Genomic DNA, 72,089 nt, shown 5'->3' on the forward strand with positions numbered 1-72,089 from the left:
TGCGTAAATTTAGAAAAACATTTCTTGAACATGAAATTAGTTGAAAATTTTGTTTGGCCAATAAAAACTACAAACACATGTTCGTTTATTTGGAGTAAAGCTATGAAAAAAACCCAACAAAACGAGTAACTTTATACAATAATCACTAAATAAGGGAAAACTAAATGTGAACAAAAAAATTAGTATGTAATTCTATATTCCTTTTGTAAAATTGTGTAGCTTTTGAAGGAAAATTCTTGAATACGAAAGTAATACTAAGATAACCATGTTTGGGTTAATTTGAAAAAATGCTTTGAAAAAAAAACCCCTGACAAAAGAAGTAACTTTTCCTTGTCACAGTGTAATCACTAAACAATAAACAATATTTATGTAAGGATACTAAGGATGTAACCTAAGATGTAACTACAACTGAGCACAATTCTAAATTACTTATTTAAAAATGCTCAGTTTTTTGAAGAAAAACATCTGTGTACAAAATTCAACAACTTGTTTTATTTAGAAAACAAATGCACTAATTTGAAGAGGAAAAAAACCAAGTAAATATGAGTGAAGTTACACGCATTTTAAGAACTTAATTTGCGCAATTAAGATCTAACTCAGGAAAAAGCTGAATTAAAATACCAGTAATGGTTTCCTTCATCATATCTTGAAAGTAAAAATTCTTCAATATCTTAAGGAGGTTTTTGGCCAAGTTCTTACTGACAACAGTTCGAGCGAGGTAATATTTCAATAGATCCGTATCGTATTCAGCCAACGTTTCGATAATGGGAAGATGATCAGGAGATAACAAATTCTTGTCATAGCTCTTGGGCTCAATGCTATCAATTACCATTTTGATGGACACAGCGTCTTTGTTTACAGCCAATTCAGAAGTGATGTCATCAAAGAACCTTGAATCGATAACTTTAATTAATTCTTCTCTTGGGAATCTGGTCCAACAATTTCGGAACAAAATACTACAGTTGTAGCGTCTGACAAACTCGAACGCGCCATCAGCAAACTCTACCAAATCACTGCCGTTTGTAGCTTCAATGGCGCCTTCCAATTTGCCAATGTAATGGCCCAATGCCTTTAGAATATGTGTATTTCTTGGCCACGCGAAGTATGATATGTTCATCAATAACTCTTCAGGAGGTTCAAATTTGGATACTAATGCGCACATTTGCGTGTAATTTAATTGACTCAATAAATATCCCTGACCTGATACTTCTGAAAGTTGGAGAGGGTTGTTGCTTGCATAATTCGATGGTTTAAAAATAATATCCAAGGCCTCAAATTTTTCTTAAATTATTAAACAGAAATTTTACAGTTGATTTTCTAAATTCCAAACGATGAAAAACCATGACAAAAAATTGAACATCAATTGTCGTAAAAAAGATGGGTCTAAAAAGGAATAATCCGGCGGGGCCAGCCCTCCTACTTTATAAATCCAGTATCTAACCATCAAATATTCATTATCATGGAAATATTTTAAATGCTGTTCATCTCTGATTCTTGGCCACAATTCCCCAATTTTATCCTCCAAACAGTACGTGCACGCCATGTAAAAACTGAATGTCAAATCGAGGTCACTTTGATTCTCTAGTAGTAATCTGGTCATCTTGGGTCGATTTAATGAGCCTTCAACAGTCCAGCTCAAATCGGAGAGTTGGTGTTCCAGGGTAATGTCAGTGATGTGGTTTTTGATTTCTAAAAGCCAATGATATATTTCATTTCCTACATCATTCAATATCATTAGGGTAATTTCTTTAAAAAGTGTTGGTATGTTGGAACGCTTCAATTCGTCAATTGCTCCGTCGTTCAGTGACTCGAGGTTTAACCGAAAACGCAGAGGATATCGCAAGGATTTTTTAATTGAACTAACCCATACTAACGAGGCGAATTTAGTCAGGGCTTGGCGTTGTAGCGAAATCGCAGGCAGCTTGGCAAGCTCCATTTCGAATCTTTCAATACGGCTTTTAATAAATGGGCGTATTCCCTATGTGTACTTGATGTATCGAATCTTCAAAATTTCCAATAGTGAGTAATGTGTTAACTAAATGTTTTCGATATGAATCTTCAATCTAATCATCAGGAATTATCGCTTTTGTTGCAATGCGACTGACCTAAAACCATAAAAATTAAATAAGAACTAGAGGTTATTTCTTCCATGCAAAAGCAAGAAAAAAACATGCATTACTGCAGTCAACGCTAAATAAAAAATGCATTAATGCAGTTATTGCAAAATAAAACATTCCAAAAGGGATTTCAAAAATGAAATACAACTCCATGCATCTTACAAGAAGATAGATTGCTAAAACGCATCACGATGGTACCCATAGTTAATTGTAATTACCGACAATTATCTTCAATTTTTCTAACTTCAGAGCTTCAAACAACGGTTTAAAATATGTATGGATTTAACAGTCACAGTATGATGAAATACTAATTAAACGAGTACACCAACTGAAATATTTAAGTTAATGCCAAAATTAAAGGAAATGCCACCCCACATGTCTCCCAAAACAAGCTCTAATTTCCTTCTAGAAAACAGATGAGAATTTGAGAAAGGACTCTGTTTCCGCCCAAACGCCAAGTTTTCCAGCATCTATAATGTCGTTTCGGCAGAAAAGTAAATTAAGGAAAAAAGTAATTATAAAAACCTTTGCAAGTAGCCAATTCCGAACACTCGATGAATACTTTACTATTTACATTAAACGACGTGTTTTTAACAGACAATATTCAGCGGCATGCCACGTTTTACCGCTTTTTTGAAGCAGACGACTGAAGACGGCTTTGTTTGGTCACTTTCAGCGTGGGAAATAAGGCGGTGGCACACGGCAAATGACCAGTTTAAAAATTGCCTGGACCAGATTAAAAATTAAATCGGAGGGGGGGTCAGTGGTCCACAGGACCACTAAGAAAATTCAAGGGTTTCCAGAGTACAGACATTAGGTAATATATTGTAATTATAAACATCTTCAATTTAGCAGACGACGCGGCCTGGTCAGTGGTCATGGACCTGTTTATTTATTCCAAGCCAGAGGGGTCGCTGCCCAATGTCCAGCTTAAAACAAATCCTTATTTTCCACCCTGTCAAAGATCGTAACGAAGTCTGTGGCAGTCTGGGAAATAGCACACTTCCTCTGGCCCAAAACCAGTTTATTAATTGCTTGGACTAGTTTTTAAATTCAAGAAGTGGAGGTTACTGATCCTCAGGACCAGTTTATTAATTGCAAATCTATAGGAAAACAAAGGCTAGGACCAGTCCAGAGACCAGTTTATTATTTCAGACCAGGGCCGGAAATAAGAAAAAAATCTTATAGGACATGTGTCCAGTGACCCCCCATTTGACTGGAAAATTTATTGGACATTGTCCTTTGGAGTGTGCTAAAATAGTGTCGCATCTTCATAGTCAAGCTATCAAAACTTCGGAAAATTTATTGGTCAAAATGTCCAGTGACCCCCTTAGTTTTTTAAAAAGTTATGGGACATTTTAAAATTTTATTGGACAATGTCCAGTGTCCTGTGCTTATTTCCGGCCCTGTTTCAGACAGGGTCACTGGTCCAAAGGACTAGTTTAAAAAAATATTTCCCAGACTGGTCACTCTGTGGGCTTTGGAAAAAGTTAAAGGTGTCTGCTAGACGTTCTCTTTACTTTTCTACGGTAACGGTTCATCCTATAATAATAATTTATTGATTATCAAAAAGAGGATCCATGTACAAGAAAAGCTCTTAATAAAATTGGAAGCTTTTTCTCCCAAAGACCCGAAAAACACAAAAAACAGAACAGTGTGAGTAACTGTGGAAGAAAAACGTTCATATAAGCTTTGACTGGTAGATTCTTAGGGGAACACTATCTTACCCCGAAATTATTTTTGCCGAACTTTTGCCGAATTACCCCAAATTCTAAAATAGTAGAAATCTCCCAAGCGTCGTCTGCTAAAACATCCTAAATGACTTCTGGCTTCGCCTACGGCTTTTCGGGGTAAATTAGTGACCGTTTCGGCACTTTTCGGCACAAAAGAGTGGGGTAAAATATAAAAATACGGCCCCCACACTAAAAGCAGCAATTAAATCAAGCAAAAATTCAAATCCATTTCAGAAACTAAATAAGCTTAACTAATCTACCCTCTCTCGCCCCGACGACTATTAAAATAATAAATTTTTCGGCAAAGATCAAAATCTCATCTAAACATTGACATTAATGTGAAATGTTTATTGAAACTCAATTTATAAGCTAAATCTACTCTACCGAACCACAATCCAACGATAATTTCAACTTAATTAAGTATAATTAACGTAAAATTCGACCAAAAACATACAATTTTTGGACAAAAATTAAAATAACTTTTAGTTAAACTACATAATTAAGATTAAAACTAAGCTATAAGCTGGTAAACCCCCTTTTTTCCTATTTAACACTGAAATTAAATTATATTATCTATATAATACATCAATATTCAGGAAATTCAAAGTTTGGGGTAAAATAGGGTTTTTTCGGCAAGGATTGAATTTTCAATTAAACATTGATATTAAAGCGAATTATTTATTGAATCTCAATTTATAAGCTTAATCTACTTTGCCGAACCACAATCCAAAATTTCAACATAATTAAGTTTAATTAACGTAAAATTCGACCAAAAACGTGCATTTTTGGGACAAAAATTTAAATAACTTTTAATTAAACTACATAATTAAGATTAAAACTAAGCTATAAGCTGGTAAATCCCCTTTTTTCCCATTTAACACTGAAATTAAATTATATTATCCTTATAATACATTAATATTCAGGAAATTCCAAAGTTTGGGGTAAAATAGGGTTTTTTCGGCAAGGATTGAATTTTCAATTAAACATGGATATTTATGGTAATTTTGTATTGAATCTCAATTTATAAGCTAAATCTACTCTGCCGAGCCACGATCCAACGTTAATTTCAACTTAATTAAGTATAATTAACGTAAAATTCGACCAAAACGCACATTTTTAGGACAAAAATTTAAATAACTTTTAATTAAGCTACATAATTAAGACTAAAACTAAGCTATAAGCTAGTAAATCCACTTTTTTCCCATTTAACACTGAAATTAATTTATATTATCTTTATAATACATTAATATTCAGGAAATTCCAAAGTTTGGGGTAAAATAGGGTTTTTTCGGCAAAATATTATGGGCGTGAAATGAAAAAATATGCCGAGTCTTTGATGAAGCGCGAAATTCCAAAGTTTGGGGTAAAATAGGGTTTTATCGGCAAGGATTGAATTTTCAATTAAACATTGATATTAATGTGAATTATTTATAGAATCTAAATTTATAAGCTAAATCTACTCTGCCGAACCACAATAAAACGTTAATTTCAACTTAATTAAGTATAATTAACGTAAAACTCGACCAAAAACGTACATTTTGGGACAAAAATTAAAATAACCTTTAATTAAACTGCATAATTAAGATTAAAACTAAGCTATAAGCTGGTAAATCCACTTTTTTCCCATTTAACACTGAAATTCAATTATATTATCTTTATAATACATTAATATTGAGGAAATTCAAAAGTTTGGGGTAAAATAGGGTTTTTCGGAAAGGATTGAATTTTCAATTAAACATTGATATTAATGTGAATTATTTATAGAATCTCAATTTATAATCTAAATCTACTTTGCCGAACCACAATCCAACGTTAATTTCAACTTAATTAAGTTTAGTTAACGTAAAATTCGACCAAAAACGTGCATTTTTGGGACAAAAATTAAAATAACTTTTAATTAAACTACATAATTAAGATTAAAACTATGGTATAAGCGGGTAAACCCGCTTTTTCCTATTTCACACTTAAATTAATTTATATTATCTTAAAAAAACATTAATATGCACGAAATTCCAAAGTTTGGGGTAAATTAGGGATTGTTCGGCAGAATATTATGGGGTGAAATGAAAAAATATGCCGAACATTTGAAGAAGCGCGAAATTCAAAAGTTTGGGGTAAAGTAGGGATTGTTCGGCAAGAATTGAATTTTCAATTAAACCTTGGTATTAATGTGATTTTTTTATGAATCTCAATTTATAAGCTAAATCCACTCTGCCGAACCACAATCCAAAGTTAATTTCCACTTAAATAGGTATAATTAACGTGAAATGAGACAAAATACGTACATTTTTGGGTAAAATATTAAATTAACTTTTAATTAAACTACATAATTAAGATTAAAACTAAGCTAGAAGTTGGTAAAGCTCTTTTTTTCTATTTCACCCTTAAATTAATTTATAGTATCTTTAAAAAACATTAATAGGCGCGAACTTCCAAAGTTTGGGGTAAATTAGGGATTTTTCGGCAAGTATTGAATATTCAGTTAAACATTGATATTTATGGGAATTATTTATTGAATCTCAATTTATAAGCTTAATCTACTCTGCCGAACCAAAATCCAACGTTATTTTCAAATTAATTAATCATAGTTAACGTGAAACTTGACCAAAAATATAAAATTTTTGCACAAAAATTAAAATAACGTTTAATTAAACCACTTTATTACGATTAAACTAAGCTAGAAGTTGGTAAAGCCCCTTTTTCCTATTTCACACTGAAATTAACTTATATTAATTAAATTATCTCTAAAATGCATTAATAGTCGCGAAATTCAAATCAACTTAATTAAGTATAATTAATGAGATATTAACGCAAAACATCTATATTTTTTGAATAGACAGGAATAATTTTTAATGAAACTAAATAATTCATTATACAATTACACGAGTTGTTCGTCCAACCGATTTTTTCATTTAAAACTTAAATAAATTTACATTATCATAGAAAAACATTTAAGGCGCGAATGTTCGGCAAAAGATAATTAGGGAAAATTATTTATTGAAACTCATTTTATAAGCTAAAACAATACTGCGGAACCACATTTAAGTGTTAATTTCATATTAATTTGACGTAATTAAAGTGGAATGAACCGAAAACAACTGTAAGAGTCGTGTATTGATTAGTCAGGATCATTAGTGTAATAAAAGAGTTTAATCAATGAAATAAAATAAAGTAAATCAGGTACGTTACATAGCGTTAATACTACCGTCCTCTCTCTACGAGAGCCGCGCGTTAAGAGGCCGTATTCCTCCTCTTTCCTACCTAAGCGTGTGCGAGGCGAGGGAATAGGGTTATTGATCGAGTTTTTGGCAGGACTCTAGCGCCATCTATTAGTAAGGGGGTTTGGGCGCTAACACTCGGCCATCCAAAATAAAATAAAAAAGTTAACAAACACCTGTTTGGTGAAAAACGTTACAAAAGACTAACTAAATTGCGTAGTAACGACGTGAAAACGCGTAACAAAAATATTAACCCGCGTATGGTAAAAATTTAATTTAGCAAATAAAGTCTTTTAAATAGAGCGGAGTTCTGCGTCGCCTGGAACTGCGTCTCATTCCGTCGTCTTCGTCGGCATCATGCTCGGACAGAGTATTCGTACCATCAGCTTCGACAGCCGTCTCGTTTTCGGCTGTTGTATCCTCTTGGGAAATGGTCGACTCACTGCTAGCTGGACGGAATTGCGTGCGTTTGGAATCAGCAAAGACCGGAACTCCTGGTGAAGGTGGTGGGACGTCATCTTGGGACTCGTCTCCGGAATCGTCATCGGCATTGTCAACTATGAGAAAACGTTTAATTTTGTCTACCGGAGCCGTATTTCGGTAGAACTTCTGCTTTCGTTGGTTCTCCGGGCAATCCTCTATAAGATAACGGTCGTGTTTTAGCTTCTCAGCGACAACGTATGGTCCTTTATAGACCGCTGCTGTTTTCCTTGGTAACCCGGTAGCCTCGGGTTTGCGCTCAACTACGACAAGGTCACCAGGCTCAAAGGTTGGTGCTTTGGCCCGTTTTGCGTTGTATCGAGTTCTCTGCTTCGCTTGGTCGATCCTTATAGCTTCAATGGCTTTGGCTCGTCGTTCGAGCGTATCTTCGTCAAAGGTTTCTCGTACGCCGTCTATGAGAGCGCTTCCCGTTGGATTTCTCGACGCGTAGTTGAAGAGTAGGGAGAAAGGCGTTCTTTGCGTAGCCTTATGTATCGTGTTATTTATTCCCCACTGGATTTGGTGAACATGCTCGTCCCAATCCTTGTCATCTTCACGTACGGTCATGCTTGCTAAAGCCGGACTCAAAACTCGGTTTAGGCGTTCAACCTGACCAGTCCCGCGAGGCGTTGCGGTGGCGTTAAGAACATGGGTGATACGTGCTAACTTGCAAGCGTCTTCAAAAGCCTTTCCCGTGTAGGCTGTGCCTTGATCCGTAATGATACGTTTCGGGGCTCCAAATACTCCGATGAGTTCTTGTAAAAATCGTTTGGTAGGGTTCATTCCCGCGTTTCGAACTGGCTTCAAGATTGTAAACTTTGTAAAAGCGTCGATGGCAACAATCAAGTAAGTGTTTCCGTTTACACTTCGAACGAACGGACCCAGGTGGTCTAAATGCAGCGTGTGAAAGGGTAGACCAATCTTATCTATCGAATGTAGGAAGCCTGGCTGCCTGCCGGAGGGGCGTTTGTGAAACAAACATTCGAGACACGACGAAATATAGCGTCTGACGTAGCGTTTCATACCAGGGAACCAAAAGTCTTCTTTAATTTTCTGGATAGTCTTGTCCAGACCAAAATGGCCCAGGTCATCATGGCAACTTTTTACCACGCGCCACCTGGCACGATTTGGTACTACCAAGAGTAAGGTTTCTTCCTTGTTTTCGTCCATTCGGATCTTCTTAAAGAGCCTTCCTTGTTTGAGGACGTATTCCTTACGAACTCCTATTTCTTCTTTCGATAGCTTCCCTGTTTTCGTTAGCTGGTCCTTGATTAGTTTCATTTTAGGATCCTCGTTTTGGGCCGCGACTAGGAAATCTTCGCGGGTTATTTCAACGTGAAAAATCTGAAGACCGTCCGTAGGTTCCATATCTTCGGCTTCGTCCCATGGCGCTCTGCTCAGAGCATCTACGTGTGCCATTCGGGTTCCGGGGCGATGTGTGACTTGAAACGTATACTCTTGAAGTCGCAACCACCAACGTCCAATTCGTGGGACCAGGTGTTTCTTCGAGAGGGTGCACCGCACCGAATTACAATCCGTTACCACGTCGAACTCCATTCCAATTAGAAAAACTCGAAACTTTTCTAGGCTCCAAACCACAGCTAACGTCTCTAGCGCACTTGAGTGGTATTTCGCTTCCTCCTTCGTCGTCTTCCTGCTGGCGTAGCAAATTGGGTGCCATTTCTGATCCTCAGCTTGCTGGAGAAGTATCGAGCCGAGACCAATTTTACTCGCATCCGTGTGAACTTCCGTTTTAGCGTTCATATCGTATAAGGCTAAAATGGGCCTCTCCGTGAGTTTTGCTTTGAGGAAGGTAAAAGCCTTTTCTTGTTCGGGCTTCCATACCCATTCCATATCCTTTCGTAAGAGTGTCGTGAGTGGTTGAGCTTCCATAGCGAAACCCTTAACAAAACGCCGGAAATAGCTGGCGAGTCCTAAGAATCGCCGGAGCTCGTGGACGTTTTTCGGTGGCGGAAATTCTTTTACGCAGTCGACCTTTCTTGAACCGGGACGGATCCCATACCGACTTATCTCGAATCCCAGGTACTCTATGTCACTGAGCAGAAATCGGCATTTCTTCAGGTTTAATGACAGGTGCGCGTTCCGTATGACTTCTAGCACTTGACGTAAGTGGTTGAGGCCTTCGCTTTCATTGACTGACGGAATCAAAACATCGTCCATGTAGGTGAGCGCTATAGCGTACCGTAGCGTTCCTAATACAGAGTTGATCATCTTTTGGAAAACTCCACAGGCGTTGGAGAGCCCAAACGGCATCGTAATGAACTGGTAATGCCCATCGGGGGTCACGAAAGCCGTCTTTTCTCTCGAATCCTTGTCCACAGGAATTTGGTAGTAACCCGACATCATATCCAAGCTTGTAAAGAGCTTATTACCGCTAAGCCGTTCCAACTGGCTTTCTATCAACGGCAACGGGTAAGCGTTTTTCTTCGTAATCTTGTTTAGAGCGCGATAATCTACGCACAAGCGTTCTTCTCCGTTTTTCTTCTTAACTATTATTATGGGACTGGCATACGGCGAGTTAGACTCTTCTATAATCCCGGCTTCCAAAAGCTCTGAGATCTTCGTTCGTACCCGGCCCCTTTCAGCAAAGGACAAGCGGTAAGGTCGATAGGAGACCGGCTCATTCGTTACTAGCTCAATTTTCATTTCGGCCCTGTCCGTTCTGCCGAGTTCCATCAGATCGCTGGCGAAGCAGTCTCGATATGAGTTTAACAGCTCGTGTAACTGCAACCGAGTTTCTTCGGATACGTCCGGTCCCGTAACGATATCTTCCACAGGAAGCGGAGGTCTTTGGACGATTTCCGCGTGTAAAACTTCGGTGACGGATGCTGTTTCCCTAAAGCACGGTTCGCCTCGTGCTACTATCTGCCCAGCTTTAATAGTTAAATCTTGATCCGATACATTGAAAATTGGCAGTGACGTTTCCCCATCTTGACCAACTGAGCAAACAGTACGGGGGATGCAATATTCGTTTCCCGGCTTCATCCTCATGCTGGTTTCTATGTACAAGTCTAGTGGGTCGTGACTACGTCCTTGCGTTACTAGGTCTACTACTCCTATGTAGTTAGACGGGATAACAGTGGCTCCTTTAGCCCAAAGGTTTACCGCCGGTTCTGGTAACGACGGGATATCCAGATTGAGAAGGCATTCGTCGCCGTCTTGCTCGTTGGGACGTTCTTCAAAAATACGTAAGTTTTTCTTTCGCTTGACAACTACAATGTGTTGTTGTTCGGTAAAGGGCTGTCCGATTAAGAGGGGTATATCTTGAGCTGTGTCAGGTACTACGTGGATCTTGACCTCGGCCGTCGCCTGGTCAACCCTGAGACTAACCTTGCCCACTCCTAAAAGCTTCGTTTTCCCTGAGCCGTAACCACCTATGAACGAGTCTCCGTCGACTTCATCGGTTTCTATTTTCAGCTGCTCAGCTTCGCTTTTTCGTATAGCGACGCATTTGCTACCCAAGTCAACGTACGACCTTATCTGTATTCCATTAACTTCCGCATCCATGAAATACTTCTGATTGGCATCAACATCAGCGTGTTTACTCTCAACGTGAGCGATTTCTCGAGTTTGACTTGGAAGCGATTTCGTGGTGCAATCCTTAGATTCGTGCCCTGGTCGTCTACACGAGAAGCAACGCATTACCTTCTGGGGCTTCTTGCAGTCTCGCGACATGTGTCCATATGAAGAACAGTTAAAACAGAGAGGTTCACCATGTTTAAACTTCGGTTTTCTTCGGGAATTAGACGATCCATTGCTACGTTCCTCAGTCTTTGGTTCTTGGGGTTGGGGCTTCAGACCGGGAGCCCTTCCGTGACGCCCATTGTTATCCTTGACTGATTCGTTGGATAAGTTGGCTTTGTTTCGTTTTGATGATTGTAATCGGTCTTCCAACTGTCGCATCGCCTTAAGTAGCTCCGGTAGTGTATCGTAGTCACGGACGCTCAAAGACGCAATCAGCTGTTCGTCGTGCAGACCTGTGATTATGTATTCCATCATGTCATCGTTTGAGAGGCCGCAGAGCCTCGCCTTGGCTACTTTGTCGTGATAATATACTTCTACAGATTCCCCTGAACGGCGGGTCCTCTGTTCCATATCGCGGTAAAGCCTTTGAGAGTTCTTGACTGGCGGGAACCATTCTACGAGAAGTTCCTTCCATTCGCCCCAAGTGTGTACCACAGTATCAAGGCTTTCATACCATACTTGAGCAGTTCCTTTGAGTTTCGGCATTGCTGTGTTGATGATGAGACGCTCAGACCAACCGTAGGCCCTTGCAGCATCGTCAATCTTCCTTATCCATTGATTTATCGTTTGATGAGGTGCCATTGCAGGATCAAAATCAGGGATAATTCTACTGGCATCCCCGGAATTAGTATCGTGATTCCGGTTAGCGCCATTCCCAGCCGCCGCTAACGTTTGCTCTACAGCAGCACCGACCGCTAATTTTATCGCTTGTTCAAAGGCCGTAAGAGAAAGCATTCCTTGAGGTACTTGCCTGCCAGCTTCGTCTTGTAGCCTAAGCCCTTCCATTCCGGGTGGAATAATTCGTTCGTTGCGGGAATTCTCACGTGAGACGGATCCCCGTTCTCGTTCGTTATCCTCGTCTCCAGAGTCCGAGTTGACACTCATTGGACCAACAGCTCGAGGAGATTCTGATAATTCGTGAAAAGAATCTTCGCTATCGCTGATATGTTCGTTGTTGACGTGGATTAATCGAGAACCTTCGTTCAAGGCGTAAACTCTTTCGGAGAGAACGCGATGGGTGTCGGAGTTTCCGCTAGATGAGCCGTGAGTTTGGTTATTCTCCTCAAAATAGTCGTTGGAAAGCTCCTCGTTTATAGTAGGCTGATCGTTGCCCTCGGGTTCAGAGACTTCGGAACCCGCCGTGTCGTTGGTTACGTTGAAATCGTTATTCTCGGCGAAATTATCTTTGCTTACCGTAGGCGCTTCGTTGCCTCCGGGTTCTAGGACGTTGGAACCCGTTCGTGAAGGAAAGTCGTCAGTAATTTCGTTAATCGCGCTGGTAGAATGCTTAATGGTGAGATTTTCGTATGAAAGTTCTTCGCTTACGTTTGGCGTTTCGTGGCCTACAGATTCAAGAACGTTGGAATCTGTTCGCGATGTAATTTCAGTGGGGTTTTCTCTTCGTTTCGTGCTACCAGTTGGCGGTTTCGTTTCGCGGCATAAAATGCACCTCGTGGGCCTAGTATTTTTCACTCGCTCGCTTCTTCGTACGTGGAGACAGCTCTCTGTTTCTTGCATGAATCGTTGGCAAGGTGACCGCGTAGCTCCCTTTGTCTCACAAAAGCTCACGAGTAAAAATAAGGCCAAAGTTCGCAATTTAATCGTTCATTAATCGTTCAGTTCATCCGCGCCGTTAACCGAAGGTTCGTTATATGTAAACATAATAAAACCGACTGTTTCGTTTACCGTAGAAATAGAAATACCGATGTTAGCGCGATAAAAACATAACGTTTCCCGTTAGTGCGCGTGACGAGGCTTAGGACTCGGCTTTGTTTTCTGCACGTTGTCGTACCGGGCAAAAATGTTTTTCGTATCGCGTTTCATCTCCTAATATAACGGCGTAATTGGATAAATATCCCACTTCTGAGATGTAAGAGTCGTGTATTGATTAGTCAGGATCATTAGTGTAATAAAAGAGTTTAATCAATGAAATAAAATAAAGTAAATCAGGTACGTTACATAGCGTTAATACTACCGTCCTCTCTCTACGAGAGCCGCGCGTTAAGAGGCCGTATTCCTCCTCTTTCCTACCTAAGCGTGTGCGAGGCGAGGGAATAGGGTTATTGATCGAGTTTTTGGCAGGACTCTAGCGCCATCTATTAGTAAGGGGGTTTGGGCGCTAACACAACCTTTTTTGGGTAAAATTCATGGATAACTTTTAATTTGGGTAAAAGTCTAAAATTATAACTACACAAGTAGTTCGTCTAATCTCAAATTGCCTATTTCACACTTAGCACTTAAATAAATTTACACTATCATCTAAATTCATGAAAAGGCGCGAAATTTAAAAATTCACGTAGTTCGGCGAAAACTAAACTACACTATAAATTGAACTAACACTATTGCGCTACACTTCAGCATTAATTTTAGCTTTACTGAGCATTTTTAATTTGAAATTCACCCTCAACGTCCATTTCCTGGAAAGAGCATAATCCAGATGGATACTAATTAAATTATAATAAAAACTGTCTTTGCAGACAAAGATAAAGAAAAATTAAGAGATAATTGCCGGAAGAAACAGAAATTCAAATTTTGACTTTTGTAGACATGATTATAAAACATTGAATATTTAAAAACACTTCTTATCTTAGTTTTTTTGGATTGTGGTTCGGCAGAGTGGATTTAGCTTATAAATTGAGATTCATTAAAAAAAATCACATTAATACCAAGGTTTAATTGAAAATTCAATTCTTGCCGAACAATCCCTACTTTACCCCAAACTTTTGAATTTCGCGCTTCTTCAAATGTTCAGCATATTTTTTCATTTCACCCCATAATATTCTGCCGAACAATCCCTAATTTACCCCAAACTTTGGAATTTCGTGCATATTAATGTTTTTTAAGATAATATAAATTAATTTAAGTGTGAAATAGGAAAAAAGCGGGTTTACCAGCTTATACCATAGTTTTAATCTTAATTATGTAGTTTAATTAAAAGTTATTTAAATTTTTGTCCCAAAAATGCACGTTTTTGGTCGAATTTTACGTTAATTAAACTTAATTAAGTTGAAATTAACATTGGATTGTGGTTAGGCAGAGTAGATTTAGCTTATAAATTGAGATTCAATAAATAATTCACATTAATATCAATGTTTAATTGGAAATTCAATCCTAGCCGAAAAAACCCTATTTTACCCCAAACTTTTGAATTTCGCGCTTCTTCAAAGACTCGGCATATTTTTTCATGTCACACCATAATATTTTGCCGAAAAACCCCTATTTTACCCCAAACTTTGGAATTTCCTGAATATTAATGAATTATAAAGATGATATAAAATAATTTCAGTGTTAAATGGGAAAAAAGGGGATTTACCAGCTTATAGCTTAGTTTTAATCTTAATTATGTAGTTTAATTAAAAGTTATTTTAATTTTTGTCCCAAAAATGTACGTTTTTGGTCGAATTTTACGTTAATTATACTTAATTAAGTTGAAATTAACGTTGGATTGTGGTTCGGCAGAGTAGATTTAGCTTATAAATTGAGATTCAATAAACAGTTCAATGTTTAGTTGAGTTTTTGTTCTTTGCCGAAAAATTTATTATTTTAATAGTCGTCGGGGCGAGAGAGGGTAGATTAGTTAAGCTTATTTAGTTTCTGAAATGGATTTGAATTTTTGCTTGATTTAATTGCTGCTTTTAGTGTGGGGGCCGTATTTTTATATTTTACCCCACTCTTTTGTGCCGAAAAGTGCCGAAACGGTCACTAATTTACCCCGAAAAGCCGAAGGCGAAGCCAGAAGTCATTTAGGATGTTTTAGCAGACGACGCATGGGAGATTTCTACTATTTTAGAATTTGGGGTAATTCGGCAAAAGTTCGGCAAAAATTATTTCGGGGTAAAATAGTGTTTGCCGAATTCTAAGGGAGCGGTAGCTCCCTTAGATAAGGCCTGATGACGGCTTTAATGTATAAGGAAGGTTTTTGGATTGGTTTTAACTTTTTTCGTATTAAGTTTATTGTTTCGAAATTTTTCTACTGAACTAAAATCCGGGCCCTTAATATGTGGTAAAAATTTCAAGATGATCCACCTAATAGTTTATTTTATAAAGCATAAAGTTGCTAAGGGTGGTTTTCATTTCCATAAAATTAATCACAGATTTTGGCGAAAAACTAGAGAATCTCCATAGAAATAACATGGGAAATTTTCCAAACTTACCCATTTTGTAACTACCCTTACAAAAATAAATATACGTTTGATAGATTTGAAAACGGTCTTAAATGAAAGCCCCATTTTTAAAGTGGGCGCCAATTTTTGTTTCATTAAGAAAAACAAAGTTTAAGTATTGTTTTTAATAGTTTTAAGTACCTGCTCCGAATTACGTGGTTTACCTTTAAACTGTGGAACTTAAGACTTTTTTGCTTGGGTTAAGTAATAAGGAAAGTCATTCTAGGACTTACGTCGTTTTACTGCGGATAATCAAATTTGTAGGGCAATTAGCTAGCTTAATTGTCATTATAACTATTGCGCGTCCAACTAATTTAGTTGCGAAGTACAGATTAAACTTAATTAAACAAAATAAGCAATTAAAGATAATTACCAATTATAGGTAATTAAATTTTTACACGAGTCTAAACTATAACATCTGTTTGTGTACAAGTCTACGGAATCTGTTTAAGCGCAGACCTACAGAATATTTTTGTGCAAAGGAGTATAAATTCTCTTTGTGCAGAGGCCTATGCAATCATTTCGTGCACAATCCTATGGAATATTGTTTTACACAGCCTCTGGAATATTGTTTTACACAGGTCTACGGAATGTTTTTGTGCAAATCTGCATGGAATCCTTTTGAGCAGGGTTGTTTGATTTAAATCAGTTTGATTTAAATCACTGATTTAAATCATGATTTAAATCAAGCGATTTTTTTAAAAAAATCATTTGATTAAAATCAAGAATATATTTTTATATTTAAAAAATGTTTTCTAAGATTCCAAGAAGTAGTTTAAGAAACTCGAGAAGAAACTTAACTAGAAAAGACCTAAAATTAAAAATAATCATGGTTTTGGTATATTTCAATGTAAGTTTTTCCCAGAACTCCAGTTTGTCTTGCTGGAAAGGCTAGGAAATGAAATAGCGGTCAAGCTAGTCTTTTTGTACAAGCTTTTGAAAAGTAACAATATCCAATAGCTGCTTAAATGTCATGATTATTTTGCTTTTGGTTAATTTTGACTCAAAAGTTTTCATGTTGGTAATTTACTATATATTAGTTCAATAAAAATCAAAAAAATCAAATAAATCAATTAAAATCCAAAAAATCCTATTTAAATCAAAAAAATCGATTTTTTTGATTTTTTTGAAAAAATCCAAAAAATCACCAACCCTGCTTTTGAGTATAGGAGTATGGAATCTTCTGTGCACAGGTCTATGGAATTTTTTGTTCATGGGTCTATGGTATATTTATGTGTACAAGTTTGAAGAATCTTTATGTGCACACAAGTTTGAAGAATCTTTATATGCACACAAGTCTGAAGAATCTTTATGTGCACACAAGTCTGAAGAATCTTTATGTGCACACAAGTCTGAAGAATCATTATGTGCACACACAAGTCTGAAGAATCTTTATGTGTCCAAGTGAAAAATCTTTATTTGCACAGGTCTACGACTTCTGTTTGTGCACAGGTCTACGACATCTGTTTGTTCACAGGTCTACGACCTCTGTTTGTGCACAGGTCTATGGAATCTGATTTGCTCATTTCTATGACATCTCTTTTTGCGCAAGTCAATAACATTTGTTTATGCTCAAGTCTAAAACATCTCTTTTTGCGCAAGTCAATAACATTTGTTTATGCTCAAGTCTAAAAAATCTGTTTGTACACAAGCCTTAAACATCTGTTTGTGCACAAGTCTAAAACATCTGTTTGTACACAAGACTAAAACATCTGTTTGTGCACAAGTCTATTCCATCTGTTTGTGCACAAGTCTAAAGCATCTGTTTGTGCACAAGTCTAAAGCATCTGTTTGTGCACAAGTCTAAATCATCTGTTTGTGAACAAGTCTATAACACCTGTTTGTGATCAATTCTATAACACCTGCTTGTGAACAAGTCTATAACACCTGTGTGTGAACAAGTCTATAACATCTCTTTGTGCACAAGTCTATAACATCTGTTTATTCACAAGTCTATGACATCTGTTTGTGCACACGCGAGTGACTTCTGTCTGAGCAAAGGTCTACGGAATATTTTTGAGCACGGGTCTACGTATTATTTTTGTGCAATTGGGTATGGAATCTTTTTGAGCATAAGGGTTTGAAATCTGTTTGAGCATAGGGGCATTGAAAATGTTTGTGCATAACTCTATGGAATCTGATGTGCACATGTCTATAACATCTCTTTTTGCGCAAGTCTGCGACATTTCTTTGTACACAAGTCTGTGATTCTATTTGTGCACAAGTGTACGAAATATTTTTATGCATTGGTGTACGGAATATTTTTATGCACAATTGTACGGAAATTTTTGTGCATAGGTGTACGAACTGTTTTTGTTCACAGGTGTACGGAATATTTTTGTGCATAGGTGTACGGAATATTTTTGTGCATAGGTGTACGGAATATTTTTGTGCATAGGTGTATGGAATATTATGGTGAAAATGGATTTGGAGTATTTTTGTGCACAGGTGTACGGAATATTTTTGTGAAAATGGATACCGAATAGTTTTGTTCACAGGTGTACGTGATAGTTTTGTGCAAATGGGTAAGGAACATTTTTGAGCATAGGGATATGGAATGTTTTTGTGCAGAAGTCCGTGGAATATTTTTGTGTACAGGTATATGACTCATGTTTGTGCACAAATCTATAGAATGTTTTGTACACCGGTCTAGGACATATGATTGTGCACAAGTCTATGGCATCAGTTTGTGCAAAAGTCTTAGGTATGTGTTTTTGCACAAATATTTGACATCTATTTTTGCACAAGTCTATGGTATCTGTGTGTACAGGTCTACAAAATGTGTTTGTGCACAAGTCTGAAGAATCTTTATTTGCACAAGTCTACGGAATCTCTTGTGCAAATGTCGATGACATCTCTTTTTGAGGAAGTATGAAATCAGTTTTTTACACAAGCATATGACAGTTTGTGCACAAGTCTATAACATCGGATTGTGCAAAACCGTGTGACTTCTGTTTGTGTACAAGTCTGTGGAATCTATTTGTGCACGAGTCTACGTAATATATTTGTGCACAAATCTATGGAATCTGTTTATGCGCTAGTCTACGGCATCTGTTTGTGCACGGGTCTACGGAAAATGTTTGTGCAAATGGGTGTGGAATATTTTTGAGCATATATGGGTATGGAATGTTTCTGAACAGGTCCAAGGCATGTTTTTGTGCACAGGTCCATGGAATATTTTTGTACACAGGTCTATGTCACATGTTTATACAAAAGCCAATAGAATATTTTGTGCATAAGTCAATGGAATCGTTTTGTGCACAGCACAGTTTTATGAAATATTTTGTGCGCAGGTCTAGGGAATATTTCTGTGCAAATGGTTATGGAATAGTTTTGTGCTATGGGTATGAAATCTTTATGTACACAGGTCTATGGAATCTTTATGTACACAAGCATATATAATGTTTCGTGCACAGTTCCATGAAATATTTTGTGCCCATCTCCATGAAATCTTTTGTGCACAGGTCTATGGAAACTTGATGTGCACAAGTCTATAGAATGTTTTTGTGCATATGTCTATGACTTCGGTTTGTGCACAAAACTATGGAATCTGGTTTGAACATGTCTATGACATCTGTTGTGCACAAGCCTGTGACTTCCACTTGTGTACAAGTCTACGCAATTTGTTTGTGCACATGGCTACGGAATCTGTGCACAGATCTCCGGAATCTGTTTGTACACAGGCCCACGGCATCTGTTTGTGCACAGGTTTACGGAATCTGTTTCTTTACAGGTGTACGGCATCTGTTTGTGCACAGGCCTACGGCATATTTTTTTGAGCACAGGTCTAGGGAATCTTTTGTGCACTGTTTTATGGAATCTCTTTGGGCACAGGTCTATGGAATCGTTTTGTACAAATGGGTATGGAATGGTTTCGTGCAAATGGGTATGAAATTGTTTTGTGCAAATGGGTATGGAATCTTTATGGAAACAGGTCTATGACTTCTGTTTGTAAACAAGTCTAAAGGCTCGTTTACATGTGCGCGAGAAATGGAAAAAGTCGAAGCGTAAAGCTGAGAGATGAGGCGTATTGGGGTTTGCGTTCCCTAGGCATATCGTTTACAAACAAGCGAAAGCTTTTTAAGTCGCGCTTGTTGCTCATAGATGAAGCGGGTGTTCGGAATAAGCTCCGATCTGCCGCAGTAGAATCTTCAGCTCGTGTTTGCTTCTCGCAAAGAGTCACGTGATTTTCCAAGCCAATAATATCCAAGGACCGAATATCGTTTGATATTTTGGCGTTTGTTTATCTCGAGAAATAGGCCTAGGCACCACCATTGAGAATGTCTTTAAAACAACAAGATAAAATTTTTTAAATACGTGTAATCACATTAATTTGCCTCATCCTTTCAAGCTCGACAATTAAATCAAAATTATTCTCAAGCTCAAGTAGAGAAAATATACGCATCTTGACAAATTATATCAAGTAACCTTCCAAAAGGCGAAAATAGCCTTCTTTGTTTCTATTTCTCCATATAGGATGTGCCCACCAACGACGTTCAGTTCTAATTTTCTGTTGTTTTTTTGTTATAAATGTCGAATGTTTTTCAAAAGCAATAGTTTCTTTTTAAGCAGAAGTAAACTAACGACAGTCGACGCCATTTTAGTTGTTTACTTCCGACTGAAAGACAACTCTGCAATCTAGGCTCATGCTACTGCCCAGCTCGTATGTAAACGAAGGAGCAGGTGGAGCAGCGGGAAAAAACGCTTTTTTCAGACGCGATTTTTTTAGGCGCGAGAAAAAGATTCGACTTTCAACTTCTACTCTCCGCTTTAAGCTTAATTCTCGCTCACATGTAAACGAGCCTTAAGACTTCTGTTTTTGCACTAGTCCGTGGATTCTGATGTGCACATATCCTTGACATCTCTTATTGCGCAAGTCTATGATGTATTTTTTGTGCAAGTCTATGACATCTGTTTGTGCACAACCCTGTGACTTCCGTTTGTGTCCAAGTATCCGGAATCTGTTTGTGCACATGTCTACGGTATCTGTTTGTGCACATGTCTACGGTATCTGTTTGTGCACAGGTCTACGGAATATTTTTGTGCACAGGTCTACGGAATATTTTTGTGCACAAGCCTACTGAATCTTTTTGTGCAGAGGGCCAAGGAATCTGTCTTTGCAAACGCCACTGCATCTGTTTGTGCACAGGTCTAAAGAACATTTTTCTGCAAATGGATACGGGATATTTTTGTGCAAATGGATATGCAGTACTTTTGTGCACTGGTGTACGAGATGTTCTTGAGCATATTTTTGAGCATAGGAGTATGGAATGTTTTTGTGCAGAGGTCCATGGAATCGTTTTGTGTACAGGTATATAACATCTCTTTTTGCACAAGTTTATGACATCTGTTTGTGCGTAAGTCTATGACATAATTTTGTGCGCAAGTCTATGACATCAGTTTGTGCTCAATTCTAAGGGATCTGTTTTTGCACAATTCTAAGGGATCTGTTTGTGCACAAGTCTACGGGATCTGTTTGTACACAATTATATGACATGTGTTTTCACAAGTCTATGTTATCTACGAAATATGTTTGTGCACTCAGGGTGACCACAAATAACCTTGTAATAGTTATAGGAAAATAGGAAATTTACAATTGATTTACAGGAAATTATAGGAGACTACCTGTTACCCGCGGCATCGCTTGAGTGTATTAAGAACTTCCATCAAGTATGGGTACATTTTACTGATTCGACTAATATTTTTGTAGCATCCTAGGAGCGAAGGCACTCGGCGTCGCCCATCAGCTCGTCGGGACATTTTTTATTACTTTACACGCAGACATTCTATAAAGAAAGGTTTTTAAATATCTGGCCGCCATTTAAAATGATGGCAACAAATCGATCCCGAAAGAAAATATAGCCCGTCTATAGGTTAAAGGAATCCAGTGTACTAAATATTTGTGAAATCGGTTGAAACTCACGGACTTTCTTACAAAGAGAAGATTTGTTACATTTCTGGGCGTCATTTATGAAGATGGCGGCGGATTGGAAAAATCTTTCTTAGTACGCGCCTACTACTTACGAGTAACGTTCCTCCAAATTTTCAGCCTTCTGGGGCCAGCGGTTTGGGCTGGGCGATGATTATCAGTCAGTCTGTCAGTCAGTCAGGACTTTGATTTATATAGATATAGGTGTATAATTAAAAAACAGGAAAAGACAAGAGAACTACTCTTGAAAAAATAGCAAAATATATGTTGCAAATGCTTTGAAAGTAATAAGACAAGATTTACAAAGGAACTTTGGTTTAATTATAATTATAAGTTCGTAAGATATGTTACATAAATTTGTCACTGGTTACTGAGAGCTTGTCTCGAAGTGACGTAAATGAAACGTCATAGATTCTCGTAAAGCGACGCCTGATGAGGCCGTGTCAAAGGCTTAGTACAGACTAAATAGGAAGATGTAGTAGAAAATCGCGAGTAGTCAATTCTCGCGTCGTTCTCGAACTAGCTCTCATTAAGTCTCTAGCATTTCGAAATATAGGAAGTGTCATACTTATGGAACGTAATCTTAGAAACATATGCTATAACTTTAAAACATCACAGACTTCCCTGACAAATATTTTTAGAGGCTTCCATAGCTTTGGTGATATATAACAAAACCAAAAGTGAGAGCGCACAAAATATCTACAATTTCAAAAAATAGGAAAATATAGGAAAATTATCGAAATTATAGGAACTAATAGAAAGACATCCGAAAATAGGAAAAATTATAAAATTTAGGAAATGTGGTCACCCAGAGCAGGTCTATGGAAAATGTTTGTGCACAGGTGTATAGATTGTTTTTGTACACAGGTCTACGTAATAATTTTTTAGCCTGAGTCTTCGGAATCTATTTGTATTATCTCATCCACTGTGCTTTGCACGTGAAAACGACGGGAAGGCAATTTGAGTTGGACTGGGCGTTGAAGCAATCAAGATAAATACTTCTATAATAGATGGTTAGGGCCTTGTTAGTTCAAACGTGGTAACTAATATACGCGCAACACCACAAGACTTAAATGGAGCGCCTGCTTTTCAGTATACGTTTTAAAATACTAGTTTCTAAACAGTTTTAATTCATATTAAGACTGAAGTGACAGATATTAATAAAAACTGTCTTTGTACACAAAGACGCGAAAAAGTAAGAGATAAGTGTAGAAAATTAATTGTTTGAAGTAACAGATATTCAAATTTTCATTTTTGAAGACGTGATTATAAAACATCAATTATTTGAAAAAATTCCTTATCTTAGTTTTTACCTCTCCGAGTGACGTAGTCACGGAGAGGTTCTAATTTCGACGTGTCTGTGTGTGTGTGTCTGTCTGTTGTTATTGACTTACACCCCAGGGGACCGTGTTCGCAGTTTCCGAATTGAAGCAAATGTGTTCGCTATTTCCGGACCGTATTCACAGTTCCCAGAAATTTCAAAACTTGATTCTATCCACAAATCAACTGGCCACTATTACTTCATCTGACTAGTCAATTGTCTATTCTACATGAATACCAATCTGTACTTATTGGCTTCAAACACCACCATTTTGTGGTCTTTGTCCATTCCACATAGACACCAGTCTGTACTTACTGGCTTCTATCACCATCATTTTCTGGTCTTTGTTTTTGTCCATCCCACATGGACACCAGTTTGTACACCTGGCATCTAACACCACCATCTTCTCGTCTTTGTTTTTGTCCATCCCACATGGACACCAGTCTGTACACCTGGCTTCTAACACCACCATCTTCTGGTCTTTGTTTTTGTCCATCCCACATGGACACCAGTCTGTACACCTGGCTTCTAACACCACCATCTTCTGGTCTTTGTTTTTGTCCATCCCACATGGACACCAGTCTGTACACCTGGCTTCTACTCCTTAAGGTTAAGACATACGCGGCGATCGGCCAGGGTTACGAGAAACGTCCGGCCTCCCAATGGTGGGGCTTCCACCAAAGGTTCACGCAATTGCGCTGTTCTTATCCATAGCTGCGATTCGACACCCTTATATACTACCTATTTGATGAAGGCGAAGCAACCGGCGTATGCTTCATTTCAAACGCCAATATTAGTCAAGTCTCTCAAGAATGTTTAATTGTTCTTTTTCAAAACGATGTAACGCTCAATAAGGCGAACAACTATAGAAGAAAATATTTAATATTAATTATATTTATTTTAATATTTAAGATAATCATGTCTCTCAACTCAAAATTAATACGGAAAGGGTAAAACAGCAGTCTATGTGTTTGTCTATATGTGTCCGTCCGTTGTAACACTAGTGCGCTGCGTTAGAAGTTCGTTTTGTTTTGATGTGTAAAGAAATCCTTCTGAACCTTAATATTCCCGTTTTCCATAATATAAAATGAATATGTGGAAATATTTTTCGTAATTATGATGCATTTAGTACTTTTGTAGCTTTAAAGCTCCGTTTCATTTTGATATTCCAAAGATATTTTTTAATATTATTATTTAAAATGGATGTTTATATATTACTTAAGCTATACTACATCTGTTTATAGCATAATCCTTTCTAAAGTCACAGTGAATACAAGCTCAACGCTACTATGTTGGTCAAATGAACTTTTGTTTGTCAATAGGCCTAGTGAACCAAAAAGTAAACGTTTGGGTTTGGTTTTCGTTTCTGTATGCAGAGACATTAACGGTTCAGAGTGAGCCGAAAGTAAAATACACTTTTAAATAATTAGGCTTAGATTTTATAATCATGATGGGAATCTGGGCCGCGTTCAGCAGAGCCCAGCGCTGCTAGCAGTGTCCTACATAACGGGATTTTGTTTTTGAATTTTGACGTCACGGTGCTTAGCGCTGAGCTAGCGCGGTCTTCAAAGAAAATAGTCGGCTTTTTGGATAACGTGACGTAAAACGCGTAGTTCTCAGTTTGGCGAAAAAACCATGGAGGAATTAATACAAATAGCTTTATGGGACTATAGCTATTTAATTGGCGTGAAACCAGTTTATCACGCGAGAATTTTAAGAGATATGTTATTTTCTAATTTTAATTAAAAGTTGTTATCTATCTCTATAAATATGTTATCCTACAATTTTTGTTAAGCCTTGGTACCTTGCACGCTTTATTGCGCTAGCGTCATTTATAAAACGCCGATGACCGGAGAAAAGCTATGACGACAGAGCTCACCGGTAAACATTTCCAAAATCCGCTGTCTTTTTTGGTGAGCTCTGCTGAACGCAGCCCAGACCAGTGAAAGGTCTGATCGTAATCGGATAATAGCTTCGTGTTTTCATGCTTTTTATGGTACGCATTTACTTTCAGTGTGTGTAGCCACAAATAAGCTTTGGTGTTATGTAACGTTAAGTCATGTTGTTAAACTAAGAAAATCGTTGAGGTGAAACGAGAGGATAGTGTTTACATGCCAACCCTGTTGTGAATATGGCTTTGAACATAGAGGGCATACAGTTGAGGAGTAGAAAATTGGGCCTTTACAAACACGTAAAGGTAATATCCCTCCAAAGTTGTATCTCTTCATTTCCCGTTTTTCCCCCATCGGATGATTTTAATGTGTACAAGTATATCATTATTGGATGTAAAATGTCGTCTGATTTACAGTAAATTTGCTATGCTTTGTATACTGCTTTAATATTTCATAAATTTTAACTTAAGAAACATTTCCATATCTGGGTAAATAAGTTTGTAAGTAGTCGTCTTGACTCGGAGAGGTAATATTTTGGTTTTCCCAACTTGTTTTCACAAAAATTTCAGAGAAACTACCTTGATACAACTGTTTATTTTCGAGAAACATTTGCTTCGAGGAAGTTCAAATACTCGGATATCTGAAAAATAGAGCTAGAAGTATTTATTTTTATATTTCAAAATTGAAAATATTGCGAACCGAAAATTACATTCGCCCTTTGACTGTGATGTAGTTATTAGAGTCAAAATATCTGTAGCTTTGAGCGATATACAACACGTCAATTTTTGAAACCTCGAAAACTTTAAAATAAACGAACACGTTTTGTTAAGTTTTCATGCTTGTTTTATTTTGTCTGCTATCAACAATTTTCTGCCCATTTTATTCTCCTTATAGGCCCGAATACTCAAACTAACTCTAAATTTTAAAAAGAAAATAAAATGCATACGTTTTCTATTTTTAAAATGATGCACATGTTTAAGGATAAAATATTTTACTTAAGGAATTTTGGTGAAAAAAAACTAAGATAAGAAATTTTTTCAAATAATTGATGTTTTATAATCACGTCTTCAAAAATGAAAATTTGAATATCTGTTACTTCAAACAATTAATTTTCTACACTTATCTCTTACTTTTTCGCGTCTTTGTGAACAAAGACAGTTTTTATTAATATACAGGGTGTTTCTGAAAAGTCCATCACAAATTAAGGGGCGTGTTTATGGGACCAAACTGAGCGGAAAGTACCAAAGAACATGGGGTGTACAACATTTTGTTACGGAGATATGGCCTTCCAAACATTCGCCCCTAAAACAAGGAAATATCCAAAAATTAGGAGTAACACTTAAGACCGACTAACCAGCTTGTTTAAAATTACTAGACAATTTCAATAGCCTTTAATCGAACAATTGATTTCTACCTTTACTAATCAGAAGCGTATAAATGAGTAGAAGTATGCCTACGGTGGTAATGTAAAATTAATCCCAAGTGACATGATGTTTCAAGATCTTCCCAGCACCAAGTAAAATGGTTCTGATTGAAGGGACTTTTATTAGCACAGCGTAAACAACGTTATTTTCAGGAATTAGTCCAAATGTCCACGGGCGGCATTACAAAAACGAGGCAGTCTTTCGAATGATACTTGGACATGTTGGAAGATCCCTGGCTTGTTCCTGTTATCTCAAACCGTAAAAAGCTACGCAAATCTTCATCATCACGGACAACACTCTTGTACGTTAGGTATGACCTTGAGAAAACCTAAAAGGACATCTCGAATGTATTTGAAAAACCCATCTCCAATTAAGGGGCGTGTTGTTTGTTTCCAACAGAGTAAACTCGCCCAGAGAACAATTACAATGCAGAGCCACGTTTCGGCGTTAATGGCCCACAAAGGTGGTCCCAAACAAAAGAACAAACTTTAATTTGTTTCGTTCAGTAAGTGTTTCATGTGTCATAGATAAAACGCCATGATTAATGCACAAAGAAAATGTTATTGACAAGTTTTCGGACCGCGATGCTGAAATGTGGTGGTGCACCATCGTGCATGAACCACATTCTGTTTATTAAACCTAAGGGTACGTCTTCGAGTAGTTCTGGTAAATCGTCCCGTAAGAACTACAAGTAAGCCACACCGTTTAACCTGGGCTCTAGGAAATATGGCCCAATTAAATTGTCACCCACAATACTACACCACACGTTTAAGCTGAATTGTACTTTGTGAATTCTGACGCAAGTTGCGTGTGGTTTTTTCTTAATCAGCAAACCAATTGGCGGCTGCTTGTTTTTGGATCGTCCTCGAAAATAGTGAGAACTTCGCCTATTCTTAAAAAACAGAGCACTAAAACAGAGCACTATGTTTTTTAAGAAAGGAATAAAAGAGGTTTCACGTACATGTGTTTGTTTTATTAAACTCATAATTCAACGAAGTCTGTTACAATGCCTTTCTTCACAAATGCCGAATATGCGGATATGCACCTAATGTATGGACTAGCCGAGGGGAATGCCGCTGCAGCTGTACGCTTGTATCAGGAAAGATTTCCGCAGAGGCGACTACCAAATCGACTGACGTTCGAGGCTGTGGACAGTCGTTTGAGGCAAGATGGACGAATCCAACCGGCTGGACCTCAACCTAGAGCGAGAGCCATCCCAGAGGCCGTAGAAGACGAAGTTCTCACCATTTTCGAGGACGAGCCTGAATCAAGTACCCGCCAAGTTGGTCGCCGATTAGGCGTAAACCACACGCTCGTGTGGAAAATCCTCAGAAGCCACCGGTTTCATCCTTTCCATGTTCAAAAAGTTCAAGGTTTGAATCCAGCGGACTACCCACGACGCACGGCGTTTTGTCAGTGGTTTCTGGCTAAAGTAAACGATATCGATTTCCCACGGGATTTGTTGGTTACTGACGAAGCTAACTTTTCACGGGATGGTATTATTAACTTACATAATAAACATCAATGGTCCCAGCTAAACCCCCACGCAACTTGCGTTAGAAGTCACCAAGTACAATTCAGTTTAAACGTGTGGTGTGGTATTGTGGGTGACAATTTAATTGGGCCATATTTCCTAGAGCCCAGGTTAAACGGTGTGGCTTACTTGCAGTTCTTACGGGACGATTTACCGGAACTACTCGAAGACGTACCCTTAGGTTTGGTAAACAGAATGTGGTTCATGCACGATGGTGCACCACCACATTTCAGCATCGCGGTCCGAAATTATCTTAACGCGACCTTCCCTTTGCGGTGGTTAGGTCGAGGTGGACCTGTGGAGTGGCCTGCTCGATCACCCGATCTGAACCCTTGTGATTTCTTTCTTTGGGGCCACCTGAAAGACTTAGTTTATCAGACTGAAGTGCCCGATGTTGAAGAGCTACGTCGACGAATAATTCACGGCTGTCAAACAATTCGCGAAACTCCAGGCATTTTTCAACGTGTAAGGGAATCATTTGTAAGACGTGCTAATGTGTGCCTTAACGCGCGTGGTGAACACTTTGAACAATTTTTGTAACTAGTTGCAATTAAATGTTAAAACTTGTCAATAAATTCATTTTCTTCGTGCATTAATCATGGCGTTTTATCTATGACACATGAAACACTTACTGAACGAAACAAATTAAAGTTTGTTCTTGTTTTTGGGACCACCTTTGTGGGCCATTAACGCCGAAACGTGGCTCTGCATTGTAATTGTTCTCTGGGCGAGTTTACTCTGTTGGAAACAAACAACACGCCCCTTAATTGGAGATGGGTTTTTCAAATACATTCGAGATGTCCTTTTAGGTGTTCTCAAGGTCATACCTAACGTACAAGAGTGTTGTCCGTGATGATGAAGATTTGCGTAGCTTTTTACGGTTTGAGATAACAGGAACAAGCCAGGGATCTTCCAACATGTCCAAGTATCATTCGAAAGACTGCCTCGTTTTTGTAATGCCGCCCGTGGACATTTGGACTAATTCCTGAAAATAACGTTGTTTACGCTGTGCTAATAAAAGTCCCTTCAATCAGAACCATTTTACTTGGTGCTGGGAAGATCTTGAAACATCATGTCACTTGGGATTAATTTTACATTACCACCGTAGGCATACTTCTACTCATTTATACGCTTCTGATTAGTAAAGGTAGAAATCAATTGTTCGATTAAAGGCTATTGAAATTGTCTAGTAATTTTAAACAAGCTGGTTAGTCGGTCTTAAGTGTTACTCCTCATTTTTGGATATTTCCTTGTTTTAGGGGCGAATGTTTGGAAGGCCATATCTCCGTAACAAAATGTTGTACACCCCATGTTCTTTGGTACTTTCCGCTCAGTTTGGTCCCATAAACACGCCCCTTAATTTGTGATGGACTTTTCAGAAACACCCTGTATATTGATCTGAGGGGAAAACGCTGAATCTTTGTTTATGGCCATGTTTTTTATTATCATTAAAATGTTACGTATGTTATCTAAACAGGGAAACTCCATAAACTATGATGGATTTTGTGAAGGATTGTCGTGTTATGGTCGAACGTTTAAGCTGGTAAGTGATGAATAAATTGTAACTTGGATGTCAATAAGGCATGTAACGGATCCAAACCTATGGAAACTATTATACCTTGAAAAGTAAAAGATCTTTCTTGCTATTTTAAAAATAAAAAATACTAGCAGAATAATTAATTTATAAGAAGCTGGTTGTATTCAAAAAAATGGGTTTGAGGAATTCCCTAATCAGGCTAATCTTGAAGAAAGTTGCAGTGTCAATTGTCACAATCTTTTGAACTAGCTAAGCATGTTTTTCTAAGCTTTGATAGCGAAAGCTACAATGTTTTGGGAAACCTTTCTTGTTATATGTTTGTTTTCTTCTGCTTGAAAAATTATTCTATTTTTATTTTAGGGAAGATTTACAATTTCACAAAGTCTCTGCACAAAATTCCGAAATGAGTTTAGTAAATCTTCAAAGGGTGGCGATTAAAGAGGTATTTGAGAAATTATTGCAATATTGGCTGTTTAAGGCAAATATAAAATTAGGGAAACTTGGTTTTTAGGAAATGAAGACTGAGGGAGATTGTAATTATGATCACTTGAGTAAAGATGATCTTATCAAGGAAGTTAAAGCCAGGGATGTTCGAGTCAGGGAACTGGAAGCCGAGGTATTTTTAACTAGTGTGAAATTAAGCACAGAAATACGAGACCCGTTTGGTATCGTAGCCCATTTTAAATGTACAGAATGAGTTGTCGAATCTTATGTCCCTTAAAGTTGAACCAAACTCTGTGGGTGGGTGAATAATTAGGTTTATTTGTGAAAATACCAATCAAGATTGGCTCTGATCTAAGGGGATTGGTAACACATCCCTCTTTAGTAACAAAGAAACCCAACAAGGAACTTTGTTCTTTCTTGCTTGCCCCTTTAAAATACGTTCAGCCAATGAAAGTCCAAGGAATATTTACTGTTAAAATGAAATCTTATTTTGTTTAGCGTAATGTTTTAATTTCAAACATGGGAAAAGAGAGAGTGAAAACATCATTAACGATAAATAAACAAATAGACGAAATTGAAAGACTCAATAGGGTCAATAAAGAGTTGGAAAGGAGAATCAAAGATCTGATGGTATGCAACATCCTTCACTTTCATAGTCGATTGGAAAGAGTTACTCCAAAGGTCAAGAGTTGATTGTTTGAAAAATAGGAGAAAAGTGGAATACATCAATTAGCTAACGATGAATTAGTAAAATCTGAACCCGTTGAAAATGATTCGGGAATTAATGGCCAGGAGTTATCTCTTCCACTTGTGATGCACAGTGTCGAAGCTGTCAATGTCCAAGGCATGCTGGGTAGAGGAGATACTAGTCAAGAATCGCCGGATTCTGAGTCTCAATATGTTGCCGAGGTTGGCAATGCAAACAACGAAACTGAAATTATCCCAAAAAAGTCTAAAAATATTGGGTTTATAACGCGAATTACGAATGCGTGTGTCCCTAAATTGATATGCAGTGAGAATTCGACACTTTGTGTGCCTTCGCCGAAGCTCGAGGTCGAAAACCAATTGAAAATGCCTCTCGACACAACGACGGAAAGTGATTCGTCACGAGAACCTCTTGAGAACAATAATACAATTATCGATTCTTATCGTAAATCGCAAAGCATTTCGACAGAGGGAGAAACTGACGAAAGAACAACTCGATCAAAGGAATTTCGTGTTCCTGAATTGAATGTTGAAGTCCAAAACCATTTGGATCTTTCTCTTGGCGCAAATGTCGAAAGCTATTCACTAGAATTAGCCGTAGAAAACGATCTCGATGATAACCAATCCAGAATAACCTTGACAGGTGCGAAGAAAGCTGATGGACAAAATCGAAGTATGGTACTGTGTTTGCCGAAACTGAAGCGTGTTGATCCAATGAGTGTGCCAGAGTGTGTTCCTAAACCAAAACGTAGCCCAAATGAACTGTCAGAATTGACCTCCGTCTCTATGGAAATCAATTTACCCGAAGTTCCGATTGAAGTTGGAAATAATAGTTCGGTGTCCAACTCGGAGACATTTCAAGATATCGCTCCAAAGAATTCCGAATCACGTTGTTCGGAAATTGGTAAGTCATTTTATACTTTAATAATCTGAGTGCCTAGAGTGGAGTTTCATATTCCTACCCCCAATGGGCGAAATATGCTAATCAATCATTTCCACCTTCTCGATGTATAGTCTAATGGCGTTTTCCACATAACTGCTCTGAGATCGCTCTCGATTTGCTCTAGACGACATGAAATGCGCTTCATTTCTTGAGCTGCTTTAACGATTTTCTTTTCCCGTCCTAATCGTCGATACAAATTTTGCGAGCTATCTATTCTGTACAGATCAGCACCGATGGGATCTTGGGTCCCCGGTCCAGCGATCGGTAAATTGAAAACGGAAATCCGAGCAGATCAGTGCCCATGAGCGCTAAGTTGAATACGCTATTGGCGGTACTGCTATCTAGGTGAAAAACTGAAAACACCTATTTAATACTCCTGTTAAAATCAGGCAGATCCATATTCCAGGGTTCATACTGAACCCGTATAAGCTGAGTTTGGGATTTGCTCAAAATTGGAAATAATCTCGGGGATTTCAAGTGGGTCTTCAAAAGTTTCCATCAAACCACATTGGGCTCAGTGGCGTAACTACAGGGGAGCAGTGCACGCAACTGTGGGCGGGCCCATGTTTTTGGGAATTCTTTCGAAATTATGCTTATAGACTGATTCTCCAATATTTCGCAAATCGTCCAATTAAGTCCTATAATTTCGCAAATCGTCCAATTAAGTCCTATAATTTCGCAAATCGTCCAATTAAGTCCTATAATTTCGCAAATCGTCCAATTAAGTCCTTTATTTTTCAAAGCAATTATCTAGAATCCCAAAAATCGCTTCGCTAGCTCAGGAATTTTTGTTCTTCAATTCTAACATAATTGAATTTATACGACTTTTTTAGTTTTTTATATGAAATGATAACAATTACTTTCCATTCTCAGCTGCACAGTCTGCACTCCAAAATAACACAATTGAATTTTTCCTCGGACCTTTCATTTAAATATCTAAGCCCACAGATTGAACTGAATTATAGCACGGACCTTTAAAATATGTTTAATTATAGAAAAGAGTTTTGAAAATCTGTTATCTCTGAAAACATCTCTTCCAACCTGAGCTTGATTTGGTCATTTTCACTCACTTCGGTCTCTCTTTGCTTACAGTTTCATTTAATTAATAGTCAGTTTTTCAAGTAAATCTAAATGTATGTCCGTGTGAGCCCTTCAGTATTTGTTTAGATCTAGGCGCGATGTAACGCTCATTTGAAGAGTCTTACGTTCTCAATAAAATAAAATTATCCCCACTCCAAATCTAATCATTTATGAGTCCTGTATAATCCTATAATTTGATAAATCTGATCGTATATAATGCTATAATTTTGCGAAGAGAATCCTATTTTTTGTATTAAAAACTCTCTAAAAGAGTTGAGGCCCTGCATTGCACTTTAGAGGAGTGAGATCTTAGTCGAGAGCGGCGACAAGGCGCGTTGCTATAAATTATGAAAGGGAAAAGTAGTAACGTTCGTGGTGCTTTCATACTTTTTGAAAACTCGACACTCAAGAAAGGGCCCTAATTGTCGGGCTGCGGGCGGGCCCAACAAACGTCGTTACGCCACTGGTGGTGCTTAGTGCTAGTTAAGGACCGGGCACGATGAAATGGGCTCTGGTATACAACTCAAAATAGCCAGGAATGACCTATAAAAGTGTTTTGGATTTTTATCCGAAAATATCGTTCGACGAGCTCTACTTTCCATCTTTTCTCCTCTTTAATTCAGAATACGGTTGTCAACTGCCTTAAATGTACCGAGTTTTTTTCTTTTATCTTAACCAATTATACAAAACAATTTCTTAGGTACAAGGTAAACATTTTAGGTTCCAACGCTTAATTGTTATTTCAACATTTCCCAAAAATTATTTCATGGGTTAAATGATTCGCCTGGGGTGTTAATATAAGAAAATGTTGAATAACACTACAGTCTTCTCGCCTACGCTTTTGTCAAAGAGGTTGTCCTTATCCGTAATTAATTTATTTAATGAACGAATTAAATTCCCGCTAAAACTAAGGACGTTTTCAAAAACGTTCAAATCAGTTAAAAAAATCCGAATGGACTTTTAACATTTTTCGAAAAACGAGTGAACTCTCTACCGATAAATTCAAATAGTGTTCAGCTTTTGGACCTTTCGCCTCGCAGCAAGAGAGTCCCGGGTTCGATCCCGGACTGTGGCACGGGGTGGAAAACCTGGGTACAAACCCTTCTGCATAGAGTTGTGAAAGTTCTCTCCCCTCTTTTTCCTGCGCGGTGTAACCCGGTTTCTCCTTTTCACCAAAACTTGCTGAGGTTAATGGTAATACTTAGTTTAGGGCGCTGTCGGTAAGCTGTGGCGTAGGAGCTAGCCACCACCTCTCTATGCATTGAAATCGTGACCCATTGAATGTTATGGACGCGCAATAAGGCTAGATTATTATGTATCAGAACCTTTAAAATGTCCTCAGAACCTTTAAAATGTCCTTAGAACCTTAAAAATGTCCTCTTTCACAAGGGTCTTCACTCCTTTCTTATCGCTGGTACCATAAGAAAATAATATATAGCTCTCTATAAGTATGAAACGTAGTACCTTTTCATACTACAGCATTTGTTTCCAAATTTGGCGCGCTTCCAATTTAAGACCCGTGGGAGAAGTTTTGCTACTACGAGTAAAGGGGGGCGAAACCGCCACCTAAGGTGTCCGCGAAAAGCACGATGGGCCGGGGAATTTTGGCCACGCCCATAGAGACACAGACACTCCTTACCTCGTATGTGTAGGGGCTAGCCTTGGTCGTCGAAATCTCGCGCCATCTATTAATTTATTATGATAATTTTGACATGCACTTAATCAGTTATAATTATAATTATCATAATAATAACTTCAAGACCTTGAACGATTTAATTGCAATATAAAATTTGAAAATTTTCTAAACAAATAATCAGCTTTTATAAGGCCATAAGTTCTTAATACGTGGCTTTGGAAACTTTTTAAAAATTTCGATGAAAGAAAATGCTGTTTACATGGCTTAAATGGACAGTTTCATACTTATAGGGACCTTTATATTATTTTCTTATGCTGGTACTTATTTCGACCAAAAATTCGGAGTTTATTTGTTGCTCAATAAAACTAGATGTTGTTTCTGGTTACACATATTTTTGTAACAATAAGTTATCGACGGGATATCCACATTAGTTATTTTTAATTATGTGTCAATTTTACTTTATTTCACATATGTGGAAAATATATCAGTCGGGGGTGCTATTTGCCAGAAAGTGAAAACTAGACCTGACAAGAGAGAGGGTGGTGAAGAACGAAATAAATTGGTAACTTGTGTTCACCCAGCACCAGCTGGTATTTGATTATCCTAACATCCGTTGAATATGAAAATACGACCTTTTTAGTTTCGCGCCAAGGTTTGCATTTCAGTTGATGTTCATTCATCTCCTTTTGGTTGATGAGGTCGTTTACTCATCGGCTAACACCTTGATCAGCACTGTTTCTTTTATTTAACCCTGAGTTTTCGTACAGGCCTTAGCATTTCATTTTTTATGAAGTGCACTTGAATGTTAATGTTTTTTTGATACTATTGTAAATGGTATGTGTGTCGTTTTTATATTTCGTTAATAATTTTCTGCAGGAAAAAGAAACGTTCAACTCGGATCAAATATTCTGCTGAATATAAAAGGGGTCCACAACGTCACATTAAAAAGGGTAACGAAGAAAAACCCTTCAAATGTGATCAGTGTGACTATGGATCCATGCAGAAGGTTCATTTGATCGAACATCAACGCATTCACAGTGGCGAAAAACCCTTCAAATGTGATCAGTGTGACTATGCAAGTACACGGAAGAGTAATTTGATCAATCATCAACACATTCACACTGGTGAAAAACCCTTCAAATGTGATCAGTGTGACTATGGATCCACGCAGAAGGTTCATTTGATCGAACATCAACGCATTCACAGTGGTGAAAAACCCTTCAAATGTGATATTCTAAGGGAGCGGTAGCTCCCTTAGATAAGGCCTGATGACGGCTTTAATGTATAAGGAAGGTTTTTGGATTGGTTTTAACTTTTTTCGTATTAAGTTTATTGTTTCGAAATTTTTCTACTGAACTAAAATCCGGGCCCTTAATATGTGGTAAAAATTTCAAGATGATCCACCTAATAGTTTATTTTATAAAGCATAAAGTTGCAAAGGGTGGTTTTCATTTCCATAAAATTAATCACAGATTTTGGCGAAAAACTAGAGAATCTCCATAGAAATAACATGGGAAATTTTCCAAACTTACCCATTTTGTAACTACCCTTACAAAAGTAACTATACGTTTGATAGATTTGAAAACGGTCTTAAATGAAAGCCCCATTTTTAAAGTGGGCGCCAATTTTTGTTTCATTAAGAAAAACAAAGTTTAAGTATTGTTTTTAATAGTTTTAAGTACCTGCTCCGAATTACGTGGTTTACCTTTAAACTGTGGAACTTAAGACTTTTTTGCTTGGGTTAAGTAATAAAGAAAGTCATTCTAGGACTTACGTCGTTTAACTGCGGATAATCAAATTGGTAGGGCAATTAGCTAGCTTAATTGTCATTATAACTATTGCGCGTCCAACTAATTTAGTTGCGAAGTACAGATTAAACCTAATTAAACAAAATAAGCAATTAAAGATAATTAAACAAAATAAGCAATTAAAGATAATTAAACAAAATAAGCAATTAAAGATAATTAAACAAAATAAGCAATTAAAGATAATTAAACAAAATAAGCAATTAAATATAATTAAACAAAATAAGCAATTGAAGATAATTACCAATTATAGGTAATTAAATTTTTACACGAGTCTAAACTATAACATCTGTTTGTGTACAAGTCTACGGAATCTGTTTAAGCGCATACCTACAGAATATTTTTGTGCAAAGGAGTATAAAATCTCTTTGTGCAGAGGCCTATGCAATCATTTCGTGCACAGGCCTATGGAATATTGTTTTACACAGGCCTCTGGAATATTGTTTTACACAGGTCTACGGAATGTTTTTGTGCAAATCTGCATGGAATCCTTTTGAGTATAGGAGTATGGAATCTTCTGTGCACAGGTCTATTGAATTTTTTGTTCATGGGTCTATGGTATATTTATGTGCACAAGTTTGAAGAATCTTTATTTGCACAAGTCTGAAGAATCTTTATGTGCACACAAGTCTGAAGAATCATTATGTGCACACAAGTCTGAACAATCTTTATGTGCACACAAGTCTGAAGAATCATTATGTGCACATAAGTCTGAAGAATCTTTATGTGCACAAAATTCTGAAGAATCTTTATGTGCACACAAGTCTGAAGAATCATTATGTGCACACACAAGTCTGAAGAATCTTTATGTGTCCAAGTGAAAAATCTTTATTTGCACAGGTCTACGACTTCTGTTTGTGCACAGGTCTACGACTTCTGTTTGTTCACAGGTCTACGACCTCTTTGTGCACAGGTCTACGACCTCTGTTTGTGCACAGGTCTATGGAATCTGATTTGCTCATTTCTATGACATCTCTTTTTGCCCAAGTCAATAACATTTGTTTATGCCCAAGTCTAAAACATCTGTTTGTACACAAGCCTAAAATATCTGTTTGTGCACAAGTCTAAAACATCTGTTTGTACACAAGACTAAAACATCTGTTTGTGCTCAAGTCTATTCCATCTGTTTGTGCACAAGTCTAAAGCATCTGTTTGTGCACAAGTCTAAAACATCTGTTTGTGCTCAAGTCTATTCCATCTGTTTGTGCACAAGTCTAAAGCATCTGTTTGTGCACAAGTCTAAAGCATCTGTTTGTGCACAAGTCTAAAGCATCTGTTTGTGCACAAGTCTAAATCATCTGTTTGTGAACAAGTCTAAAACACCTGTTTGTGATCAATTCTATATTACCTGCTTGTGAACAAGTCTATAACACCTGTGTGTGAACAAGTCTATAACATCTCTTTGTGCACAAGTCTATAACATCTGTTTATTCACAAGTCTATGACATCAGTTTGTGCACACGCGAGTGACTTCTGTCTGAGCAAAGGTCTACGGAATATTTTTGAGCACGGGTCTACGTATTATTTTTGTGCAAATGGGTATGGAATCTTTTTGAGCATAAGGGTTTGAAATCTGTTTGAGAATAGGGGCATTGAAAATGTTTGTGCAATGGAATCTGATGTGCACATGTCTATAACATCTCTTTTTGCGCGAGTCTGCGACATTTCTTTGTGCACAAGCCTGTGATTCTATTTGTGCACAAGTGTTCGAAATATTTTTATGCATTGGTGTACGGAATATTTTTATGCACAATTGTACGGAATATTTTTGTGCACAGGTGTACGAACTGTTTTTGTTCACAGGTGTACGGAATATTTTTGTGCATAGGTGTATGGAATATTATGGTGATAATGGATTTGGAATATTTTTGTGCACAGGTGTACGGAATATTTTTGTGAAAATGGATACCTAATATTTTTGTGCACAGGTGTACGTGATAGGTTTGTGCACAGGTGAACGTGATATTTTTGTGCAAATGGGTAAGGAACATTTTTGAGCATAGGGATATGGAATGTTTTTGTGCAGAGGTCCATGGATTATTTTTGTGTACAGGTATATGGAATGTTTTTGTGCAGAAGTCCGTGGAATATTTTTGTGTACAGGTATATGACTCATGTTTGTGCACAAATCTATAGAATGTTTTGTACACCGGTCTAGGACATATGATTGTGCACAAGTCTATGGCATCAGTTTGTGCAAAAGACTAAGGTATGTGTTTTTGCACAAATATTTGACATCTATTTTTGCACAAGTCTATGGTATCTGTGTGTACAGGTCTACAAAATATGTTTGTGCACAAGTCTGAAGAATCTTTATGTGCACAAGTCTACGGAATCTCTTGTGCAAATGTCGATGATATCTCTTTTTGAGGAAGTCTATGAAATCAGTTTTTACACAAGCATATGACATCTGTTTGTGCACAAGTCTATAACATCGGATTGTGCAAAACCGTGTGACTTCTGTTTGTGTACAAGTCTGTGGAATCTTTTTGTGCACGAGTCTACGTAATATATTTGTTCGCAAATCTATGGAATCTGTTTATGCGCAAATCTATGGAATCTGTTTATGCGCTAGTCTACGGCATCTGTTTGTGCACGGGTCTACGGAAAATGTTTGTGCAAATGGGTGTGGAATATTTTTGAGCATATAGGGGTATGGAATGTTTCTGAACAGGTCCAAGGCATGTTTTTGTGCACAGGTCCATGGAATATTTTTGTACACAGGTCTATGTCACATGTTTATACAAAAGCCAATAGAATATTTTGTGCATAGGTCAATGGAATCTTTTTGTGCACATCACAGTTTTATGAAATATTTTGTGCGCAGGTCTAGGGAATATTTCTGTGCAAATGGTTATGGAATAGTTTTGTGCTATGGGTATGAAATCTTTATGTACACAGGTCTATGGAATCTTTAGCGCGCAGGTCTAAGGAATCTTTATGTGCACAAGCATATATAATGTTTTTTGCACAGTTCCATGAAATATTTTGTGCACATCTCCATGAAATCTTTTGTGCACAGGTCTATGGAAACTTGATGTGCACAAGTCTATAGAATGTTTTTTGTGCACATGTCTATGACTTCTGTTTGTGCACAAAACTATGGAATCTGGTTTGAACATGTCTATGACATCTGTTGTGCACAAGCCTGTGACTTCCACTTGTGTACAAGTCTACGCAATTTGTTTTTTCACATGGCTACGGAATCTGTGCACAGATCTCCGGAATCTGTTTGTACACAGGCCTACGGCATCTGTTTGTGCACAGGTTTACGGAATCTGTTTCTTTACAGGTCTACGGCATCTGTTTGTGCACAGGCCTACGACATATTTTTTTGAGCACAGGTCTAGGGAATCTTTTGTGCACAGTTTTATGGAATCTCTTTGGGCACAGTTTTATGGAATCTCTTTAGGCACAGTTTTATGGAATCTCTTTGGGCACAGATTTATGGAATCTCTTTGGGCACAGTTTTATGGAATCTCTTTGGGCACAGGTCTATGGAATATTTTTTTGCACAGGTCTATGGAATCGTTTTGTGCAAATGGGTATGGAATCGTTTCGTGCAAATGGGTATGAAATTGTTTTGTGCAAATGGGTATGGAATCTTTATGGAAACAGGTCTATGACTTCTGTTTGTAAACAAGTCATAGACTTCTGTTTGTGCACTAGTCCGTGGAATCTGATGTGCACATATCCTTGACATCTCTTATTGCGCAAGTCTATGATGTATTTTTGTGCAAGTCAATGACATCTGTTTGTGCACAACCCTGTGACTTCCGTTTGTGTCCAAGTATCCGGAATCTGTTTGTGCACATGTCTACGGTATCTGTTTGTGCACATGTCTATACGGTATCTGCTTGTGCACAGGTCTACGGAATATTTTTCTGCACAGGTCTACGGAATATTTTTCTGCACAAGCCTTCTGAATCGGTTTGTGCAGAGGTCTAAAGAACATTTTTCTGCAAATGGATAAGGGATATTTTTGTGCAAATGGATAAGGGATATTTTTGTGCAAATGGATATGCAGTATTTTTGTGCACTGGTGTACGAGATATTCTTGAGCATATTTTTGAGCATAGGGGTATGGAATATTTTTGTGCAGAGGTCCATGGAATCTTTTTGTGTACAGGTATATAACATCTCTTTTTGCACAAGTTTATGACATCTGTTTGTGCGTAAGTCTATAACATCATTTTGTGCGCAAGTCTATGACATAAGTTTGTGCTCAATTCTAAGGGATCTGTTTGTGCACAATTCTAAGGGATCTGTTTGTGCACAATTCTATGGGATCTGTTTGTGCACAAGTCTACGGGATCTGTTTGTACACAATTATATGACATGTGTTTTCACAAGTCTATGTTATCTACGAAATATGTTTGTGCACTCAGGGTGACCACAAATAACCTTGTAATAGTTATAGGAAAATAGGAAATTTACAATTGATTTGCAGGAAATTATAGGAGACTAGCTGTTACCCGCGGCATCGCTTGAGTGTAGTGAGAACTTCCATCAAGTATGGGTACATTTTACTGATTCGACTAATATTTTTGTATTATCCTAGGAGCGAAGGCACTCGGCGGCGCCCATCAGCTCGTCGGGACATTTTTTATTACTTTACATGCAGACATTCTATAAAGAAAGGTTTTTAAATATCTGGCCGCCATTTAAAATGATGGCAACAAATCGACCCCGAAAGACCATATAGCCCGTCTATAGGTTAAAGGAATCCAGTGTACTAAATATTTGTGAAATCGGTTGAAACTCACGGACTTTCTTACAAAGAGAAGATTTGTTACATTTCTGGGCGCCATTTATGAAGATGGCGGCGGATTGGAAAAATCTTTCTTAGTACGCGCCTACTACTTACGAGTAACGTTCCTCCAAATTTTCAGCCTTCTGGAGCCAGCGGTTTGGGCTGGGCGATGATTATCAGTCAGTCTGTCAGTCAGTCAGGACTTCGATTTATATAGATATAGATGTATAATTAAAAAAATTGGAAAAGACAAGAGAACTACTCTTGAAAAAATAGCAAAATATAGGTTGCAAATGCTTTGAAAGTAATAAGACAAGATTTACAAAGGAACTTTGGTTTAATTATAACCATAAGTTCGTAAGATATGTTACATAAATTTGTCACTGGAAACTGAGAGCTTGTCTCGAAGTGACGTAAATGAAACGTCATAGATTCTCGTAAAGCGACACCTGATGAGGCCCTGTCAAAGGCTTAGTACAGACTAAATAGGAAGATGGAGTAGAAAATCGCGTGAAGTCAATTCTGGCGACGTTCTTGAACTAGCTCTCATTAAGTCTCTAGCATTTTGAAATATAGGAAGTGTCATACTTATGGAACGTAATCTTAGAAACATATGCTAAAACTTTAAAACATCACAGAATTCCCTGACAAATATTTTTAGAGGCTTCCATAGCTTTGGTGATATATAACAAAACCAAAAGTGAGAGCGCACAAAATATCTACAATTTCAAAAAAAGGAAAATATAGGAAAATTATCGAAATTATAGGAACTAATAGGAAGACATCCGAAAATAGGAAAAATTATAAAATTTAGGAAATGTGGTCACCCAGCGCAGGTCTATGGAATATGTTTGTGCACAGGTGTATAGATTGTTTTTGTACACAGGTCTACGTAATAATTTTTTAGCCTAAGTCTTCGGAATCTATTTGTATTATTGCATCCACTGTGCTTTGCACGTGAAAACGACGGTAAGGCAATTTGAGTTGGACTGGGCGTTGAAGCAATCAAGATTAATATTTCTATAATAGATGGTGGTAACTAATATACGCGCAACACCACAAGACTTAATTGGAGCGCCTGCTTTTCAGTATACGTTTTAAAATACTAGCAGAAGTAATATAAGAAACCTCCCTACGGGAGGGAGGTTTTCTTATATTACTTTTGATACTAGTTTCTAAACAGTTTTAATTCATATTAAGACTGAAGTGACAGATATTAATAAAAACTGTCTTTGTACACAAAGACGCGAAAAAGTAAGAGATAAGTGTAGAAAATTAATTGTTTGAAGTAACAGATATTCAAATTTTCATTTTTGAAGACGTGATTATAAAACATCAATTATTTGAAAAAATTTCTTATCTTAGTTTTTTTCACAAAAATTTCAGAGAAACTACTTTGATACTACTGTTTATTTTCGAGAAACATTTGCTTCGAGGAAGTTCAAATACTCGGATATCTGAAAAATAGAGCTAGAAGTATTTATTTTTATATTTCAAAATTGAAAATATTGCGAACCGAAAATTACATTCGCCCTTTGACTGTGAAGTAGTTATTAGAGTCAAAAGGATCTGTAGCTTTGAGAGATATACAACACGTCAATTTTTGAAACCTCGAAAACTTTAAAAAAAACGAACACGTTTTGTTAAGTTTTCATGATTGTTTTATTTTGTCTGCTATCAACAATTTTCTGTCCATTTTATTCTCCTTATAGGCCCGAATACTCAAACTAACTATAAATTTTAAAAAGAAAATAAAATGCATACGTTTTCTATTTTTAAAATGATGCACATGTTTAAGGATAAAATATTTTACTTAAGGAATTTTGGTGAAAAAAACTAAGATAAGAAATTTTTTCAAATAATTGATGTTTTATAATCACGTCTTCAAAAATGAAAATTTGAATATCTGTTACTTCAAACAATTAATTTTCTACACTTATCTCTTACTTTTTCGCGTCTTTGTGTACAAAGACAGTTTTTATTAATGTGTAACTATGGATCCACGCAGAAGGTTCATTTGATCGAACATCAACGCATTCACAGTGGTGAAAGACCCTTCAAATGTGATCAGTGTGACTATGAATGAACGAAGAAGTATAATTTGATCAAACATCAACGCATTCACAGTGGTGAAAAACCCTTCAAATGTGATCAATGTGACTATGCAAGTACGTGGAAGAGTTATTTGACAGAACATAAACGTAGAAGGCACATGACTGACTAAATGGATTTGAAGGCTGCTAGAACATGTAAAATTTATTTTTAATCATAACATGAACATTTTAAAAAATATTGTTGGAAAAAAACTTTTATCTTTCATCCTTTTCTGTAATGAATGGGCCGTAACTGTTAATGCTAAAATAAAAAAAATACAGAGACGCCTCATTATCTTGTTGTGGTTGCAAGGCTAGAGAATTGCCAATGCACAAATGGGGAGGAGGCAATTAATTCCACGAACATCTGTTAAACATTTTGAGGGAAAAATTGAACGACCATTTGAGCTAAGGAGTCTGTATTTATTTGATGTTCATCACATTTATGTGGATAACGTTTTTTCGCCGGTGAATATTTTTAACGCTATTTTGTACCTCTATTATAGGCAAAGAGAGAGAAAGGTGACAGAAACAGGCTTTATAAAATCCGCTGAAAAATGGAAAAATAAGGGGGTAGTTAAAACAATTTTCTAAAAGTTTAGTTTTAGGACTCATATCCTTTCCGCGTGGGTGGATGGATCTCCTCGTCGTGTCTCTTTCATCCCCTATGTCAACTACGCGCGAGAAAGCTGCGCTCAGGCGCCGCGACGTACCGTCCGTAGATTTACCCCCGTTTTCAACAGGCATGGATCACGGCTGCCTAAACTGATTGTCTCTCCGTCTCTCTCTCTCTCCTCTTTGTTATAGGAACGTTACTCTATTGAGAGGTACTGTCTGGGACGTTTCTGTGTCTGTCTTTCTGTCCTTTCTTACAATTCGCGGGTTGCACATAGAAGTAAACGTGTTCCCCATTTCTGAAATGCGTACACTTTTTCCCGTAATCCACCTTATTCCCTTTCGCCGGAAGTTAGGCTTATCTCGGGATTCGTGGAGGGGAGTAACGGGAAGAAGTTCGTCTGTCGTCTGCTACAGTACATATTTTTGGCCTTTGTTGCAGACAATAGACGAATTTCTTCCCGGTACTCCCCTCCACGAACCCGAGATAAGCCTAACTTCCGGCGAAAGGGAATAAGGTGGATTGGGGAAATTGCATTTCACTATGTTAACTATTTTACTCGAGTACCGATCCACTCTTTTAGTGGCCACTATTCCATCATCTGCCTTGCCTCTCGTCCATTCCACATAAACCGAATCTGTCGCATTGTCGTCTAACTCCACCATCACGGGTACGAGATGTAACGAGTAACGTATAGCCTCCAAATGTTCACGCAATTGCGCTATTCATTATCAACTGGTCTCCGACTAATCCACTTAGAGACCAATCCGTCAAATGATTGCCTTGAACTCCATTATAATCGTTAGACGTAAGATTACGGGAACTGTCTAGCCTTCACCTGGTGGGACTTCCTACAAATGTTCATGCAACTGTTCTTATTCTCCTTTTTCGTGATTCACAACCCTTATGAACTTCGTTTTAGTGTAATTATTAAACCAGACCTACACGGAACTTTTAACTTCAGTATTAGTTTTCACGGTCCTGGTAGTTTTTTGATTTACTGCGTAATGAAAGTGGTTATAATTTCCTTTTTAATTCTATTAATATACGTGGGTACCGTTCATAGTTTTATAATAATGTATTGTTAAATTTACGACAATAATTTAACAATACATTGTTTCAATTCGTGCATTATAGGCTAATTGAACAGGCAATCATTAATTGAATTAATTTACTTCGCTCCTTTCTCAAAGACGCTAATCTTCAAAGCGCGAGAATTGTTTTTCATTCTTCTCACGCGGAAGTTTTAACATGGACTTTTTAAACCCCTTTAAAATGGACCAAAAAAAGCTAATTTAGCCCATAGAACCCGTGAAAGTACGCTCGTACCACCATTTTCGGAACACCCTATATAATATTTGATGTTAAATATGAGTGATACTTCAGCCCCATTTTTGGCCTCAACGATTCGCCCATTTCAAACTGTGCAACTGTGGGAAATGAAAGCTTTCGAACAATGTTAGTAAGAAAAAAATCAAAAAACCAAAAAGAAAAGTATAGCAAAATATTACGGTTATGTTGTCCGTTTTACGGCTACGAACGGTACTCCCAAGACCCTGGATTTTTCATTCGATGAAGGAGAACCCCTAATAGCGATGTTGAAATGAATTGTTTTGCATCAACGAAGCAATTAGAAAAATTAGTTAAGACTTCCATTGGTGCAAATTGTAAGATTGAGGGCTGCGGTAAAGACCTTTTGTACAAGTCATATTTCAATGGTGCTACATTTTGTGTCTCTTGGAGATGCGAAAAACGTAAAGGCTATCACTACCAGAAATGGGAATCTATACCGGGGAACATAAATCTCAAGCTGGCAGCTGGTTTACTCTATTCAGGATGTTCCTTTTCAAAGGTATATCAAAATCTTTCACGCAGTTTTACCAAGAAGCATAAAGAATAAAAAGGCACAAAACCATTGGTTTAGCAAAGTTTGAAGAATATATCACTTTTAAGACAGCTTTTAGTGAAAGGAAAAGTTCAGGATACCTAACATTAGACCTTAAATTAATGGCCTTGTTTAGAAGATATCGAAATGATTGATAAAAAAATTATATTTTCCCTAATTACGTTTAAAATCCAATTAATTGACCCAAAAATTGAAGAGAGCAGCCGCGCCATTTTTTAAAGTCACGTGAAAAACTCGCACGCACGCCGTTATTGGCCAAATGGCTAGCGAATAGGAAAGTTAGATTTCTCTACTGCAGACGACGATATTTATTGATATATTGAAGGTTGACTTTCAGCATAGCCCACTCGATCACGTGCATCCCGACGCATGCTGCTCACGATATAGAAGCCCGTTCAATTGGATTCTTGGCGAGAAATTCGAAGTCAGCGAAAATTAACATTAAGTTCTATGGGAGGAGGTCGGTTTTTTGGTCAGATCCTCTGTCCTATTGTTCTGAATGACCTGAAATTTTAATGAGTTGTGTGTTTTGACTTGTTTTATTATTCTAAAAAGGATTCAAGCTTCTAGAGTGGATAGCCTTTTTCAAAAAAAAAATTATTTTCATAGCCAAAATGACGGGTTCAGTGCTAAGACTGAATACATCTTCAGATCTACTGGTCCAAATGTCCTGAAATCTTAATGAGAGGTGTGTTACAATCTTTTCTATTATATTAAAAAGGATTCAAGCTTTTAGAGTGGATAATTATTTAAATAAAAATTAGTTTCCAATGTTATAATTGTAAATTAAGTACTTAATGCACAATATCTTTGGATCTACTGGCCCAAATGTCCTGAATATTTAATTAGAGGTGTGTTAAAATAATTTAACTTTCACTCCCTTTCCAAGATTAAACGTATTGCTTAAACATTACGCTAAAAATGTTATAATTAAACAAAATTATAGGCCCTAAAGCCTAAAACACACCTATTTTGGGGAAGTTCAGAAGAGCCCGTGTTTCTGCCAAAAGCACTTTATTATAATAATAAAGGCTTTTATTATTGGAGCAATCATTAAGGTGTAGCCCTTATTTACAATGATGTCCAGCGTTAAATTAAAATATAAAAGTAAAAGTAATATATATAATGTTATTATGTAAACGCAATTTTAGTTCAAAAATGTTTTTATTGCAAATATCACATATTTAAAAAAACAAAGAATTAAGCATAGAAAAATCATGATTAAGAAACTAACTGAAAAGGGTTGGTGAAAAGTACCATAATACCAGTTGCAGTTGGTAAAAAAGTTGGGAAAACCAAAATATTACCTCTCCGAGTCAAGAGGTCTACTACTACAAACTTATTTACCTAGATATGGAATTATTTCTCTTTTTTGAAGTAAAATTTACGAAATATTGAAGCAGTATTCCAAGCATAGCGAATATACAGTAAAGCAGACGACATTTTACATCCCATATGGATAAATCTTGGACACATGGAAATCAGTCAATGGGGAAAAGAACAGGAAATGAAGTCTACGCTTCAGCTGTTTACCGTGTATACTGAGAGCTACATTCACAACTGGTTTGCAGCTTAAACACTGTCGTCTCGTCTCACCTCAACAATATTCTTAGTTTGCCAACATGAATGTTAACGTTAAATAACACCAAAGCTAAATTGTAGCTAGACGCACTAATAGTCAATGCGCACCATAAAGAGAATAAAAAGTCTGTAGCTACTACCCGTTTACCATTAGCCCTTTTACTATTCTAATTGCATTTTTTTTTCTAGATAAAAGTCTAAAGAGAAGTAGAGTCGCTTAGTGACGAAATATGAAACCAGAAAACTTTACTTTATTCATATTATGTTTTATATTTTTAAACTTTTAACCTTATATCTTATTGAATTTCTTTGAATCTTTAGATGTGTACAATACGTATTTGCAATATTTAGAAATACAATATTTGAAAGAGGGTCGAATAACATTTCTTTTACGAAAAATATTTTTATCAATGGTGTATATTTTCAATTGAAATTGTACCTGGATTTTTCAATATTTCATTATCATAACGTTACTTTTAAGGAGAACTAAATTTGAAACCAAAAGTTATAATACAGTGTCTGAAAATAGCAGTACTGCAAACGGAAGCAATCTTTTTACTTCACAGCAGATCTATCAAAAATTAATGAAGAATAATTAATAAGGAAGAAGCATTTGATTTTGCCAGAAATGATTAAAAGCATGGTCAAAGTTTGTTTGTTTTAAGTCAACTTTGGATTAAATTAATCCAAATTTCATTGAAACTTAGTTCGTGTGACAAACTAACCATAATTATTAGTTTATGTAAAAAACTAGGCTTATTAAACCAGGCTTTTACACCTCTGTAACCCAGCCTGATCAAACCAAAAATAGCCAAACGTGACCTGATCAAACCCAAAATTACCAAACCTACCCAATCAAACCCAAAATAACCAAACCCACCCTAATCAAATACAATATAACCAAAACTAACCTGATCAAACCCAAAATAACGAAACCCAAACTAATAAAATACAATATAACCAAAACTTACCTGATCAAACCCAAAATAACCAAACCTAAGCTAATCAAATACAAAATAACCATATCTAACCTGATCAAACACAATATAACCAAACGTAACCTGATTAAATAGAATTGGGGTCTCATTCACTGTCGTGTTCACGTAATACTGTTGAATCTAGGCTAAATCAAAGGTCAGCTGATTCGGTAATAGCAATTCGGGAATCCGTTTTCATGATAAGGCTGTTTACATGAAAGCTGTTTTGGTAACACTCTTTTGAAAATATCTGAATCTTATTTATTTTTAATTCTATTGCGTCTACATTCTAATACATAGTCTGTGCTCGTTGTTAATCAAACCTTAAACCATCAGTAGCCCAAATACATAAATCAAAATCCGTAAACCAAATCGAATAGTTAACGATATCCGCTTCTGGGGTGATAATGATAGTCAATATAACAAAATACTGCAAGCAGGTGGGAATCTATTCTTCTTCGACTTTTTCTCGTAAGAAACCACAGAGCCTCTATATGGGGAGTCTTGTTCAGGAAAGAGGAGGGAAAAATTCCGAAGCACACCGTTCGAATAGTTTTGCGCGTCCTCCGTCGCTCAGACCTAAGCATAGAGGATATAAAGTATAGAGGAGTAGACACTCTGGCCTTTACCATTACATAAGGGAATATCTCGCCAAATTTCTACTTTTTATTTCCGGTTTTGTTTTGTTGAAAAATGTCGTCCATTTTACTGAATATCCTCTTTGGAACTGAATACAACAACTGTCTTACTCTTCTACTGTAAGTCCTCTATGACCAACGAGAGTAAATGGTAAATGAGACTTTGAATACGTAATTCGTCATTCAAATGAACCACTCTATAAATCTTTGCGATGTAAAATGAAGGTAGGCAGTCCTCAGTATCGATACATACAAGGGGGTTTATCCCTTGAGCGCCATAAAGCGAAGTAGAAGGCATTGTTTTACTCTCATGTCTATCACTCTTAGATCCTCCTAGCTCAAATCTTTGCAGAAGTTAAGCGTCATGTAATCGTTACATTTTTGGATAAGGTAGCATTTTCAATGGTAACCTTCTTTTTGAAACGGTTGCTACTTTCATTTTGCCTAACACCCAGGCTCCTCTTTATAGAGTCTCTGTTTAAGAAACATATTGCAAATGACCTAATAATAACTGAAGAAACAGCACCACCTATTCTTAGGAGGGCTCTGGTGCACCCGAGCGTATACCCTGGGAGCTATGGTTAGCAAATGATATCTGTTTTCGTGTATTTCGTTCTGCTTTTCAAACGCGTTAATCTATTCCTTGAATTGCTAACTTGCGATAATTGATTATGCACGAGATTTGAAATAAATAAAAAAAAATTACTTTCTCCCGCATATTCTCCTACTTCATGATGGTCTTTTGTGAGACGTATGTCATGGATTGCAGATTCTTCTTTTGGTTTCCACTGTATGCTGATAATCACTGCGTGGAACAGGTCAGTATTAGATTAACCCGAGGTTTATAAATGTTTTAAAATAAACTCAAGGGTCTTATAAATATCACCAGAAGTAAGATGAGACTAGAAGTACTGAGCTAACCAAATTCTTCACATGGCGAAAGTGAATATTCTTGATAACACACCAACGGTTGGCCCTCTGGTAGCGGTTTCTGAATTTTCTCTCCAAAACGTGAGACCCTCGTGGCGGTAGACGGCCAAACTAGATTCAAGCACCCGCGTCCGTGTTCCGCAGCTTAAGGTTGAGTGGAAGGGGGTAGGAAATGTTTTTGGAACTCGACCAATTTTTTCCTCTCTAGTGTATTACTTCTAGTCTCATCTTACTTAACTGAAATCACAGAGGTCTATCGGTACGAAAAACACGAGGGGCTAATCACTGTCGAAGTACATGTACACTGATTACAGATAAAATGTAATAATTTTAGAACTGTCAAGGGTATGGGCTTTTGAATATTAGGCGTAATTATTTTAGTACAGTTAAAGGTTCAGCCGTGTACACCGATTAAACTGAGCGACTGGTCTTGCTGAAAAACACGGTGCAAGCTAGGCGGAGATGGTATTCTAGGTGATTCTCAATTTTAATTCAGCACTGTTTAACGCTACAGGCGCGGATGGATATAATTGGGGAACTGTATTTTTCAGGTAAATCAAGATCACTTGAAATATCAAAACACTGCTGAAGGGGCTGAAGTAAATGACATTTAAATCAATAAGCTAAATGTGAACGAGTCGCGAAAAATTATTTCTTTGCTATGCTCTATGTATAGTATTACAAAGCCCACTATAAAATACTCGGTCCAATAAGATCATAGGTTTATGGGTTGAAGTGTGGTTTTAGAACAGTATTTCCGTTTCATTGTGTCTAAATAGTTGTAGTAAAATTAACTAAACTTAATCTAACTACTCATGACGTTATAGACAAAATTCATAACATATTCTAGAAAATATATTTGGTACGACATTGTAACGACGTATTTTATATGTATTTGGTTTATTTGTTTAACCTTTACGCACTGTCACAATTCGTGCGACATTTAAATTTAAAAGAGTTACTGACTTTATTAATTAACTAATTAATTGTTTGATCAGTAGGACAGAATTTTTTAAACATAACATTAATAATAATTAAACACTTGAATAGTTCAAATATCTGGCCGCGTTAAGAGCTCTTGTGAAGGTTGTAAAGACAAAGTATGTAACAAAACTGCATCATGGAGGTATTTCATATATGTTAAGCCAATTTAGAGTTTAGTGTCTACGTACACCGTTTCAAGTCCTTTAAAATAACCGAGAGAATTAGGTTTTGAAAACATTGCCAAGTTTACAAAATAAAGTTCATTTTTACTAAAAATATTGTCAAATTAACCACTTAACTTCTACCAATAGCCCCTTCCAAAAAGTTTTGAAAAAATGTTCTTAGTCTGAGTCAGTTCAGTTCTTCCTACAAACGGGAAGTAGTTTCCCCGCATAGCCTAGTTCACAACCTAGATATGACGTTTTTTAGCTCCAAGTGCGGGTTAGTGCGCATGCGCGAAGAACTTAAACAACAAGATGCACAAAGCAGTCAAACTTTTTGGAAGGGGCTATTATCTAACATGTTCAAGCAGCAAGAAAAAAATTGAAAAACAGGTACCATGCAAGGCCAATAAAAAATGTTTCCAATTCCAATACGCTTTAGGATGTGTAAAGAGAGGTTAGTAGCACTTCTGTGGGACCCTACAATTTTCTCGTAAAGTTTTTCGTTTCATCTGTTGAAGGTGAAATAAAAGAAACTCAGATGTCCGTGTCTTACAAATCCGTTTCATTCTCAGAATTCAACGTGTACCATCATATCGCTCACAATCTAATCTTCAATATCTTAGTGCCTATTTTGAAAGTAGTTTCCATCAAAGTTATGAAAGACTAAATGAACCCAACTTTATACCTTTGTAATCAAACCCAACTTTATACCTTTGTAATCAAACCCAACATTATACCTTTGTAATCAAACCCAACATTATACTTTTGTAATCAAACCCAACAGGATACCATTGTAATCAAACCCAACATAATACCTTTGTAATCAAACCCAACATTATACCTTTGTAATCAAACCCAACATTATACATTTGTAATCAAACCCAACATTATACTTTTGTAATCAAACCCAACAGGATACCATTGTAATCAAACCCAACATTATACCTTTGTAATCAAACCCAACATTATACATTTGTAATCAAACCCAACATTATACTTTTGTAATCAAACCCAACAGGATACCATTGTAATCAAACCCAACATTATACCTTTGTAATCAAACCCAACATTATACTTTTGTAATCAAACCCAACAGGATACCATTGTAATCAAACCCAACATAATACCTTTGTAATCAAACCCAACCTTATACCTTTGTAATCAAACCCAACCTTATACCTTTGTAATCAAACCCAACATTATACCTTTGTAATCAAACCCAACATTATACATTTGTAATCAAACCCAACATTATACTTTTGAAATCAAACCCAACATTATACTTTTGTAATCAAACCCAACAGGATACCATTGTAATCAAACCCAACATTATACCTTTGTAATCAAACCCAAAATTATACATTTGTAATCAAACCCAACAGTATACCTTTGTAATCAAAACCAACAGTATACCTTTGTAATCAAACCCAACATTATACCTTTGTAATCATACCCAACAGTATACCTTTGTAATCAAACCCAACATTATACCTTTGTAATCAAACCCAACATTATACCTTTGTAATCAAACCCAACATTACACCTTTGTAATCAAACCAAACAGTATACCTTTGTAATCAAACCCAACATTATACCTTTGTAATGAAACCCAAAATTATACCTTTGTAATGAAACCCAACATTAACCTTTGTAATCAAACCCAACATTATACCTTTGTAATCAAACCCAACATTATGCCTTTGTAATCAAACCCAACATTATACCTTTGTAATGAAACCCAACATTAACCTTTGTAATCAAACCCAACATTATACCTTTGTAATGAAACCCAACATTAACCTTTGTAATGAAACCCAACATTATACCTTTGTAATGAAACCCAACATTATACCTTTGTAATGAAACCCAACATTAACCTTTGTAATCAAACCCAACATTATATCTTTGTAATCAAACCCAAAATTATGCCTTTGTAATCAAACCCAACATTATGCCTTTGTAATCAAACCCAACAATATACGTTTGAAGTCTTTGAAATCTACTGAACATTACACCTTTGAAATCAAACCACCACTCTATCATTGAAATGGATGCAACATTTGAAATCAAACCACCATTCTATCATTGAAATGGAAGCAACATTTTTAATCAACCCAACATTCTACCATTGAAATGAAAAAACATTTTAAATCAACCCAACATTCTACATTGAAATGGAAACAACATTTGAAGTCAACCCAACATTCTACCATTAAATGAAAACAACATTTCAAACTGACCTAGCGCCATTTAAAAATTATCATTTATTGTTTAAGTTTCTAACTTCGGATTAATCAACGTTGGATGTTGTCTGTATCTAAACTTCGGTGTTCTCCGGGTGAAATAAATATCCGAAAGTGACACGAAATTTCTGTTAGATCCAAGACCGGTATTTTGGGCGCCATTTTACCGGTAGGTGACTGCAGTGATGGGCATTTTCCTGATTTTTCATTTTCTCACGCTCACGCTCACGAGTATTTACTCAGAGAGTAGGAGCTCTCAGCTCTCGCTCACTTTTGGTTTTGCGAAAAAGATTAGCTACTCTTCTCCGCTTTCTTTTACAATATATTTGTCATAGCCTCTCCTCTCATAAAATAATATGTGCGTGTTCTCCAAGATGGCGCTGCTCTCTGCTCAATTACTCTAGTAAATAAATGGCACAAAAAGCTCTCGCCTCACACTGACACAAAAAAAATATGGCGAGCTCACAGTGCTCTCCGCTCTTCCATAAACCAAGTCCGTCAGCTCTCAATTATTGGGCACATTTCCACAAGGAATTTATGGGTTTCCTCTCATCTCATTTCAACTGGTTTTTTCGATACTCGAAGCTCACCTCTCTTTATGGTTTTTGTGAACTCAATAGCTTATGACGCTCATCTCATATTTCGCTCTGAATTCAATACCAAATATCATCTCATTAAAATTTTAAGGCTTCTCTTTTTTTTTCTTTTCATTTATTTCTGGCGTTCTTCATATATTTTACCGCTCGACTCATTGTCAAAGCTCATATTAATGAGCTCTTTTCAAAGCTCATCTCATCTCATTTTAAAATTGTAATCGTGTTGGTACTCTTCTCAATTAAAAATTTCGAACAGTATAACCGCCTGTTGTATCTCATTTATGAAATTCTCTATGTACCACCATTCATCTCATCTCATTTATGATATTCTTATTGTATCTCACTCATTTCATTTGTAAAAAACTCACTATATCACCACTCATTTCAGTTTTATTTAGTCATTTATTCAACCCAATGATACAAATGCAGGTTGCGTGCAACAGCATGCCTTCGCATTTTGATATCTTCAGTGATCCTCTTACATCAATCCGTTGACATTGACAATGAGTTAAATTTATGTTACCTAACTCCCTATTAATACCTTTACACGCGATAATTTTCCTCCATTCACTTAATAATTCATTCAAAATTTTCAAATGATTTTTTAAAATTAAAGTGTTAGTGACATAATTTTCGTCACCCACAAACTTAAAATGCTAAAAAAATCCTTGAAAAATCTAGTTTATTATGATATGTTTACTTTTGTATTTGGTTTCGTAGAAATTTGTAAAATTGCAATCAAAGTTTAGTGTTTGGAAAAGGCCTAGTTAAAATTTTGTTTCGTTTGATGACGTAGTAAGGAGAAACTTTCACTCTAGATGTCGCTCACGTGACGCCTATAAGTGTCTCAGCGCCGCGTTAAGCCTATTTTATTCAGATTCGCGCGGCATTAGTAGTCTCGGGAGTCTCCGGTGCGCGCGCTTGGCTTTTCCGCGAGATGTCGTGAGTGACGTAGCAAGGTGAAAACCCGCCAAAAATATTCTCCGCAAATTTGCTTTTGTCCCCCAAATTTCAAGTTTTCAATGTGTTTTTTCTGTGTTTTCCTTCATATTTAAATATTAATCAAGCATATTTTTGGAATCAGAAGAGTTTAAACTCTCAAAAAAGTAAGGTTTTCTTTAGATTTGAGATAATTTTTAAATCACGTCGCTATTCCTTTAACTATATTGTCGCGTAAAGCTTCCCTTAATTCTTTCTAATTCCATAAGAAATATTTAACAAAAGTTTCGTATCCCCTGTATATGTTATTCACATAACCTTAGACTTCCTAATCATTCTTCTTCCCATTGCGTTGAATTACTGTTAATTTTCTTCAAATAGTTACATAAACTCCCTGTAATATGATTTATTCCGTGTAAATACTTAAAATGCGATAATTTTATTCCACTCAATATTGCATTCTTTTTTTTTTTTTCCCCAAATTTATTTTATTGTCGGGACTTATTATCCCCAAAATTCTTTCCGTCTCATTTTAAACGGACTTCACTATAGTTTCGTATCTGATTCTAAATAGTTGACCAATATATAATGTCCAAGTTCCTTGACTAAATAATTAATCCCTATCACATAATTAATTTCAAATTTTCACATAACCTTACTGCACCTCAAATCACTTTATAAATAACTAGCTGTTACCCGCGGCGTCGCTCGCGTGTAATAAGAACTACCATCAAAATGATATAAAGAATGGGTAGATTTTACTGATTCGACTAATAGTTTTGTAGCGAAGGCACTCGGCGTTGCCCGTCAGCCCGTCGGGACATTTTTTATTATTTTTCACGCGGACATTATTCTATAAAGAAGGGTTTTAATTTTTTGGCCGCCATTTATAAAGATGGCAACAAATTGAACCCGAAAGACCATTCAACTCGTCTTTAGGTTAAAGGAAACCAGTGTACTAAATATTTGCGAAATCAGTTGAAACGCGCGGACTTTGTTGCATAGAGAAGATTTTTTACATTTCTGGTCGCCATTTTATAAGATGGCGGCGGATTGGAAAAATCTTTCTTAGTACGCGCCTACTACTTATGAGTAACGTTCTTGCAAATTTTCAGCCTTCTAGGGCAAGCGGTTTGGGCTGGGCGTTGATTATCAGTCAGTCAGTCTGTCAGTCTGTCAGTCAGTCAGTCAGGACTTTGATTTATATAGATATAGATAGATTCATCCTACTCAAATAGTTCTGGTATCCCATTTTACATAAACTTCTGTGTACAATCTAGTGAGCGACTTGTCTGCTTTTTTTGTTGCACAATAAACCGAATTCAATTGAATTATTATGTCTAAAATTCTCCCCAAACTGTTTTCCGTCTTTTTTGCTCATTACTTTTATAATTACTTCTGATAAGTCTCTCATAAACGAAAGACTAATCAACATTTCTAACTTTTCCCATGGTTTTGCGGGAAATTGGGGTCAATATTTTATGGTCCATATATCTCAGTAACATAATTGCAGACCCCATTATCTCGAACACAGCATTTAATTTATGGCGGACAAATCAGTAACACCCTGTATAAGCCTTCATTTAACACTGAAAATTACTTTCCTGCCTTAATCAAGTGTGGGAATGAGAATTTTGAACCAAAGTATTCAGTACTCATAGGAATCTGGAGTTCCAATTACAGGGACACTCACCTAAACCTCATCTCTTGAAGCCGCAAAATAGTTCCCTCACCAAAGACCCATCTTTCGGAGTTCCAAGTCATTGCCACTCACAAAAATATCATTTCTTGGAGCTCCAAATTTATTTTTACTCGCCACAAACTCATCTCTTGGAGCTCTGAATAATTGCTGCTCACCAAAACCTCATCTCTGAGAGCTCCAAATATTGCTGTTCAGCAAAATTTCATCTCTTGGAGCTCCAAAAAATTTCTGTTCCCCCGTTAATCATTTCATGCAGTTGCAAATAATAGCAGCTCACGTTAAACTCAACTCATTGAGCCATTAATAATTGTAGCAAAGGAAAATCTCATATCTCGGGTGTACAAAAGAAATACCGCTCACAAGAGCTCACCTATTCTGGTTTTAAATATTTGGCGCTCATCTTCAACTCAACTCTAGGAGTTCTCAAACATTTGGACTCGTCGCAACTCATATCTTGGAACTCCAAAAAATAGCACTCTCATCTCCAACTCCGTTCCATTATGAAATTTTACCCCTCTCCTCTCACGCTCCTCTCACATGTAGAAAAAAACTATCTACTCATCTCTCAAAATACTCCTAGTGAGCGGAGCTTTAAGGAGCGCGCCCATCACTGGGTGACTGGCTAATAACAACCTTTTCTCCGATTTTACCTGTTGTATATTACGTCTGAGTATTAGTTGGAGCCTAAATAATCTAACTATAATGAGCTAATAAAATAACTAGTCAGTTAATTAATGACATAAAGTTTAATTGTGCTGAGAGGCTAATACGTTACAAGAAATACTAAGTCTTAAGACGAGCGTAGTGTTTTCCACGTTCCGGTGTAGGGCGCGTATTCCGCGTGACTCTATTAACAAAGGAGAGATAATATCTCGTCTAGACTTATATCCAAGAATGGGAACGCTAGCGACATCTAGGTTAAGGGGATACGAAAACACAACACTCCTCCCAAATTAAATTGAAAATACCAGTTATACAAGTTATGATAATACAATGTTTACATTTTTAAGAGAACAATAACTTGTAAATATTTTTTTTTTTTTTCTTTGTAACAAAAATTTATCACCCGTTACTTTACGGTACAAATATATAAAATAATCATTTTTTTTTTAGTTGTAATACTGCGAATTAGGAACTTTTAATTCGTCATTAATTGTTGAGATCAGATTTAAAGGTTGAGTCTTTTAGGTGGTTTAATATCACGTTTTGATCGTCTGATCACCGGAGTAGTAGGAGTAATAGTTTCTTTAGTAATCTCTAGTCCGGGTGTTTGTGTTATAGGTTTGGGAGTAGGAACTTTAGGAGTACCCCTATTACAGGTTGGTTGGTCCGGAACGTTAGAATTGTCCGGTGTAGGAACTGGTGTTGGGGAGATTGTCACATTGGTTGTTTGAGCTATTGGGCTGACAGGTATTTGACTAGAATTTGGTTCAGGACTTTCTTGGCGTTCAATTAGCTGGTCCTGGTGTCGTTTCCAAATCATTTGGTCAGGAGTTTGTATTCTATAAGAAACTGGTCCTGTACGTTTTATAACCGTAGCTGGTGTCCAACTAGGTTTTACGGTACGATAATCTCGTGCAAAGACTGTGTCACCAACTTCGTAGGTTTTGTTGTTCACTGTGTTTCTTCTTAAAACTTGAGATGTTTGTTTAATTCTTACAGTGGTGTTAATGTCCGGTTTGATTAGACTTAGTCTTGTTTTCGGAGATCGTTTGAGAAACATATTTGCCGGAGTTTCTCCTGTTGTAGAGTGAGGGTATTTCAGTACGTAAGTAGGAAGTCATCTAGTTGTTGTTGAATAGAAGGAGCTGTTGATGTATGTTTGAGATTCCTTTTCAACGTTTGTACGAATCTTTCGGCCTGTCCATTTGTAGATGGATGAAACGGGGCCGAAAAGACGTGTCTAATTCCGTTAGTGGAGGTGAACTTTTCAAATTCAGAGCTACTAAAGCATGTTCCATTATCGCTTACGATCGTCTCAGCTAGTCCAAAGCGTGAGAAAATGTTAGTGAGGGATTCAATGGTCTGTTCCGATGTAGAGGTTTTGGATATATAGACCTCTGGCCATTTTGAATAAGCGTCAACTGCAACAAAGAACATGTGATTTCGAAATGGTCCCGCATAGTCTATATGGAGGCGTTGGAGAGGACGGTCGGCATGAATCCATGGGTGTAAAAGACCCTTGACTGGGTTCTTGCTGAGTGACTGGCATTCATTGCAAGATTTAACCTTTTGTTCTAGGTCCTTATCTATTCCTTTCCAATAGACAAAGCTGCGGGCGATTCCTTTCATATTAACAATTCCTGGATGGTTGCGGTGAAGTTCTTCCAAGACCTGTGGACGACATTTATGCGGGATAACCACCCTCATTCCGCGCATGAGGCAGTTCGGCGACGAGCAAAGGCTTAGGGCACAAATGATCACCCAAAATAGTTTTAAGTTCTGCGAAAGTCTTCGTAGAAGGAGCCGCGGGAGCGGTAAGGTTGCGCACTAACGAATAAGTCTTCGGGCCTAATAATGTCAAAAACGTGGCTACCTGTTTTGCAGCAGGGACATCGTGGGCAACAAAATACAGTTCGATGCGTTCGATGTAGGTTGACCAATCACAAGAAGAAGCGTCGAATGGGTCGACGGACGAGAGCGAAGAAGCCGCCATTTTGTAGACAGCGAAACAGGGAGGGTTCGGGAAAAAAAAATCTCCGTCGCCAGTTTGTTGTATATTACGTCTGAGTATTAGTTGGAGCCTAAATAATCTAACTATAATGAGCTAATAAAATAACTAGTCAGTTAATTAATGACATAAAGTTTAATTGTGCTGAGAGGCTAATACGTTACAAGAAATACTAAGTCTTAAGACGAGCGTAGTGTTTTCCCCGTTCCGGTGTAGGGCGCGTATTCCGCGTGACTCTATTAACAAAGGAGAGATAATATCTCGTCTAGACTTATATCCAAGAATGGGAACGCTAGCGACATCTAGGTTAAGGGGATACGAAAACACAACATTACCGAACCTCTGTTAAGGAGAAATAGCACGACGCGTTGTTTTCGCATTTGAAACAACATTGTTCTGGGCGGATAGCTGCCATGGCTTTGTTTGTAGAAAACTATTTCTCGGTGGATCGGGACAGATTTTCTCTGATTGGAGCTGACATCTTCTCAAAGCGTTACGGTTCTCGTCTGATTCCCTAATTACAGCAACCGCGCAAAGGCTTAACTCGGGTTAGTCGGCCTAAGGCAAGTTTTGCCAAAGATTTTTGGGGTTTTGTATGTAGAGGAAATGACGCGAAGGTTGTAGCCCAATCCGACAGATCATGGTCTCAGATAGGACAAGAGTATATGTAGTTTTAGCTCAATCGAACGGCTGTATACTCATGGATTCGATGTAAATGTAAATCAACAGATCAAGGCAATTGAACTGCTCGAAGCGATAGAAGTCTAAAGGCCCCTTCAGACTAGAGCAGAATCTTACTTTCCCGTTGGTCGCCTCGTCAGTTTCGTTTGGTATCGGTGTTTTTTTCAGACGTGAGAGCAGACGACTTATAATGAGTCGCATTTAGGAGCCAATACTTTTGAATGCTAAAATAGCAAAATCCAAAATGACAAATACCTTGCCAAGAATCCTAAAACTTATCAAATATCGTCTGCTAAAGCATAGCTCACTCGATTATGCGTCAGTAAGACATGATCGAGTGAGCTAAGGCTAAAGAAAAGGCGTTAAAGAGGTGGTGACATCTCGACACTGCCCGAGAATTTTCAAACTATAAACCCACGAATATTTATGTAGTCGATGACACGTGTGAATAGTGTATAGTAAGCGAGCATAGCAACCTAACCGACGTGAAAGTAAGAGTTTAGTCTACTCTATATGTGTCTAATAATTGAACTGAAAGTAGTTCACGCCAAGAATTGAAAGTACTCAACATAATTTGGTCGCAGGGCAGATATTTACCTCATCATCATTTATAACTATCCGCAGAAGGGGATAATAGACGAAGGATGCCACTCTGTATCCTCTTACTACTTTATTTATGAAACATGTTTCTTCCCATGCTTACCCTTTCCGTTCGCTTTTTCTGCTCATCAAACTTCAGATGGGCATCGCACCTTGGGGTGAGTTCTATAAATGTTTAGTACTAAATCCTCAGTAATCAACCCACAAACCTTGATTGTCTTGACGTGGGACAAAAATGACCACAAGCGCATGCATGCGCCTTGGCAAATAGTTAAGCGCTAATAGACCAATTTATCGCGTATGTGATTCGGCTTAGTAACCTTGCTCCAAATTTTCTGATGCTGGGAAGAATCATGCTTCAATTACCCCTCTTTGTAATTTATAAACTTCTGTTAACCGCCATCTTTTGTTTGCAACTAGTTCGGTACATTTGTACTGCTTGTATTAGTGACAATTTGAGACTCAGTGAAATACATCGAAATAGACAACTAGAAATTTTGATACAATTGTAATAAGTGTAATTCTCCCGATAGTTTGTCTCCTGGCTCTATGGCATTGAGTTGAGTCCCAATTATACCTTCTTTCCTCTATACTGTTTGAGTGGCTTGGTTTGCCCCAAATTTAACTTAGATAAGCCGGTTTCTAATAGTAAATTTTTTACAAAAACCAAGGCCCTTAAGGATTATATTATGCTTGACTCGTTTATGGACTGCGAGCGAGGAGACAGGCTAATAGATGTTGACACGTGAAAAAAGAAAGGCAACAAGATTTTCCAAATAGATTTCGGTTCGTGAACATAAACTTCAAAGTTTGATGTAAGACTAATATTTATTTTACGGTTCTGAAAAAACCCTAATGATTGTTTAACGCAGTTTGTACCTCTTAATTATAGTTTAAAGAAAAATAAGTGTATTTCGGTTATTTTTTTGTTTGTCAATATTTTGAAATATATTCTCGTTGATGTTTCTTTTATCAGTCGACTCGCATATTTATTATCGCGTTATAATTTATTTATAATAAATTTTTAAATAATCTTTTTGATGAAAAAAAATAATTATTATAACTAAAAATTTATAGACTAGTACCAGAAGTATATAATACTTCTCTTCGAGAGAAGTGTAACACAAAGCGGGGTAATTTGAACATTCCCAACATCATTTTACATTTAGAGCGATAAATAGTTCCCTCATCATTACTCTATTAGGGCTTAACTATTTACCAAGGCGCATGCGCTTGTGGAGTTTTGTCCCTCGTCAAGACACTCTAGGTTTGTGGGTTGATTGCTGAGGATTTAGTACCAAACCGTTATAGAATTCACCCTAGCATGGTGCCATGCCCAGCTGAAGGGTGAGCCTGGGAAGAATCATGTTACAATTCTGAAGTATAAAGACGATAGGGAGTGTCATCCTTCTATTATCTCCTTCTGATATTACCTTATCTTGCGCTACCCTTAACATTGCTAAAATGATTACTCGTAAGACCATTCTAAAAACAACAATGCTAAAATGATTACACACAGGTAACCCTTAATAGAAGAACAGAAAAATTTAGTGATTACCCCCTCGATGATCTGGGTGCACGGCAGTGCACCCGCCAAGTTGTCGTGCACTACCAGCAATCCTTTACCCGAAACATTTCAGCCTCATTTTGACCCCCTCTTAACTCGGTACTGGGGAATAGTACACCACTCATATTTGCACCTCAAGGGCACAGTGTTAATCCTAGGAAGTCCTCCAACTTCCAGCTTTCTAACTCATTTAGTTTCTGTGATAATCCTATGTGAAAATGACACATTATGAGACTGACTGACTGACTGACACATCATCAAAACCTCTAGGGCATTTCCGGTGGTGCTAGAATGATGAAATTTGGCATACTTGTACCACTAAGCATACAAGCAAAGGGAAAAGTCCCAAAAGCGGGAGTTTCCCCCTTTTAGCCCCTGAAATGGGGGTTTAGAATTAGAGTCATCATCTAAACCTCTAGGGCACTTCCGGTGTTGCGGGAATGATAAAATTAGGCATACAAGTAGGACTTAGCATACAAAGAAAGGGAAAAGTCCCAAAAGCGGGAGTTTTCCCCTTTTAGCCCCTGAAATAGGGGTTTAGAATTAGAGTCATCATCTAAACCTCTAGGGCACTTCCGGTGTTGCGGAAATTATAAAATTTGGCATACAAGTAGGACTTAGCATACACAGAAAGGAAAAAGTCCCAAAAGCGGGAATTTTCCCCTGTTAGCCCCTGAAATGGGGGTTTTATAATTTAGATCCCCTCGTAATAGCACATTATAATTTAATTTTTTCGTCTTTTAATATTAATATTTTTACTAATATGATTCTTTCGTATTATTGCAAAATTTATGTTTTTTACTTAATGTTTTAGTAATTAAATTTTTTACTCATTTCCTTTTCATTTCGTCTGAAATGGTTCTATGCGGGTTTTGATTCATTTAGTTTTTCTTAAATCTATTCTGTTGATTACAAGTGTTACTTGCCACAATATCGTGTTCTTCGAATAGAAATACGGTTAAAAATTATCAAAGCCTGAGAAATAAAAAGAAAGTTGAATGCAAAAAAAGCTGAAAAAGGCAAGCCAAGTAAAACTCTTGGAAAGAACAAATAAAAATCTAAAAGTACAAATGTTTATTTCACTTCATAATCCTACTTCTATAAATCTACAAGAACATGCACGTACAAAAAGGAGTGAAATCTCAACAAAACATCTCTGTAAAAATATGCCAAGTTGTTTGGCCGTAAAAAGAAGTGAGATCTAAAATACGGCCAAGTTATTATCTCCAGGTGAACCAACATTTTATTCGACTTAAAACTTCTCAAGAATGTTTTTCTGACTTGGCCATTAGCATTCCAAACTTGCATCCTTCTTCTTTGCGCCCGTGAAGGTTAATAACGGAAGTTACAAGTTTAACCACAAAGGCTTATCAAGAATATTTAACCAATTTGATTTAATATTTTAATTTCGATCCATATCTGGAATTAAACGAATCCTTGATATGCCAATGGCCAAGTCAGAAAAACATTCTTGAGAAGTTTTAAGTCGAATAAAATGTTGGTTCACCTGGAGATAATAACTTGGCCGTATTTTAGATCTCACTTCATTTTACGGCCAAACAACTTGGCATATTTTTACAGAGATGTTTTTGTTGAGATCGAGATAACTATAACATTGCTAAAATGATTACGTATTTAACGGTCGATTAATACACGTACATAAAGTTTTAGTTTACAAAATAGACTTATGCAGACGCATAATTTTCTAACATGAACTTATGGCCAGAAGCGTTTGAAAGAGAAAGAATTCGGTAAAACACCCAATAATTGTAATATCCCGGGGCCGGTGCCTTAAGACCATTCTAAAAAGAACGTCAGTAAATACTTGCTTTTGCTTTCAAAATTTCCCTCGATTGCTTTGAATGTTGAAATATTGAAAGCGTGAAACTCTTATTGTCGACGGGTGAGAGGAATTTTTAAGGGAGAGGATATAGCTTAACCTAACTATCATCATCCCCGTCCTTTAGTAGAGGATCGAAAAATATGAACTTCTCTCCCTTTCACATTCCCTTCAATGACGATCGAAAAATTTTATACTGCCAAAGGCGCCACTACTACTACTACTAGGCCTACAAGGACATCAGGGCAGGTCAAACTAAGAGCCTCATCGTAGATGTACATCATACGATTTGGCTAAAAATTAATTTTTTAAAGTTCAAGAATAGTTTGAATTCATTTGAATCATTTCACAATTCATTAAAGTCATATCGCTCTTGGTTAGGAACAGTAGGATAATGGTGTTCCATAACGCCTAGTGCCTGTGGGGTCCCGAGGGTGTTAATCAGGCACCGAGGGGTTAGTCACTTGAATAATCAGGTGTACAAAACCGCAGAAATCGATTACTTGATTTCTAGAATTCTTTGAAAATCATCAGTAATCAAAATCTTTCTTGTGGGTAATCAAGGGTAATCAGAAATCTCCGCTAATCACTGGAAATCACACGAAATCTTGAGAAAATAAGAAATAATCACTAGCTTTACAAGTAATCTTTTCTAATCACCTCGGTAATCACACATTTCGCGAAATAATCACACATAATCAAACGAGGAATTGGAAAATCCAAAATAAAAATCATAATCAGTTGAAATAGAAATAATCACTGCATTCATCGAAATTCACGAAGAATCCAGTGGTAATCACGGCATTCACCAAAAAATCACCGGAATTCAAACAGGAATCACAAGTAATCCGCGGCAATAACGGGAAATCAGTGTAAAGATTATGGAAATCACCAAAAATAATCGTAATCAAGGAAATCAAGGAATTCATTCCGTAATCAACGGAATTCACATAAAAATTCAGAAATCAGTAATCAGGTGTACAAAATTTTGGCAAATGACTAGCCCCTCGTCAGGCACTGCTTAAAGCTATAAATGAGCTTCATTGGTTTTGGACTGAAATACCCAGTCCAATTTCTAAAAAACTACCAGCAAAAACGGATTTATGTAAGAAGAACGTTGAACGTAGCAAATTCACTACCCATCCTCGCATACTTTATTGGGAAACTTCGTCTGGTTATATTTTGACTCCACCCACAAATTAGCGACTGCCATCAAAACATACAAAGTAGTCGAGGAGTGGTATTTGCTACGCTAGTACAAAGAATGAAAAACTAGATACTTAAAAAAAGAAACATCAATTATTTATATTCTTAACTTTAAAAATTAGTTCCACTAAATCGGGAGTTATATCGCATTGTTGTCTACTTTGCTTTTTTACCATTTGCGTAATTTCAAAAAAAATTATTTAACAACGAAAATAGAGATAAGAATGACATTTTCGATCTCTAGAAGTCGATATATGCAGAATTTGTGGGTGGAGTAGAAATATATGCAGACGAAGTTTCTCAATAAAGTATGCGAGGATGGTACCAGAGGCTAAAGCTATGATCCCACGTTCTTAGTACATAAATCCGTTTTTGCTACCAGGTAAATTATCTATAAGCTACCGATGAATAACCGGATAAATTACCTGTATATTACCGATGAATTACCGGATAAATTACCGATGAATTACCGGATAAATTACCGATGAGTTACCGGATAAATTAACTATATATTACCGATTAATTACCGGATAAATTACCTATAAATTGCCGATGAATTACCGGATAAATTACCTGAACATTACCGATGAATTACCGGATAAATTACCGATGAATTACTAGTAAATTAAAGATTAAAATTTCTGAAAAAATTACCGTTTTGTCGCAAATTTATGGTAATTTATATTTTGAATTCTATAGCGTCTATTAAAACACGTTGACTGCATGGTGAGCACTTTATATTTGGTTCAGGTCCTTAAACAGCGAGATCTAATGGGAAATTGACGAAATACAGAACTCTGAAGCTAGAAGGGGTAATACACTCCACCAGTAAGATAGCTCGTTTTACACGTAGTCTGCTGCTAGAAACGTTCCCTTAAATTTCGTTTTCTGGATCGTCTCACTCTTTTTTAAGTTATATTATTGGCCAACAGAGGGTGAGCCAGAGCCAATAAGATTTTAGACTAGGAAATTGGCGAAATTTTTGAAAATACAGAAAGGCACCTCACAGTATGGCCTAACGCGAAGGGGCCAGTGTATTACGTTCCATGCTCATATCTTCCTTAATATTGAGAATAAATGCATGGTTCCAATTTTAAATATCCATATTTTTATATGATCTTTCCAATAAAAAATAAAAAATTCTAGAGTGAACCATTCCTTTAAGCTAAACTAACTTTTAGTGATAAAACGACTTAATGGACTTTAAGCGGTGTATAATATGAGGCTATCTAATAAACGTTGAATATTATACAAACAAGATGGCCCCGGCCATAAAACGTTTGGCCTAGGCTAGCTAAATTTATTGTAAGGTGACCCCGGCCTAAACCTTACAAAAATCTCATAATATTTGGCACTAATATTTGAGCAAAAAAAAGTTAATTTAACAACTATTTTATATGCATAAAAGCATTTATCTTTTTTGGTTTAAAACAATTTTAGAATTAGAAATGGGGTTGAAGGGACGCTCAGCCAGCCAGCCAGCCAGGGTCGGACCTATATTTTGCAGAACCTCTAAAACGCGCAAAAGTAAAAACCTGGATAAAGGAAGCGCTTGAGGAAATTTTTTTTTCACGCTTAGTGGATAGGCAACTCCCTATCTTCGACGGCAGCTTATTCGATATTTAATGTGTTACAGCTTTGGTTCTGCGTGCTGACAACATACGAAAGAAATATTTCGAGACAACAGACAAAAAAATACTCATCTTCAGGATTTAAAATGTCGAGGTTTTAAATAATGTAAATCAGTATTTCCTTTGTCTGTTGTCTGCACGCACAAAGCTACGTTAATGATCGCCACTAAGCCGCTTCAACATAGAAATCTGGGTTTGCGCGTGCTGACAACCAAAGCTGAAACAGATTATATATCGAATAAGCTGCCGTTGGAGATAGGGAGTTGCCTATCCTCTAAGCGTGAAAACAAATATCCTCACGCTCCTCCTTTATCCCTGGTGAAAACATTACTGAATTTTTAAAAAAATTCTACCCTCTCGTGGAACCCTTAATTAGTATTACCATCATTAAATTTACTATTTAAATTAAATAAAATTAATTAAATAATAAATACATTAGCAATATATAATTATTTAACTTTAAATCATCACGATCAATTAATTTAAATTATAATGCTAAAAATAGACAGATGGCTGGCTATTCTAGAGGGCCGGTAGGCCCTTCTAGATAAGATCCCACACCCTCCCGTAATGTTAAATGAAAATTCACAGATTTTCGCCGATTTTCCCATAGGAATAACATGGGGTTTTTGGTGCTCCTGTACATCGAATCATTTAAAAACTAAAGCGAAGTTACGTTTCGGAATACTTTCAAATTAACAAGTAACTATTCAAGGTGTGCCTTTTTCAAGTTTCATCAAAATTAATTAAGTCTAAGTATGTTAATTTAATTAAAAATGTAAGTACCTCAAAAGATTATTCTACAGCAGACGACGCTAATTGTTCATTACTCTACAGTAGACGACGCTAATTTGCCATTTCACCGCCTTGAAACTTTAACTTGATATTTGTCAATAAATATAACACTATATTTATTAAAAATATCTCTGGCGGGTCTATTTTTCGTTTAATTATGTGTCTCGGTTGAAATTCTATACTTAAGATACCTTTTTAATTTATATTTTAGATGTTAGTTTCGACCAAGGCTTAAGTTGCCTTAATTAGGCCATGGATTTATAATAGAAGCTTACGCTTCATGGATATTTCACTGTAGCCTTCAGTAAGGCATAAGGATAGATGGATCAGTGTTGGAAATAAGGATTTTTATAAAACTGGACCTGTGGCCTAGGTATTTTAATTAAAATAACTGGCCACGGTGCCACTCACTGTAAACGTACAAGGGCAGTGGACGCAATGTCATGGATAATTGTAATCGTAGAGTGAACTGTAAAAGATACGGATTTGATAGTTTAAAAATCGTGGCAGGATGTTGGTTTTGAAGTTGACTATTAAGCTCGGGTTCTAAAACGAATTGTGAGCCGTATCTTATAAGAATAAGTAGAAGTGTAGAACCATTTTTAACCTCGTTCTAGAAGTGAAAAATTTCGCATTTCAGGCAAAAAAATTGTTTTATAATAGATTAATACAAATGCAGACTGAAGGAACAGATATTATATAAAAAAGGACTTGGTTTGCCCAAGCCTGAAAAACAAAACGATAAGAGTTTTTTCCAGTTGACTGAAGCGAGGATATTTTATTTTTCTATATAATTTTAAAGACAATCCGTATTTTACTACTCTTTAGAATTTAATTCAATCTCCTGATTTTACTGCTAATGGATTTATTTCCTATAAATTAATTGAAATTAAAAATTACTTATCTCAGATTTTTCAACAATTCCATTTTCATAAAATTTTATCATGAAAAATCTGAGATAAGTAATTTTTTATTTCATTTAATTTATAGGAAATAAATCCATTAGCAGTAAAATCAGGAGATTGAATTAAATTCTAAAGAGTAGTAAAATACGGATTGTCTTTAAAATTATATAGAAAAATAAAATATCCTCGCTTCAGTCAACTGGAAAAAACTCTTATCGTTTTGTTTTTCAGGCTTGGGCAAACCAAGTCCTTTTTTATATATATAGCTAGATTTGAAAATTTGAACTTGCTGGGGTTGCATAGTTTACAGACTAGGAGGATTCATACCATTTACGCGAGGAGGCCCAGCTTTAAACTCACCCAGTGAGATATAATAAATTAGATTAAACCCTTCAATTTAAAATACCGACAGATTACTAGGAAATAAATAGAAAGCATGTGAAAGAATTACTCTTTATGTTTCAGTTTAGAATCGCACACTATTAAGTAGTCTCAGTCTGATACTGAAGAACTTCGATAAATCTCTCAGCAACACTTTCCACCCTTTGAAGATTTCGGATTGTCCAGTCAATCATTAGTGGACTCAAAAATGGCTTTGAACGAAATTGAATTTGTTGGAAATTATCGATATTTTAAATACAGGTTGAACTTGAATTTTAAAACATTATATGTTAACGTTGATTTATTACAATTATTTTAAATTTATTATTAAAGGTATACAAAAGAGACAATTATCAATTGTTCGATAAGTTATAGAGATGAGGTGAGTTTATCTAAATTCGGTGACGTTGTTGAAGCGAGCCTTCAGTGTCTCGGAATTAAAACTGCTTTCTTGATGACAATTTAACTTTAATTTCTTGTCAGAATGAGACGGATTTTAAGGAACAGATGAAGTTCATGGCAGAATATTTTAAACGATTCTTCAACATGAAGTAAATTTGACACTTGCAAATCGATTCGACCAATATTTGGACCGAATGAGGCAGAATTCACTTAATGCTCTAACCACGGGCCACTAAACCAGGAATAGATTTATTTTAGAAGTAGGAATGGAGATCAGAGTAATGTGGGCGCGCGTCAAAGTTCCGGACCCCCTTCCTTGGGAAGGGGAGGTATGAAAGAAGAGGCGGGTTAAAAACTAAAATTTGTGTTTAGTGTTTCTTGTGTTCTAGAAGAGACATTAACGGTTCACTGCGAGTCGAGAGTTAAACACGCATTGCGAGGAAAGGTGTAGTTTCATTAGTAGAAGCAAGTGTCATAACGTATCCTCGATTTAAAATAATCTGCATTCAGCCTAAATAATTTAGTAATTCACAATTATGAAGATTGAATATAGTTCGTTAGTTTTAACTTCTGCAATTGCTAATCAATAAAGAGCAATCATTACATATCTAGGTAAATAAGTTTGTATAGGTAGTGATACTCTCGACTAGGATGGCTAATATTTTGAGTTCAAATTGAATGTCGTTATTGATTTTAGAAAATTATAAAATATTGAAAAATAAAAAAGTAACTCGTGAAATATGGCAAAAACAAAAATCGATAATTACTAGGCCTAGGCTTTCAATCATCCAGATTGTTTTTTGAAAATTAAGTTAATTTTGAATCGAGTAATTGAATTTTGTTTCTAACATTGGGGATTTCCTAAAACAGCAAAAACCAACTATTCGCAAACCCCCCGCCAAATTGTTTTATACCGAAAGTTCATGATAACATTTTCCCTAGTTCATACGCAACGTTAAATAACTCTCAGAAACGAATCTCAGCTTGCAGACTGCTATGAAACAATGTTAACATTCTATTATAATTCAATTTTGTCGACAACTTTTAGGCTGCATTACAAAGGGAAATTTGTTAATTTCCATCAGCTTTATGAAATAAACGATACGCCAAATTTTTCCAAGGTATGCGATTTTTTAATTACATTGAAACAATGATTAAAATCTGGAGTACAAATTATTTAACGCTTATTCGCCGGCATTAGACATCTCATGTTATCAAATTGGAACAACCAAGTTCATTTTTCCTCAGTCGAATGGATCATTACAATCCATCTCCGCCCGTCGGAATAAAGGAGATGATTATCGTGTCCAGCCCTAAAGTGACAGTCACGTCCAATTCCTGGTCCTTCTTAAATATGGACAACGAAGTAAAATGGTTTTCAATAACAATATTCTAGGAGAGCGATAGCTCTCTTAGATAAGACTTCATACCGACTTTAATGTATAAGGATGGTTTTTTGATTGGTTATAACTTTTTTTGTATCGTATTAACTGCTTTGAAAAGATTCCACAGAACTACAATTCGGGCCCTAAATATGTGGTTAAAATTTCAAAGAGATCCATTTAATAGTTTATTTTACAAAAAATAAAGTTGCTAAGGGTGGTTTTCATTTCCATAAAAATAATCATAGATTTTGACGATAAAAATAATCATAGATTTTGACGAAAACCTCGAAATTTTCCCATAGAAATAACATGGGAAAATATTTTACAGATAACCATCTGGTGGTAGCCGTCATGATATAACTATACGTTTGTTTGATTTGAAAACGGTTTTAAACGAAAGCCTCATATTTAGTATTTGTACTTTCCAGCTTTCATTGATTAATTTTAAGTTTAAGTATGTTTAATTTTTAGTTTTCAAAATTACCCCAATCTGCGTTATTTAAGCATGGATAGACTGATTTACTAGTAAATATCAGCGCGACCAATTTATTTCCTTTGTGAAATTAATGCTGAATATTATATACACAAAGTAAATAATAAATTAACTTCTAAAATTTAAATGTAAAGTGTGTGCATTATTTCCCAATTAATAAAAGATATCCACCTATTTTCATTCAAATTAATTACTAATTTGTGGATAATGGATAGAAAATGTCGAGCTCTAATTGCGATATAGCTAAAATCAATCCCACGGGCTATTTATAATACAATATAACCTTAACCCTATGTTTACTGTTTTGAATTTTATTTGTAAAATTTAAAACATAAAATAGTATTACAATTTTTTAATTAAATAAAATTTTATTAATAAATTTCAATAAAATAAATTCTGGTTAAATACATAACACTACTTTTTATTAAGTTTCTGAAATTATCAGAGCTAAATATCAAAGACACATATTTAATTGCTCTCATTACGACACAACTGCAAACGAATAGATTCATTCATTTAATAACATTACTCATTTCTAGTTATTTAAATTCAAAGGGCTGTATTAACTTTTAAAGGTGAAAACCCAGCTGACTTAGAAGTAAACAAATACCAGGCTGCCAGGCTATCTCTAACACAACAGAGTTGGCCATTCTCGCTTATGAGAAATGAATCCTTGTCATATGCATCTCTGGACTTTAGGAGCTCCAGGACTCCCAACTGAAGCAGGGTGGGAAATAGGGATTTTTTTAAAACTAGACATTGGGCCAGCGACCCCCCTGCCCTGGAATAAATGAACTGGTCCAGGACCATTGACCAGGGCGCGGCGTCTGCTAAACTAAAGAAGTGGGTAATTAAAATAGTTGAGATAATGTCTGGACCCTGGTTACCCTAGAACTTTCTTAGTGGTGTTGTGGACCACTGCTCCCCCTCCGATTTAATTTTTAAACTGGTAATTTTCCCTGTGCCACCACCTTATTTACAACGCTGAGCTGAAGATTTCTTTAGACCGGACCATAGCCTACTCGATCACGCGCAACACGTCGCAAGCTGCTTGCGCTATAGCGCGAGTCTGGGTGGAAAATAAGGATTTTTTTAAACTGGACATTAGGCCAGAGACCCTCCTGACTTGGAATAAATAAACTGGTCCGTGACCAATTGGCCAGAGCACGTCGTCTGCTAAGCTGAAGAAGTGGATAATTAAAATATTAGAATTTTAATGTGTGGACTCTGGTTACCCTTGAATTTTTTAGTAGTCTCGTGGACCACTGACCCCCCTCCGATTTAATTTTTGAGCTGTACCAGGGAATTTTTAAACTCGTCATTTGCCCTGTGTTACCGCCTTATTTCCCACGCTGGCGCGAGTTACTTTGCGTTGTCGAGTGCGTGATGGAGCGGGCTATGCCTGGAGTCCCAACCCCCGTTACTTACTACCAAAATACCAACTAGCATAGCCCACTCGATCACGCTCTCTTTTCCCCAGCTACATATTTTGACGAGGGCACTTTTTAGGCGTATTAACAATCTTGGATCACCTTTGTGGACTTTTAGGGTAGCCCTTATAAATTGAGTCGGCATTGCCCTGACTATATTGTGTTTATCAAACAGACGTTAGTTAATGCTACAAAAAAGTTCGAAATTGATAATCTCGGATCGTTTTTGAGAAGTTTTAAGGATATCCGAATTT

The 72,089-nt window shown here is 36.7% G+C and overlaps 3 protein-coding genes and 1 long non-coding RNA gene across 10 annotated transcripts; 3 read left to right on the forward strand and 1 right to left on the reverse strand.

Moving 5' to 3' along the window:
* Positions 1-472: 472 nt before the first annotated feature.
* On the reverse strand, positions 473-2,927 carry LOC149621008 (uncharacterized). 7 transcript variants are annotated; one of them, XM_089854866.1, is made up of 3 exons: positions 2,643-2,927; positions 700-2,105; positions 473-645 (listed from the first exon to the last, which is right to left on the reverse strand). In XM_089854866.1, the coding sequence occupies exons 2-3, from the start codon at positions 1,160-1,162 to the stop codon at positions 572-574; spliced, it is 537 nt and encodes a 178-aa protein (XP_089710992.1). In that variant the 5' UTR covers positions 1,163-2,105; positions 2,643-2,927; the 3' UTR covers positions 473-571. The 7 variants fall into 6 exon arrangements, 4 of the variants coding, with proteins under 4 accessions (XP_089710992.1, XP_089710991.1, XP_089710989.1 ...); XR_016375334.1 differs by having other exon boundaries at positions 473-890; positions 1,201-2,105; XR_016375332.1 differs by having other exon boundaries at positions 704-2,105.
* Positions 2,928-19,840: 16,913 nt separating this feature from the next.
* On the forward strand, positions 19,841-35,080 carry LOC149621009 (uncharacterized). Its single transcript, XM_089854858.1, has 7 exons — positions 19,841-20,787; positions 29,054-29,119; positions 29,474-29,555; positions 29,625-29,729; positions 30,056-30,187; positions 30,266-31,166; positions 34,798-35,080. The coding sequence occupies exons 2-7, from the start codon at positions 29,070-29,072 to the stop codon at positions 34,935-34,937; spliced, it is 1,410 nt and encodes a 469-aa protein (XP_089710984.1). The 5' UTR covers positions 19,841-20,787; positions 29,054-29,069; the 3' UTR covers positions 34,938-35,080.
* On the forward strand, positions 25,818-29,066 carry LOC149621010 (uncharacterized). Its single transcript, XM_089854671.1, has 3 exons — positions 25,818-26,352; positions 26,442-27,635; positions 29,054-29,066. The coding sequence occupies exons 2-3, from the start codon at positions 27,049-27,051 to the stop codon at positions 29,064-29,066; spliced, it is 600 nt and encodes a 199-aa protein (XP_089710797.1). The 5' UTR covers positions 25,818-26,352; positions 26,442-27,048.
* Positions 35,081-42,493: 7,413 nt separating the features above from the next.
* Positions 42,494-47,305, forward strand: LOC149621011 (uncharacterized). Its single transcript, XR_016375391.1, has 3 exons — positions 42,494-45,782; positions 46,473-46,800; positions 46,865-47,305. It is a non-coding gene; the product is annotated as an uncharacterized LOC149621011 (long non-coding RNA).
* The last annotated feature ends 24,784 nt before the right edge of the window (positions 47,306-72,089 follow it).

The sequence above is a fragment of the Phalangium opilio genome, unplaced genomic scaffold (genome assembly GCF_054372755.1).
Source record: "Phalangium opilio isolate 3A_F unplaced genomic scaffold, DU_Popi_V2 ptg000209l_1, whole genome shotgun sequence".
Lineage (NCBI taxonomy): Eukaryota > Metazoa > Arthropoda > Arachnida > Opiliones > Phalangiidae > Phalangium > Phalangium opilio.

Excerpts from the sequence above, each read along its gene's own strand:
- LOC149621008 (XM_089854863.1), bottom strand. The coding sequence starts at position 1,936 with ATGGAGCTTGCCAAGCTGCCTGCGATTTCGCTACAACGCCAAGCCCTG.
- LOC149621010 (XM_089854671.1), top strand. The coding sequence starts at position 27,049 with ATGCCTTTCTTCACAAATGCCGAATATGCGGATATGCACCTAATGTAT.
- LOC149621009 (XM_089854858.1), top strand. The coding sequence starts at position 29,070 with ATGATGGATTTTGTGAAGGATTGTCGTGTTATGGTCGAACGTTTAAGC. Across the intron at positions 29,730-30,055 it reads TCAGGGAACTGGAAGCCGAG|CGTAATGTTTTAATTTCAAA; the intron begins GTATTTTTAACT and ends TATTTTGTTTAG. Across the intron at positions 31,167-34,797 it reads ATCACGTTGTTCGGAAATTG|GAAAAAGAAACGTTCAACTC; the intron begins GTAAGTCATTTT and ends AATTTTCTGCAG.